This window comes from Onychostruthus taczanowskii, unplaced genomic scaffold (assembly GCF_017590055.1).
Source record: "Onychostruthus taczanowskii isolate IOZ18803 unplaced genomic scaffold, ASM1759005v1 scaffold13, whole genome shotgun sequence".
NCBI classification, from domain to species: Eukaryota; Metazoa; Chordata; class Aves; order Passeriformes; family Passeridae; genus Onychostruthus; species Onychostruthus taczanowskii.
In genome coordinates, this window is record NW_024498462.1 from 8,222,061 (window position 1) to 8,293,925 (window position 71,865).

General features: G+C 45.9%; 1 protein-coding gene across 2 annotated transcripts; it reads right to left on the reverse strand.

Annotated features, from left to right (window-relative positions):
* Positions 1 to 1,720: 1,720 nt before the first annotated feature.
* PLS3 (plastin 3) lies at positions 1,721 to 52,088 on the reverse strand. Of its 2 annotated transcripts, none has more exons than XM_041396358.1 (16): positions 52,047 to 52,088; positions 22,223 to 22,309; positions 15,493 to 15,656; positions 13,052 to 13,181; positions 12,476 to 12,608; positions 11,092 to 11,173; positions 10,274 to 10,439; positions 9,055 to 9,197; positions 7,501 to 7,596; positions 6,798 to 6,993; positions 6,077 to 6,155; positions 5,814 to 5,928; positions 5,561 to 5,694; positions 4,601 to 4,724; positions 3,909 to 4,033; positions 1,721 to 3,036 (listed from the first exon to the last, which is right to left on the reverse strand). In XM_041396358.1, exons 2-16 carry the CDS (start codon positions 22,287 to 22,289, stop codon positions 2,904 to 2,906), a joined length of 1,887 nt encoding a protein of 628 aa, XP_041252292.1. In that variant the 5' UTR covers positions 22,290 to 22,309; positions 52,047 to 52,088; the 3' UTR covers positions 1,721 to 2,903. The 2 variants fall into 2 exon arrangements, with proteins under 2 accessions (XP_041252292.1, XP_041252291.1); XM_041396357.1 differs by lacking the exon at positions 52,047 to 52,088 and adding an exon at positions 32,990 to 33,123.
* Positions 52,089 to 71,865: the final 19,777 nt, after the last annotated feature.

Sequence of the window (71,865 nt, forward strand, 5' to 3'; positions counted from 1 at the left end):
TGTTTCATCACCTTCACTTTCCTCAGCTTCACATACTTTGAGAAGTGGTGGAAAAATACTCCATCTGGTTTCTTCCTTTTGCATTACTCTCTACCAAGCTGCAGTAGAAAAAGGCAGAAGCAAAAAAGCAAGCAAAGTCCACCTGAGCAATTTCTTAAGTCCCTAAAAGATTCCATTTTTTCCATTAAATAATACAAATTGGTGAAAAATTTATATGGATGAGAACCTTGCCTTCTCTGAACGCTTTGAGAAAATATTCCTTCCACTTTTACACCACCACCTCATTAAACAGTAACAGGAACGCAACTAAATTGCTTCCTCTGCACTATAATAAAAAATCATAGAAATATTTAACAACTTATACACAGTATGCTCAGGGAGAACTTGTGGCCACATTTCTAATCCACAAAAAATGAAACTTGCAAGGAATACAAGAAGGCCAGAAAATAAAGACCCTGAGGAGACAGTCTGGGCTGGCAAAGACATTTGAAGGAGGACCTTAAGATGAAGGATAAGGGCAACATGCACCCACAAGGGCAGGCAGCAGCAAATCCAACTGTTTAAAAAAACATCAATACGAACAAAGGTGGCACTGCTAAAAAAACCTTGGAAAGAAAAACAGCATGTAATTGAAGAAGCAAAACAAAGTATAAATACTAACAAATACTTTAATCTTAAAGAGCAAGAAGAGTTGCAGGAAGAAGGAAATGTGCTCAAGTTTACATCTCTTGTTGAAAATTTTAGGTGTGTTTGACAAAACAAACTATTTGAAAACCTGCTTAAGAGTGTTTACTGAAGGGAATGCACTGTGTTTGTCCTGATTGTCCTGCACTGGACCTTCAGTGTGACAGATCTGCTTTGCCTGGACCCCAAACCTTTCTTAAATACATCCAGCACAAGGAGCAGCTTTCCCATTCTGTAATTGTCAAAGTACCCATTTCTCCCCCTTTAACCTGGCACCAGAGGCAAGAGAAGCAGGACAGAACAGATGCACATGGCCACTTCCAAAGTCCAAGAATTTTGACCTTAATTACACCACACCCCCAGCCAGTGCCATAAATCACCAGAATACAGTTTTAGTGGGATGGCTGTGACTCTACTTACGGTATATCACTCCATCTTGAGTGAAAACATGCAATTTCCTGTGGGAAGCTTTGTTAACATACTTTTCTTGTAAAAAAATTGTATACCAGTGGAAAGTTTCCAGCCAGCTCTGCACAAGTCTTCATGCAGGGAATCACTGGGGGTGTTTTCTGACACCCCACACGAGAGCAGGGAGCACTCCCAGCCGGTGCCACCACAGCCCATGCCCTCACCCCTGCAGATGGCAGAGCTCCTGCCCATCTCCTCCCAGGTGCCCCAACCCCTCTTCAGCTCCCTGCCAAATTCCTCCTTTTCTCCTGCCCTTTTTTCATCTCCTACACACAGGAACATGACTTCCCTTTCACTCAATTAGCCCTCATACAAATGCTAACCTCTGAAGTCCCCAAGGCACAACAACAAAGAAGCTGCTGCTTCAAACTTTGCTTTTAAGGGACCTTTCCCTGCTGCGCTCCCAGCAGCACCAACCCCTCACCACGCTCTGAAGGACCAGCACCTTGTATCAGATTTGCATCAGGCCACTGAAGATGAAGACTGTGTGTGGCACTGCAGCCCAGAAGCACCAGCTGCAACTCAGCCAGGCTGCCTCGCTGGGTCCGTGCAAATAAGGAGAGAAGCGTGTATTTAAATGTTTTTATTTCAACTGATGCTTTGCCACCATATTACATCACTTTGAATAGCTTGGAATAGCAATATGATCTCAAAATATAGCAAACAGCTTGCCAAAGCAAGAGAATATGAAATCCTATGGATACAGCATCTTCCTTCTTTGGCGACAATGCTTCCTTCCATTTATCTCTAAAAATAATTTTATATTCCAGCACATTTGCTGTTCACTTTATTGAACCCTGCTGTTTACACCATTTGCCTCTTCCCTGTACAAAACCTCTCCACAATGTAGTATGGTTTTGTATCTAACAGCATTTTAAATAAAAAAGTTATAGTTTTCATGCAGATTTTTGTAAAAATTATTTTCTAGGTGCACAGAACTGAACCAAGATGCATACAAAAATGCATTCACTTCCATTCTCAGGTGTAACCGTGCCATCAGCAACATGATCAAATGTTACTGCAAGAGGCCCAAGGATGGTGGTATTATCATATGTAGTATAACCTTAAAAAACAAACAAACAAACAAAAAAAAAACCCCCTTTTTATAAGCAGCAAGAGAAAAAACTGCCATGCTTTATTTGTAAAGTAATCAAAATAGTTAGATGTACAAAAAAGCACCATGTACAAAGAATACCAGAGGAAGTACATCTTCCTAATTACACATTTCTCATTAGCATTGCGAGCTGGCCTGCAGGTCCCAACTTGTACTGTAGATTTATTTGCAAAATTAAGGATGTGGTCAAACCTAAAATATGCTTGGACTGTATGACAGAAATTAAAGTGGACTGCAGATAGAAATTAGATTTGTTTCCATTACAACTTATACCAACCACCATATAGCCCTCAAGGGTATAAAACCACACGTCAAGTATCTGAGAAATAATGGAGTGAAAACAGCTCCAGAGCAATATTGCAAGATGCAGGTCTGCTATGAATGCATTTCTGTGAGCTCTTGATAAGTTAAACTTTCCTTTGGGAAAAGAGCACGTCTGTTGGTTACAACTCCTCCCCCTGAGAATTTTAATAAATTTGTCTTGCAAAGCAAAACAAAGTCCTTTGAACTTCAACAGTTCCAAGGCCAACAGCATTTCAACGTGGTCACAGCCCATCTGCTACTCATGCACCCAGGGTGGCAGGTTGGGTTTTTGCTGCATTTTGGTTTTTTTTTCTCTTTACGTGGCTCATCCCTTTTATACTCGCTTCATTCCTCTGCCCATCAAGCAGGCGAACACGGTCATGACCATCTTTGGCTTCACCTCCACAAGATCCTCTGGAAGAGCATAAACTCTGGCACCAATTCTTCTTGCCATGGACACAGCATACCTAATCACCACGGAAAAGAGAAGGTGGTCAGCACTGAGACTGCTACCAGTAAATGGCAAGTCAAATCCTGCCCCATGCAACACAATTTCACCTATTCTTTAGTAAGATTCAAGATGTGGGACAGTTTATTCACACCACATCCTTTTGTTTCACAAGATTTTCTTATTTTTTGCTGTTTTCCTTTTACCCAGTAAAGTGTTTTTAATGTGCAAATTGACCTTTGAATGTCAAGTCCACTTTACTGACAGTTAAAGAATCTTAATTAATATTTGTTAGGGCTAATAGCATATATAATGAAGGATTAATCATGTAACACTTCCTTTTCTGTTTGGTCCTTATGAATAACAAAGTGAGACTATTATCTGCCACAAATTTTGCTGTCATTCTGCCACTGCAGAACAGCCACAGAACACGCATTTCAAAGGCATGTTTTAATATGCCTTTATACTTTAAACTTGACAATCTGTGATGATTCAACAAGACATAAGACATACAAGGGTTCAATTTCAAAACTCCGAGCCACCAGCTGAACACTTCAAATGCCTGAACAAACAGGTGAGAAATAGAGCATCACTGGTAAGAACACTTCAAATGCCTGAACAAACAGGTGAGAAATAGAGCATCACTGGTAAGAACTGCTGGAGCTGTTCTGCATTTCTCTCATGCAGCCAGAGTTCAGCCAACTGCTCCCTCCAGCGTCCCGGGCAAGGACAGCAACTCGGCTTCACCAAGTGCTGCCCGTGTAAAAAGTACTGTGCTAAAAGAGACTGAAAACCACAGCAATAAACTGCTCAAAACACCTGCAGCTTGAGGCCAGCACACTGAATGGGCACCCTTTCAGTGCAAAACAGCTTTTGAGAGAGCAAACTCACTTAGCGTTGTTTTGTTTGTCATCTTCTGATAGGTGACCAGTCTTTACTAGGTCATAGTTGATACAACCAGGCTGGATGGCATCGATTAAATCCACAACTGCCAAGCTTGTGCTGATGGTCTTGTCCTAGAGAACACAGGGACAGACAAGTAAAGATGAGTGTCCAATCCTTAAAGTGTAATTCTCACCTCAATTCAGCTGCTCTGCAACATGCAACCAAAGAAGTTTTGAAAGAGCCTTTTCAAAGCAGCAGTGTTAGTGACTATTCCCAGGTGGATCAGAGGGAAAACCAAGCTGCTGCCTCACCTTTGGTGATAGTACAGTACTAATACTCCAATTTACTGTAAGTCCTCTGGAAATCCCAAGAAGTCATCATTGTGCAGGCAGCAGCTCTGCCCTGCTGAGCACAGCCCAAGGCACAATGCTCACCTCCAAATGCACACCAGCTCCAGCCCCTTTGCTTGCCAGCATCTCACCTCCCATCTCTGCCCCAGATCCTGCCCACCCCCTCCTCAGCCACTATTCCCTACTATGGGCAGTCCTAAACATTCTCCTTGAAGCCACTCTGTTCCCAGCACAGTCTGAATCCTGTCCTGTTTAAACTCCTTTCTAAGATGTCCCTGCTGTTCCTCCAGTCAAGGAAAAAAATTTTGGGCACTTGTCTCCTTTTGTAGGCAAGAAGGGAACCTGTACCTTGAAGTTCTGGATGGAGGTGGACTTGCCAGCTTCTTTCAGGGTCTGGTTTACCCAGCTGACTATAATGTCATCGTTGGCTTTCTGACCATCACCCAGGTCCTCGAGGACATTCAGCGTGTACCTGAGAGCCAGCAGAGAGAACAAGATTAGGCACAGAGCCAGGACAAAGCCATGCAGCCAGGATGCAACATGAGCCATGGCAGCTTGGAAAGTCTTTACATAGTCTCAGCTCTGGGTTTGGGGTATTTTTCAAAACTCTGTTAGCAAAAAGAAAGAACCATGTATCTTATCTGAAGTGTGATTTCTGTTAAAGCATTAGTCTGTCTAGCATTTCATATCCTTTAATAGGAGTTCAAAAAATGGCCTGGGCTCAGGACTCTTGTTAAACTGTTTTATCATTAAGCATTTGCTCCATAGGGGTAACCCATCACCTAAAAGGTATGGATTACCTCAGGAGCTGGCATTCAGGCCTCTAATGTCAAACTAAGAACTACCACACACCTTTTTTGGAGACATATATTTGCATAATCTTACAATTCTTCAGGACTAGGTAATAGGAAGATAAATTTTATCTGTTATTAAATTTCTTCTTTCCCCCATTCCAATACAAAAGAGGTCTATAAAGCAGACCCAGAATGTTTCCCTCTCAATTTCCAATTAAAAATCAGAACATAAAAGTTGTGTAATGTTACTGCTCATGGTTTCTGCTTGTGGACCAGACCTGAGCAGGTGAGAGAGGTGATCCCTGTCACAGGATGATCTCAGATCCACCAGCAGGCTGTCCAGAGGTGTCTGCTCCAGCCTCTCATGTGCAGCTCTATCACAGTTTTGTCCAGGTGTGTCTCAGCCACCCCCCAAAGGACAGAGGTTTTACAATCATTCTGGGTGACCTGTTGCAGAAACTTCCCAAATTCTGTACTCCATTCTCAAGTTCCACATGTTTGAGAGGGGTCCTACCTTCTCATCAACTGCCAGACCAAGGCCAGTGTCAGCGTTGGGTTTCCATCATTCAGATCTTGCCCTCCAATGCCAACCAGGGAGAATTTAGCTGGATGCTTTCCCAAGTCTACAGCGTAGTTACAGTTTTCCAGCTACACAGGACAGGAGTTTAAACAGCAAAATCACTCACAAGCACACACAACTGACTGGAAGCCTCAAACAGGAAGTTTTAGTGTCCATGGCTTCCTTTAAAGTCTTTTGACAAGTTTACCTTTTTCATATTTGCTCCAAGTTTAGGGTAGGGAGGCTTGTTAACCTTATTCCAGTCAACAGGGACTTTGATCTTCTCATATAATTGTAGTATTACCAGTGCATCTTGGAGATCACTAGAATGGGAAACACGGATTAAGTCTAATGCTTCGAGACCTGAGTGCACTCTGACTTTGTCACATCATGAATAATTACTATTCTTTACAGGCGTTTGCAATTTCAACAACAACAATAAAAAGAGAAAAAAAAGAGCCTCAAACTTACCCATAGAGGTGATTTACGTGGGGGTTCACACCCAGGGAGTTCATCCAGTTGCGGAAGGTCCGTTCCTCACGTGTCTCTCCTACATGATGGAAAACAGGTTCATTGCAAGTTCAAAGCTGAGCAGGAATTTCCACCCTGCAAGGCAGGGTGCTTTGAGCAGCAGAGCTCACCAGGAGTTTTTAAGCAGAGAAAGAATTTATTTTTTTTCCTCTACTATCATTTTTTTCAAAGGAAGAGGGTGACCCTGCTATCTAGTTTTGGATGTCATTTTGATTTCCTCAGGTCTCAGAGGAGCCTTTTGCACTTTCTGCAAGAAAAAGGAGCAGAAAACTCTTTCATGTGGGTGTTAGCTAACTGCTGTCACAGCTCAGTCCCAGCTGTGCCAACAATTAGCATTCCCATGGACATCTCACTGCATTTCTGAGGTTTTCTTGCCCATCACAGGAAATGGCAAAACCAAATTCCCCGGCACGGTGAGTTGATGGGGTGCTGGCAGAGTGCCTACAGGTTCAGGCTCCACAACAGGGTCAGAGCAGCTGAACAGGCTGCCAGGTGCCCTTCTCACCTGCCCCAAATGAGTAAACAACCACTGCAGCACTGAAGCCTCAAATCATAGGTGTTACTTCAACAGAGATCGCCCTGCAGGGCACAGCCTCCAATGACAACTGTTTACTTTAGACAGTCCCCTCCTGCCAATACTGTGACTGATAACGGCCATCACCTTCCAAAAGGGTCCAGTCGATGTCCTGGTTTTCAGGCTTGGTAAGTGCTGGGTACTTGTTGAACAGGTTGGCAACGAAGGCCAGGTTCAGTTTGGGGTTGCCACTGACCACATCGGCCGGCGTGACGAACTGCCGGCAGCCGAGCCGGTCGGCCTGCTGCAGCATGTACTCTGCCCTGCGCAAGTCATCCTTCTCCTGCCGGGGATGCAAGGGACAACAGCTGTCATGGAACACGCTGGGCTACACCACAAAGCAGATGGGAAGCTCCTGACCACTGTCTGGAGCAATGTCACAAGTCCACGCTTGGCATCGGTCACTAACGAGTGAAGGGACGAGGCACACACACCAACCCCTGCTGCCGTGCCATTGTCACGGCTTGTCTTGCTATTTTCATTAGCATGGTGCTTCCCAAGCTGTCAAATTTTAATGCTTTTGGAACTTGGTGGTCCAAAAGAAGTCAATATGCTCCCAAATGGAGCAAGCCCACAAAGGATTTCTCAATCATCTCTGTTAATTGGAGGGTAGTGACCAGGCTGGCAGCAAGCACTCACTGAGCACACACCTGAGGTGTGCACATGGTCACTGACACTGTACACGCTCTAGAAATTAAGATACCAGGTTACCCAGATGTCATGGGGCAATGATAGGGTACAGGGAGCTCATGATTCTACAGGGTGAGGACATGACAGCCTGAATACTTACATTGAAACCCGACATGTTAATATCAATCTGAGGCTCTCCTTCTTTCTGCCCTTTGGGTGCAATTTGATTGAGGAGGTGGAAATAGGCTCTGGAATCCTGAAATGAATGAAAAAGAAAATTCAGCTCTCCTGCACAGCAGGGAACACACCATAACAATTCATTTCAAGCTCATTTTTAACAAGTCACCATGCATAACTGGCTTATGTACCTTTACTGAATTGCCAAAATCTGTAAGCTTAAAAGAGAGCACAATGGTAGAAATCCAGGCAGCAGGAAAGGAAACAAAGGGAAAAGGTTAGAAATATTTAAGATGACAATTATGTGGTTTGACTGTTTGAAAGCTGCCTTTGCTACAAGCTCTGATGTCAGCCACCTCTGCAGTGGCTGGAGGAGGCAATGACCCCATGCTGCTCTCACTCATGGCCCCCAGATGCCCCAAGGCAACTCTAATCTCTAAACAAGCCATAGCTACTGCCACAGCAATGATGAAAATGGCTCAGTGAAGACAAATTCTAAGCAAAAAGCTGATTATAAGATGTCTGAATGTTTTCTTCTGTGCCTGCACATTAGCTAGAACAGCTTAGAGGAGAGAGGGTCACAAACCAGGAGGAGCCAAGAGCTGTAGTGGTGATTATTTATCAACTACGTGTCCCTTTAGTGCTCAGCACAAAGGAGGACCTCAGCATACCATGGCAGCCCAGGGGATGCACCAGAGGGTCACAAACCAGGAAGAGCCAAGAGCTGTAGTGATTATTTATCAACTACATGTCCTTTTAGTGCTCAGCACTAAGGAGGACCTCAGCATACCATGGCAGCCCAGGGGATGCACCAGAGAAGCCAACAGCTATCAGCAAAACTGTAAGTAATTTTGAAGTTGGAAATAAGAGGGATCATGCACACAACAGGTCAGATCTATGATCCTCACACACCCCTCAATTATAAATTTATTTTTTTTTTTTACTATCTCAATCATCTTTCTCCTGCTTGAAACTGCTGGCCATGTGTAAGCTCCAGAAAACTGCTGAGACCAGTGTCCAGATGCCCCACAATCACCATCCTCCATTTCTCACCAGTGCCCCCACTCATGTGAAAAGCAGCTTTAGAAGTCCCCATTCCCATTCCTACTAAACCCAGTGTGAAGAGTAAGAGGCCTTGTTTCCCTTCCTCTCTCCAGCCCATGACATTTTAGATGAAATGCCATCACCTGCCAAGAGTATGTGGAAGTCTCACTCTCCAGTGAAGCATTTCCCCCTATTATCTCCAAAGTATGGATTAAGGACATTTCAAAACATAAGTTTCATAGCTGACTAAAACACACAACAGCAGCACTGAAGGAAACAGACAGCTCAACACTGGGCTCACCCTCATGGCAAGAGAGAACAGCACTGCAGGACCTCAAATACAACATCCAAAACCCCCTGGTAAGACCACTCAGTGTGTTAGGGTCAAGAAAGGTCCTGCCTGAGGATGAAGGGCCCCATTGCACATGCACACACATCCCTGTCCAGCTCCCAGTCTTTTCCCAGGCACTGCAAACCAGGAGGGCTTTGGTACCTTGATATCTGAGCTGAAGTTACTGATTTTGTGCCAGCCTGCGTTTTCCAGGTGGAAGTTGGCCCATCTTAGGAGCAGCTCCTCTGGGGATAGTTTCATAAGGTCCTCCAGATTTTCACCATCACGAAGTAAGGCAGCCAGTGCTACAAGAAAAAGGATTGTGAGGGGAGAGTCAAACCTGCAGGCCAGAATTCAAGCTGCAGCAAGATTTCAGGGGGGTACAATACCAGCTACTGATTATGTCAAAATATTCTGGGTATTAGCAGAGTTTTCCTGAGTTGGTTGTTACACAGAATCATCTAGAAATATATGTGTAAGAAAGTGTTTTCCCTTTTCTGGTGTAACAAAATTCTCTGGACTTTATGTGCAGTCTTTTAAGCTGATGACAGGAAGCTAAATGCAAATGTATTTCTATCTCAATGAAAAATGCTTCCAAGCAGTTTCATAAGCACCATTAAAAAAACCCAAAGGAGCCAAGATAAGCACCCTTTCAGCTGGCCAGTGATTCCTCTGCCATGAATTTTCAATCTAAACCAAACAATGTCAACACTTCATGATGAGGAAGCTTAAATAAAAGACACTGAAGCCCCTCCATCCATCTGGATGCTCTGATAGCACATGCAGGAATATCAGAGCTGTTCAGATGATTTGAAAAGTTTAAATTTTGGAGGCTGTCATGCAGGACCAAGTGAGCACAGGGAGAGATCTGCAGCATCAGTCTCTCACCACCAAGGACAAAGTGAGAGCTCAAGCTGCTCCATTGACAGTAGCAAGGAGGATTTTAGAACCAAATAACTACCACAGAGCTGAAGCCCCCTTTTAATTTTTTTTTTTTTTTTGAGAAAGCTATGCAGTTGTCTATAATCCTGAAAGGACCCAAGCAGCTTTTGGCACACCCCAGCACCATCAGGAGCCTGCAGCTGGAGCAGCCTAGGGCATCAGCAAGCAGCATGTGTCCAGGCTCAAGCCAAGCTGCATCCTGACTTACAGGCTGGTGTTCAGCCACTCTCCAAGGCTGATACCCATCACCAGGATGGCACTGCCCACCTGCACGAACCTGCTGCACAGCTACCAACAGGCTGCTCAGCTTGGCACATGCCCTGGTGTGATCCTTCTTCCAGCAGAGGAAGGGGGGAAGAGGCAGAGGCAGGGCTGGGGCTGCCAGCACAAGCCAGGCTGTGCTCATGCTGCAGCAGTGACCAGCCAGGATTTCATTTACCTTCATTTCTGCTGAGCTCGATGTCAGCGAACAGGCCGATCTTAATGACCTGCCAGAGCAGCCCAAGGACCAGGTGGGGCTTCCCTTCCCTCAAGTCCTCCGCGCCGATGTTGACGACATGGCAGCCGATGGCGGACGCGGAATTCAGGGCCAGGTTCAGGTTCTCCTGCAAACAGCAGAGCCCGCTCAGACACAGCGCAGGGAGATGCTGCTTTCCCTTTCATCCAGCACCAGCAGAGTGGAGGCTCCCCCCTTGTCCTTGCTCCAACTCAGCAGAAACAACAGCTCAGAGGAAACAAGCCCAGCTGAAGTTCTAAGGGAGCTGTGGTGGCAGCAGGCTGAATCAATAAGAACTGAGCTAGGCACCAGGGTTTAATTTCAGCCTCTGGTATTTAGTTTCAGCCTCTGAGTTAGTTGCATCTAGTGGCATCGACAAGAATAAGGCTAGGGAAGTGCTAATTTGCACACACACAGGGGCATCCTCTCAAAAACTACCTGCCCTAGAATGAAATGATTCATAGTTAACACCAATATCACATTGTTTAAAAAAGACAGTGCTGTACATAATCACCACAGCAACATCATTTGTGCACAACATTTACACCACTTTACCCATTTTTGTCATTAATTCAGCTTTTTTTAGCCATGCCCACAGAACTGTCAATCACATATGGTACAAAACTGCATTTAATAATTAAACAGAAGCTATAAAATGTGCTCCTTTCCAACATTCCACAATAATGGCTTGAGCCACCATGCTACATTAATTCTAATATTAATATGAATTTCAGAAAATAAAACACAGAAATGCCTTATACCTGAATTATGAATGGTGTGAGTTTCTTCTTATTAATTGCTCTTTCATCAATTGTGTCAGGAACAGAAAGATTGATCATTTTGCTGTCAGGAGGAAAACCAGAGATATTTGAACAACACTTAGTATTTAATCCGAACAAAACTCAATCCACTGTGACAATTCTCACCACAGCACATTTGCTTTAGCCTGCTCGTTTTTGTGTAATTTTTGTCCCCATAAAAATCAAGACTGCATAAATCAGAAGTTAATATTTACATTATCAAGAATGTATTTGTAACTAATAGCTAAGCCTGAAACTTTAAACATGTTCCCAGCCACTACTGATCTCAGCTGCTGGAGCAAAAAGAGCACATGAATTATTCACAGAGTAGTCCCTGAACTAGCGAAGACTCATTGCTCTGCTGACATCCACTGCACATTCTAGTAAGACAACAAACTTCCTCCTATTGTAAAGGTTTACTACTGCTGGCAAGAAAACCTGCCCCAAAAAAGAACAAACACTTGGAGAGCTCAGTGGGAGCATGTGAGCACAATGAATTTTTAATCAACACCAAAAATGGCAAATTTAAACTTTATAGTATGAACTACTTCCTACTCAGTTCAGTCTTTGCCTAAAGCCATGAATTACTTGGAACTTTGGAAACAAATAAATTAAAAATACGCATCACAAGCTAAAGTTAAAAAATAAAAGCAGTTAAAGAGAAGAGGTAACTCACTTAAACTTACTTTGTGTATTGATACAGAGATCCTGAAATTACAGGTTGATCCAGTTCTCCACTATATTAATTCACTTACAATAAAACAATTGAATCTAACCCATAAAACCAACAAAAATCTCATACACAGAAGGTTGCTGGTATTTAGCAGCCCCGGATGCCTTCTGTTCTCAGCATGTAACAGAATAAGTCACCTAACCTACTTAGAGCAGTTATTAAAAAGAACAAGAAGACTCACAAAAAATCCATTTTTGGGTTAATGCATAATAAGGTCACTAACATTCCCATGGAGAACACTGTCTGCCTAAACATCCAAGAGAATGGGTCATTTATCACATGTGCCTCTCCTCAAGCTCCCCAGCACCAGGCTGAGTTTGCACCAGGATAACTCCTGCTCCCACAGGCACCTTCTGCCCCCTCAGCAAACTCAGTCTCAAGCCCAAACAAAAGCACTGGATGAAAATATCAGCTGGCACCAAAGCTGAGGCATCACACAATGGCAGTGAAAGCCTGAGAGACTGAGCCTCTTTTTATATGTGCAGCACATTATGCACACACACCAGTCACAAAACCAGCCTAGAACAGGACGAAAATTCCCCCAAACTGCATTTTTGGAAAGTTATTTTCCTGATTTTTAGCTTCTTTAATTCAGGAGCCATCATGACTTACCACAGCACAATGCCATCTCCCACAGCTTTGAACAGGTCATCTGTATTTGGGTTCATTGGAATAACGTGCCGACAGTCAGGATCATTTTCCAGGGCTTTGTTTATCCAGTTTACAAAGGCGTATTTCTCTTCCTCTAAGATAACCAATCATAAATTCAATGCAGGTTTTTTCGTAACAAAGGTTTTCCCAAAAGAAGCAGAGTATAATAGCCCAGGGAAATAACAGCCCCATTATCACTACCATACATTTTATTAGTCACATGAAGTTTAAAGAAAGAAGACTCTCACAACTATCAGAATATTCCTGTTGTTTACTTGTTACTTAACAACTTTATCATACTCAAGTGTGACACAAGGACTTCATCAGCAAGTACAGTTAACGAAGCAAATAAGAACACATTTAACTTATACACTGTTAAATTTGCAGCACATAAATTCTATCCTGCATTCGCCCTGACGTGAGATCACTCAGCTCTCAGAGAACTAGGGCACAGCACGTGGCATGGTGGTAGAAATGGGCTGGTTTTGGCACAGGACCTCCAAAAACCCAAGAGAAGAGTGAGAGCCAGAGTGGTACCTGAGTAGGAGTGCTGGGTCCCCTCGCTGGAGAGCTCTGAGGTGCCCCCGATGGCACAGATTCCCTCCTTCCTGTTAATGGCTCTTCGGAATGTTTTAGCAATATCGCTGCTTTTCACCTCTTGGAAAATCTACAATTCAAAGTGCTCTGTTAGGCAAGAAAAATCCATCTTCATGAAATAAAAAGGACCACAAGGAGCTATTTCTTCTCAGCTTTAAAGCAAACTTCACAGTAAAATCAGCAAATGTGAAGGGTCCAGCAAGGGTGTAGTGGTATTAAATCTGACATGGACAGTAGGCAGAGACTCATCTCACGTTCTCAAACACACACTGCAAGTGCCTATTGAAACAGAAGCATTAGGCATGAAGTACCTAGCATATATTTACCTTTACAAGTAGATTTCAAGAGACCACAAGGAAAAAACCATGACACCTTTGCAGTCTGAGCACAGGTAACACATGCAGCAGGTCCTGCAGGGCCAAACCTGATAAAGCTGTGGTGCAATTTTAACCTTTCTGTGTAAGCCAGGTGCTCATGTGACTGTGACTTTAATTCACACAAAAGAACTCAACACAACAACAATTCTCTTTAAGCATGTAACAGTCAAATCTGCAATAAAGTGTAACAATAAGTGCTCCAAGTAAAGATTCCACCTTCCTCAACAGAAGCTTCACCTAACTGGTGAAACACCCTCTTGCTGGAGGGCAGTAGAGATGCTTTAGCACAGAAGGCTGCACATGCCATTTGCACAGGTTGGAGGATACTGTTAGTGGCCCCAAGGCCTTACAGAACTGAGCAGCTATTAGTAAAAAACACATTCAGTGGCTGGAAAGCCTACTGTAACTCCCTCAAAACTAGACTAAATTAGTTTCAACCAAGCTGAAAACACAAATGAGATGTGTAGAGGTTCTCTAAACTCCACCCAGAAAAAGAAAATGAAACAGCACTGTAAAGCAAGACAACTTCTCCTGCTAAAAGGAGAGGACACCAGGCTGCAGAGGTGTCACTACAGGGCCAGGCTGCAGGTTGTCACACCTTACCTTCCCTGTCCCTTAAACAGAGGGAAGGTGGCAAGTCAAAATGATGATACAGTGCAGTTAAATCATCTCCTGATGGCATGTAGAGGTTGATCAGGTAAAGCTGACTGAAAATCTGAGAGTCTAAAAGTTGGGGGATTTCTGGTTGGTTGGCTTTAACCACAAGGATTTGGTTTTAGATCTATTTACTTTAAAATTTCCTGGGTTAACTACTATCTTCTTGAGAATATGTGCTCTACTGCTGAGGTACCACTACGTCACTTGGTCCCAATGTAAACATAGCTCATGTCATTCTTTGTACCATAAACTCCAGCAAAAATGCTCAGAGCAAGAGCTCAGTTTGTAAAAATCATACAGCTAAGCATTGCTGCTAATGTACACCTCAGCTGCCCTAAAACATTTTGTCTTTACTCAATCATTGGTACCTTTCAAATGCAACAGAGATTTATTTCTTCCTTCCTAGTGCAAAGTTAAGAGTTATGGACCAGCTCAAACCAACAGCTGAAACATGCACCCAGCATGCAAGTGTTCACAAACTGCAAACTCCAACTTACTAGTTGACTCCGAACTCAAAAAGTTCAGAGGGTCTGAAAACAATTAAGGAACAGAAAGTGAAGATAAATGAAGAAATATCAAGAAAATTAATTGGCATGAAAACAGCTCCCTCAATGTACTGCACATACTTTTATTACTCCTTCAGCATTCAGTCATCAGAGCATCAAAAAATATACATCCAAGAAGTCTTGCACTTTTGTAAAAATTAATAAATGTTTAAATTCTGGCCTATTTCTACAAAAAAAGACTGACTGTCCAATTTGTGCCATCACCTTATTCCTGGTTTTCCCTTTCAAGGCAAGAGATTTGAATTTTCCTAGATTAGTACTTAACACAAATCCAAGTGTGTCTTGAAATGCCCTTTCAACTCTTTAGCAAATACTTGTAGCCCCATTAAACTGAGAAAGGAAATTATACTGATACACAGGGAAAACAAGCATTCATCTGTGTGCCTGGAAAAACTGAATAGCTTCCAGTAAATACTGTAAGCCTGGATCATTGCAAGTCTTTCTTTCCAGCTGTCACATCATGTGGAAACAGTATTTTGGCCTCCAATGAAGCTATCACATAGTAAAACCACATGGATTCCTTTTGGTTGGTTGGTTGGCTTCTGTTCAAAAACCAACCACTATTTCTCCTCTGTCCAAATCTAAAGGCTGTCAATAACAGCACAAAAGATTGATCATATACAGATATCTGTACAAAGAACTGATTTTTACATGGCTAGAATGATCAGTTTGTCAAAAGGAAATTAGGACTAGGGAAAGTCAGGTTCGATCTCTTCTACTCTTCCTTAGCTTTGTCTAAAGGGGCCCCCCAGGCTGCTGGCAATTCAGAAATATCACTTACATAGACGAACTCTTCAAAGCTAATCTTCCCATCTTTATTCTTGTCACCATCAATCATGAGCTTCTGGATGATCTCTCTCACTTTGTACCCAGGGAGAGGCAGGCTGGCCTCCTTGAACAGCTCGTGCAGCTCGTAGTCACAGATGAACCCATTGCTGTTGAGGTCTGAGGAAGAGAAGAGACAGCAGAAGGTTTAGAAACCTTCTAAACCTGTACCTGACAGAACTGACCCCCAAGAGTCAAAACATGACCTCCCATGTCCAAGGGCTTCATGGAGAACAACCTGGGGACCTGCTGAATCCATGCAGGGCATGGGCAAACAGCAGGATGGCCACATAAAAATATCAAGGAGTACATTGTTCAAAGGACACCCACAGAAACCAAAGGCACACAGTAAAAACACACAGCACATCCTCAGAGAGTGCCCCAGCACAAGTCCTTGGAACCCTCCAGCTCAGGGCAACAGCAGCTTTGAAACAGGGCTGACCACGATGACTCTGGGCACATGTGACCAGTCTGGTGTTAAAGTTTCACAACAGAACATCTGTATTTTCATAAACAATCTCCAGAATGTCTCTTTTTATGTCTAAATACAACAGCCCTTGCATGTTAAAAATAGATGGTCATGAAACACAGCACCTCTTATATTCTGAACTAAAAACACCAAGTCAGCTCTGCAGTTACATTTTTATCATGTTGTCAACGATATTATCCATTTAACACTGACAGCAAGTTACAGATATTTTATTGCTGCCCAAGAATGCTCTGCCAGGACATTTGCTTTCACAGTCTATCACCAAGCCACAGCAGCACCATGTGTTTAGTGAGATAGTGTCACCTATTAGACTGAGGAAGAAAACAAGAATCTAGTGTGACACTGGAGCTTTGCACATCACAGATCCCACCCTCTTTGGGGACACCATCACATCTACTGACCACACATGGCAAATCCAGCATCCCCAGACATTCTTCAGGCAAGTGAGGTTTTCCAGCACTAAGGACAGGCAGGGGTTGGGTGCCTCCTTCCCCAGGCTATCCAGGATGAGCAGAGTGCTGCCCACAGCAGAGCTGGCACCCAGATTTCAGCAGAGTAGGGTCCACAAGCAGACAAGAGCATCTGAAGTGGTTGCACAGCCCAGATTCACACCTCAAGACATAAGTATGACCCTCCAGCCACATCTTTGGAGAGGCAGGGATTCAGGGCATGTTACTGTGCTGTTACTGGCTCAGTAACAGGATGCTAAAATCCCTTTGCTGTAGGCAAGTGCTACAGACAGCCCAGGGAAGTTAATTTAGCGCCTGAAGAGCTGCACCAGCCCCAGAATTTGGTTTTCTTCAAGAGCGCATCTCACCACAGCCACTGAGGTTAGTATTTATGCTTGAAGGGAGATACTTTCAAGAATAAAGAAAACAATCAGGATAGATCTACAGTCCACATTTTTTTTAACCAAATTGTGGAGGTCGATTTACTTTTAATGAGGATTCTGTGATTTTTAGGTTTTGTTTCACAGCAAATTCCAGCGAGCACAACCCTACAACTGTCCTCATTTTCCAGATCCATATGGGAATACGGGATTTTAAAATTATTTTTGTGAGTGAGTAAAAAAGTGAAACTGCTCAGTGGCTAATATTTGAAGTAACCAGACCAAACCTGTACTCCCTCCTACACCCCAGTCTGTGTCTCAGACTAAGGCCAAGCATCAATTCCAGTGGAATAATAAATACACTAAACTACTTCATGAAAAGTCAGTGTTTACAATAGTGCTGAGGAAATAAAGTGGTTTGAGGCAATGATTAATGATAATAATAGGCTGCTCTCTGGCCCTCAATTTTAGAATTTTATTCTGAAATAATACAAGCTTACAAAGGCAAGATTTATTAACAGTCCAGCCTGAGATGTCATGAGCAAACTATTTCCCCTCTAGATAAATCACAGCTTCTTCTATTACAGTATTTTTATTACTGAATCTAACTGTACAATATGCATCTTTTCCCCTCCTTACAGCCAGTGAGGAAAATAAGTCAAGAAGGGATTTCCTAATCTCCAGGGCCTATGACCCTAAAATAAAACTTTGCTTTCACCCTCAGCCTGTGGCCAACTCCCTTGCTTTTGCCTGTGCCTGACTCAACCAACCAAAATCCCTCAGCACGCTGCCAAATTAAGCAGGTAAATCCAAAAACATCTGTTCATCACTTCTTCCAGTCAATCCACCACTTAAGTTTTACAGCTACCCAAATGTTAGAATAGATGTAAGCAGCAGGCAAAGGACAGAGAAAAATAACACTTCAAAATATAAATTGTATCCTTGATGGGATCCAATTTTGATTCAGATTTGGTAAAGGTTTTCCCCTTGACATGTCTAGGTTAAGCATTCAGAAGTGTTTCTGTTTCAGCCTTTCAGGTGCTATGTCTGAGCCTATTCAGATGCAGAAGGGATAAAACCTTACACGGTATTTAATGAGGCAGAAGCCTCTTAGGTGAGACATCAGGAAGCTAAGATCCAAAGTCTGCAACTCCAATAAGACACATGGATAAAAGGATGCTGAAACCTATTAAGATCTTTGTTCTACATACGAAGCCCTGCAGGGCAGGTTTGAGGAATTTACTCCAAGCTTGGTCAACATCTGCCCAGTTTGGTTTCATTCACTCCTGCAATCAGCATCTCCCCAGTCTTCCAGGTGTGCTTAGTTCAAAGATTTACCTTTGCTCACAAAAAATAAATACATAGGAGCTCTGCCACACAAAGAGCCACTGAATTGCACTCACAAGGGAGCTCACATAGGTCAGCAGCATGGCACAAAGAAAGATTTTGCCCATCAGGAAAGGCTGCATTGGGCTCAGACAAACAGCACAAAATCAAGTGTGAAGGATACACCCTAACTCACTCAAAACCTTTAATTCTCAGGACTCGGGACCCTGCAACCCTTAACAATATCCCAAACACCCACTTGTATGAGCTACTCTGCCATAGTATTCCAGGAAAAAATATTAATCACTGATTTATTTCACAGAATAAAAGGGCACCTATGTGCCAGACACTTAGGACTGGGAATTACAAGTAAATCAGGTCTGTTAGTTTAACTGTAAGACCACACAAAGTTACTGGTTTTACACTGAAGATGCTCTCATTTCAAGTTTTAGCTTCTTGGCCACAGAAGGGCAAATCTGAGTGTTAAAACTGCTGGTTTTACCATAAAGTGGTGCTGGCCTGTGGTTCTGGCTTGGTAGCAGAGTCAAGTAGTGACTGACTATGAGATGGAAAACAGACCTGTTCTTAACATGTCAACCAGCCTGACATGACAAATAGACCTGCACCCCTTATTCCACAGGGCAGCTGCTTCCCTTCCTACTGTCTCTGTTCCCCTTTCTGGCATCAAATGTACAAAGAAGCAGCATTAAAAAAAAAAACAAAAAACAACACCACACCAAAAAACTCCACCTCTGCAGTACCAGCCAGTTCCAACACTATTTCCAGCACCACTGCAGGCCCACCATATGGTGCCTTGCTGGATGTCCTGCAACAGGCCCTGACTTCAGACAGAACTCTTAACAAAACCTGAGCTGGTTTTCAGCAGCTGAAGAGGCTGTCAAAATAGAAGCCATCCCAAACGAAATCGTTCGGCGGCCTGCCCAGGATTACTAATGGAAGAAAGCAAAATTGTTTTAACAGACGAGCTACAGCCTGGATTCATTATAGTCTGCCTGATGGAAAGGAAACTACAGCGCATCTGAAGTTTCCTATTTCTACTGAAAGATGCATGCATGCCAGCGTGCTAAAGCTGGGAAAGGTCATGGCAGCAAGGCACGGCACCTCTGCCACGCGCAGGTGGCGCAGCAAAGCCGCAACGAATCCCAAAAGCTGCTTCAAGCTCCAGCTCAGCTTCCTCCCGAGGACAGCACTTAAAATAGCTTAAATAACAGGATGCAAGAGGGGAAAGTAACCCACACGTTTCCTTTTAAGGACATATGCTCAGCAGGACACACCAGGATCACAGATCCCTATTTGCCCTACGCGAACGTTTCGGAGCATTGTTTTACCACCTTGCAGCGCTGAACAAAGTGTTCAGCCGAGTTATGATTTTTGAGTACTTCATGTTTCCAGAAAAGATGCTTATCTCTGCTTATCTTAGAAGGAGGGAGAATGAAGACAAATAAACAGAGCAAGTTTGTGGATTTTTTTTCTGCCACGCCTCCTCTCTGAAGTGCCCCTGTTTGGCCAAGTACACGCACACAGGCACCTGTTCCACAGAACAAATTCAGAGATCCAATGAGATCCGGAGCAACCTGTTCTTCTCCCACTAACCTGTGGGCCCTCAAAGCCTAGACAGTTCCAGTGCCCCACTAATTACTGCCTTCAAACATTACAAAGCTTTTTCCCCCCCACTGCTCTTTACCACTGGATCAGTTCCAAGACAAATAACCGCCTGTAGGATGGTGGGAGCTGCTTGCCTGTGCTATAGCTGGCTTTAGTGATGACCTTCAACAGTGGCTTCTCACCTGTGACTGTTTTAATAAGGAGTAGGATGTCTATGGGACTCCTGCCTTATGCTGGCTGTCAGAGAACAGCACATCAACTGCATGGGAGAGAGAAAATACCTTCAAGTGGCATGGAAGTGGTGACAGAGCACACAGTCACACACCTCACTGCCTTCCAGCATCCCCAGATGTCTCAATCCAGTCCAGCTGCAGACAGAACAGGTCAAACAGACACCTTTAAAGCCCCACCAACATACCCATCCAGAGCAGCACCTTGCCCCATGCTGGAGTTAAAGCAGGTCTCCAGGAAGCCCAACCAGCTGTGCATTGGAACAGGGCACATCTTGGTGAGCAGAAATCCCCCTGTGAAATGTTTCCTCCTCCCCACATCTCCTTCATGACATCCTAGAAGCCAACCAGCTGAGTTTTGCTATAACCATGGTTCTCAGCTGTGTTCCAAATCTTCCAGATAGCTGGGAGATGAAAAACAGGCTCCATTTTACATAGCAGTAGTCCAGCTTCTGTTCACATTCACTGGAGATGCTATTAGAAGCTCACAGTGAAAGGCAGTCACCCAGCCAGTGACCAGTTCTGTATCCCAGGGCAAACATGGCTCCTTTAGGCAAGAATAAAGGGGATGAGAGCATTAAAGACACTCCTGACAGGTGTGTCCCACATGCCTAAAGGACACAAAACAAGGCAGTTGAAAAGAACTAGCAGATCCTATCTCATTTGTGGGCATGTCCAGGATAATTAGCACATTTCTCATTAATATTAAAGTTCTGACACTGCCATTATAATTTAAAACCAAACAGGGACCCACATCCTGAGCAGGGTGAGCTGGTTTCCTACAACAAACCAGGATTTGACTTGCATTTCTTCGTTTTTCCAAACTCATCTTGATCATTTCCCCCACACTAATGACAAAAAGCCACCACATTCCAGAGAGGTTAATAATTTTAAATGTATCCAAGGACAGAACAGGCTGCCTACATCTCAGCCTTATTGAGGCACATTAGACAGAGAGAAACACTATGCTTCCTCCCTAGGAACATCTCCCTCTGTGGCAGATCACTTCTACCTGCTGCAAAAGTCTTGAGAAGAGCAAGAGAGGAGAGGAACTCCTTAAAATGTAACTTGCTTCAAGTTCTAACAGGGGTTACTGCTCCATGAGAATCAGTTGCCTCTGAAATTCACATTTCTCTCTGCAGACTGGAAATTCTGAACAAACCAGAGTTCTCACAGCCACCCTGCCCTAGAGGGTGGTACCTCCCCATACAGATAAGAGGCAACTATGATTTTATAGATATAGCCAGTGCTCAAGTGATGCCCATGTCCAGTTAGGAAAACAAAATGCTGGCTCTCTCTGCTTGTGCAACTTGATCCTGGCCAGTGCCAGTCCGGGGTGTGGCTCCCCAGCTGCACACACTGACCTCAGTCCCCCACGGCTGTGCTCCAGCGCCCATCCCACCCCTCCCTGCTGGTTCTCTGACCCTTCAGTAAGCCATATCAAGAAACTAAACCAACAGAAAACCATTTTTTTTCCATTATGTCATTTTTTTGCCCATTTCAGCTTCCTGAAGCAGCCTGCCAGAGGCTCCTGCGATGCCAGCACAGGGGGAAAGCTGGCAGGCAGGAGGAGCAGCCCCTGGAGGAGGCTGAGCAGCCCCTGGAGCTCAGCAGGCTGAGGGAGGTCAGCAGAGATGGAGCCAGCAGAGGGCAATGCAGGTGTGCTCAGCACAAGGCATTGATCATCACAAGCTGCTCCATGAGGCCAGGTAAACAAATTTTCAGTTTTGCTTACAAACCCCAGAATGCACCTACGCTGACCATGCACACAGCTCAGCCCATCTGCCAAACCAACACTGCCAGAACCAAGCACTGTGCAAGCCCTGAAGTGCTGCCAAGGCCAAAGCAATGCAAAACCTGTTTGGATATTTCTTCTGCCATCAGGAAACAACAAAGCCCACCCTGGAGCAAGAGAACAAGGCTGTCTCAAGGAACAAGTCTGGCTGATCAAGGAACAAGTGCTCCCTGATAGCCAGACTGCCTGTGTCCCTGCCTTTGTGCTCCTTGGCCAAAGTGACAAGCCAGAAGCAACAAAGCTGCCAAGGGACTCCTTGGCATGAAGACAATCATGAGAGCAGCAGAATGCCCACATCCTGCTGGCACTACTGCTCATCACAGGGGTGGGATAAATCCAATTCAAATGTGCAGCAGACAGGAGCAAGGTGCCCTCCTTGGTGTGACTCACCAACTTTAGCAAAAGCCTCCTTGAGTTCCTCCAGCTCATCTTTGGAGATTTGCATGGTGTTGGCCATCTCATGAATTTAGGGAGTACCTAAAGAGAGAAAAAGAACACTGTATGAAACCAGGCTGCATTCAACAACACACAGTTTCCAACAGCAGCATAGCAACAATCAGTACCAGTGTCACCACAGATCCCGGAACCACGTTTATCTTTCCATTAAAAAACAGATGTGTCAAACTCAGAGATGGGAAATACACTCTTTAACGAGTCAAAAAGCCCATTAGCCTTGTCAATATTTAGCTCTGTATATTATTTTATGACTGCACATATTAAGTATGGTGTTCTGCACATATTAAGATACCTGCTGTCAGTGTATTCTGTAGGTCAGAACTCACATCTCCAGAGATTTTCCACAACTTTGAACAAAATCAGAATCCAGTGTCAAAATATTAATGGAGAGCACACAGCTACCAAACCCAAATAAAAGATTCTGAACGCTATATGAAGAGGGTCTTTTGGCATGAAGTAGTATAGCTGGTACTGTTTGCAAAAAGAAAATAGTTTGTTCTTCTGCAAGCTGTTTGAATCAACACCTACTTGTTTCCCCAGACTCAGACTCCCAAAAAGCTGCAAGGAACAGGCTGTTTGCAATGGCCACTGTTTCCCTGAATGGCAGAAGCACCATGAGCAAGCACAGAAGAGCAGGCATGAGAAACAGAGAAACCCAGAGTTCGCAGAAACTCCACTTGGAACAGATCTGCTTGGGGTTTAAGAAACAGAGAGGATGAAGCACAGAGTTCCTCCACCCATCTGCCATCATGCTCCTTTCCAAGAGCTGATGAGGTGCCACCCAGCCAGCCTGCACAGGAGGTATCACCACAGGGATGGGAAAGTCAAACACCTACGCACATCCCCATCCCAGACATTCGTGACAGGGCACTGGGTGCCCTGGTGGCACTGTGACCATGAGAGAGCAGTGACTGATGCAACAAGGAACAGAAACACAGGCACTGATAAGCACATTCTAACACCACTGCTAGCTCTAGCTCAGGGGCTGTAATGGGGATTTAGGCAGGCTTGGTGCGACTCCAAATGAGATTTGCATCCCAGGATTTTCCAGCTCCCACGTTGTTCACTACAATCCTGAAGCTGAGAAATAAAAGGTTCCTCCTCTGCCTATGGGAACAGACACAGCTGCCTCCTCCTTTGTAAGCAGAAGGATGAGGGGTGGATTGAGGTTTACACTGTCAGAAGAAAGGAACCTGAACAGGCTGGCTCTGGCTCAAGGCTCAAGCAACAAGAGGCTCAGTTTAACAAACGCCTGTGCTCTGATTAGCAACCTTCTTTTGTCTGAGACTCCCAGCTGCCTTCACAAGCACTCACACAAGTTTGCCTGTAACTGTAAATATTCATTTTCTGTAACACTTCACTCAGTCTGGAAAGAATGAAGTTGTTAGAGATGAGAGCAATGGGCAGGTGTGGCAGCCTGGGAAAGCAGCTCAGACAGGTGCTCGCAGCAGAGAAAGTCAACAAGAGTTGCATCACTGCAGAAACATGAAGAGAAGCACTTCAGACCCCACCTCCCAGCATTAGCAGGCACAACGAGATGTTGGTCAGTAAAAGCCTCCAACAACAAGACAACAAACTTCATTGGGCTCAAGTTGAAAAAATGGGGGAGAGGGAGGAAACACAGCAAAGGTGCATCAGACTGACAGAGATAAAAAATAAATCTTTATAAAAGTAATTTTTTTTTTTTCCTGTTTCACAGTAAAAAGGCTAATTGACCAAGGCAAGGTCACCATGCAGGTCCCTGCAAGATGCAGGAATGCTGTGTGCAGCACTGACTGTCTTGCTTGATGTCCAGTCTGGGATCTATCTCCATTCCTGGGGCAGCCCCTTTCCTGTAGCACTCCCATGGGTGCCTCAAACTCCCTCAGTGCCACCAAACCTGGCTATTTCCAGGGGATAAAGGAGTTGCTTAGCAAGAAAATCAGCTCTGAGCAGGCTTGTTGCATGATACAAGAGATGGATTTCACAACTGGCAGAAACACTTGGAGAATGCTACCAAGAACAGAGCCAGATTTGGCTATGCAGGCAGGTGGCATGAGCTGCCAGGCAGGAGAGGCTGAGCTACAGACTGAAAATTCAGCCAAAGCTCCTCCACAAGTTCTGCCCTCTTCCTAATTCTCATTTGCACCAATTCATTTTCAAACCATGAGGATTTCCCTTAAAAAGGGATTTCCCAAAGCATCATTACCTAACCACTTAATTGGAATTTAATTTGCTGCTGACTATCTCTAACATCTTTAACACCAAAAGAAGCAGCAAACACCACCATAAGCCGAGAGGTTTTAAAAATGCTGCTCTGTTTGACTTTATCAGGTAAGTATTATGCTCTGGATATGCCCCATGGTTGTTTGCATGGGTCTTGACTTTAAAAAAAAAAAAATCTTCCTTCCAGTCCCTAGACGGCTCAGCTCAGTCCATAAACAGGTTTCACTCTCACTTTTTACAGTACCACTTCTTCCTTCTGTTTATCTGCTTGAGAGGAGGGAGGGAGAATTCAAACCAGCGGAGAAAAAGCAGACACCTGACCTTGTCGGGGCTGTCTGTGAAGGGGAAAGGTGATATAACAAAACAGTCTATGGAAAGGTGGTATAATAAAACAGTCTATGGAAAGGTGGTATAACAAAACAGTCTATGGAAAGGTGGTATAACAAAACAGTCTATGGAAAGGTTAGTGAGCCACAGAGTTAGCAGCTCCCAAAGCAATTGTGCAGAGCTTTTCTGCAGTGAAGAGCTATTACAGCATCATTGGGACTCTGGCTGGGGGGCAGGGGAGCTTTTCTTTTTCTTGTTGTGTGGGGGTTTTTATGTTTGTTTGTTTTTAATAGCTGAGTCTAGGGCATTCAGAATCGTGTTTTTCATTCAGTTGCATTTTTAAACAAGAGGCTTTGTCTTGTGGGACATAAAAGGCCCTTTTATCACAGTGGCACAGGGATCACACATCAGCTGCCTCACTCGCAGCCCCGTGGGGACACACCACGCCGGGCCATGTCACACCCACTGCTGCTGCAAGCAAGCCTCACCAGGGTATGACAGGCAGAGACATTTAAACACCCGCCTCAGAACACGAGAAAAGTTTTAGTCTGGTGGCTGACAGTCAATGCATAGATAAACACAGTGCACAAGGAAGCAATCACTGCTCCAGATCCCTCATCCTGCCTTCATCCCTCAGCCCAGAGAAGAAAAGCAAGGGCAGCTCTGTCACACATGGATGCACAAAGGCACCTCCTAGAGGAGCGTTTCTGTCCTCTGAGGACTACCTGGGATACAGATCAGAGCTGCTTAAGTCCAAGGTTTTGGAATATCAACTCCTTCCCTGAGACAGGCTGTATAAAGTTCCTGCGCAAACAAATTTTACAGGTTCTAAACACACAGCAGTCACCGAACTGGGGTTAGTTTATTTGCAGAACTGCAATAGTGGCAGGTCAAGGAAAGCTGTCCCAGCGTGTGTTTTGACAGCTGTGAGCCACCTGGGGACAGGCCAGTGCAGGGGCTGTCACTGGAGGGATGCCTCTGCTGAGGCACTCAGCACTTCCAGCACAAGTGCCAGAAGCTAACCAGGATATTTGGGTGGATTAACTGCTCAGACAGCAACTTAAAAACACTGAAGCACAGAGAAAAATGTTCTCAAGACTCTTCCCCCAAGAGGGGAAGCCCTGGAAGCTGCATCCTGCACAGAGGATTGGTAGAAAACTCATGAAGGGGGGATATTCAGATATTTGTACGTCTTGAAAGTTGGCAGATTAATTCAAATTTGAAAGCACATGACAACCAAATATTTCCTGACAGCCACTTGAGCACTTCCAACAGAAACAGAGCTGGAATTTGCTGCTGATCCAAATGGAAGAATTGACTTTCTTAGCAGCTCTGTGTTACTCTGAAAACTGTGTGTTTCATCCCCTCCAGGCCTGCCTTACTTTAATATCTCAACAATGACTGATTAACAATATCAACTTGTTTATTCAAACAGGCCAGTACAAGACACATTAAAGAGTCAACAAAAAGGTATTAGTATGTCCTATTTCCACCCAATCTAAAAAAAAAAAAAAAAAAAAAAAAAAAAGTCCAAGTGAGCTAGACCTAGTCTGGAGCAGTGACTCACTCCACATGCATTCCCCATTTCTGAGGAACCTCTGGTTTTGCTCCCTTTTCATGACAAAAGCTCCTGACATCAGCAGGCAAGTCAGTTAGCATTAGCTAACTAAGAATACACAAACCTGTGACCACTAACCCAGCACGTATCTTTTGGAATAAGCAATGGGACAGCTTATTCCAGCAATGGGACAGGCACTCGGGCCCCTCACAAGCACAGCAAGTGCCAGAGCCCTCGGCCTTGGGCACTGACACAGCTGCCTGGCCAATTTGGAGGAAACCTGGTGATTCAGCCACCACAGGATCCAGTCCCCAGGCTTCCTGTGGCTCACCTAAGCCTACTTTTCCTCCCTGTTCTGCAGAGAGGGCTGGTCCCCGCCAAGAAAGAGCTTCATCACAGAGTGGGGTGGCTTTGCGCACTCCCCTCTTCACCCTCCCCAGCCCCTTCTGCAAGCAGCCAGCAGCACTGTGCCCATCCCAAAAGGGCTCTGCAAGCTCCAGAGCTACAGGACAGCCCAGAGCAGCCACCCTCAGGACAGTGAGGGAAGAGTCAGTGGCAAGGGACACAAGCTTGAGTTTTCTTTTCATCCCTTCCCAGGTGACTGGAAGCTGCAGAGGATGCTGCAGCGACCTCCTGACACTGCAGGAACCCTCCTCCACAGGCACAGGCCTGGGCCCATGCTGCCTTTGGAAATGCTTGCAGGCAGGAGAGGACACAGACACACCACTCCCATCTCCACCAACAGCTCTGATGGCTGCTTTTACTGGTCCAGTCCAAGCAAAGCCTTTTGGGGTTTTACTGACAGTGACAGGAGGACATTATGGTGCACAGAGCTGGTCTGATGAGTCCTCTGAGGTAAATAGTCTCCAATGCTTTGGAGGGAGACAGGAAAGCTGAGGGATTGATGGCCTGTAAATGAAAACCTATCATAAAATCCATCCTCTCCTGCTCATAATCAGTTTGTGTGCTCGTCAAATGCTCACCACAGTGTTTTGCTCATCAAATTCCTACAAGACAGCACCCACACCCTGGATGTGGTTATTAGCAAACACCAAGCTGATGGAAGCACATAAACTTTTAATTGGCAATTACCTTCCAGACAGCCACTGGTCAGAGGCACTGGCTGGAACCAGACCCTCACCACACTTTGGTGGTAGATGTCATCCAGGTAAGAGCAGAGATCAGGAGATGCTGCCCCATGCAGAGAGGCTCCACCATGGTGGTGCCTAACCCCTTCCCATCAGCATGATGATGCAGATTCTGAAATCAATTTGGTGTTGCCCTTTGCACAATTGTGGTTCTTGAGCTCACAATCACTGTGGTGTTCCTATCCACTCAGGATCTGTTTTCCCTGCCTCGGGAAGAAAGGGGCACACAAAGCTTTGAGCAGGCATTGCTTTGTGGGCCAGATTTGGCTGAGTGGCTGCATCTCTCATCTGTGGATCTCCCCTTCAGTAAAGTTCTCCCAGCCCCACACACATCAGGCTCAACAGCAGTGAATCTACAGCTCTGCTGTCAGGTCTGCAATGCTTTAACTATTGAACACCACTGTACTCTAACACCTGCAAAGCCATTACCCAAGTCTAGCTTCATTTCTCTTAGTTCAGCTTTTCTTGGCCATGCAAAGCACCAAAAAACTCACCTCAACAGCCAAGACCAACTACATAAATTCAACTTTCATTCTGAATTACTTTAAGCTTGCCTTGCTATTTGAATTGACCACCTGACACCTCCCAGCTCTCCAGCTCGCTCAAGCTACTGCCTTTACACACAGTTCACCTTTTGACTGATCCATGCTGGCTGTGTGGCCCACCAGCTGCATCACAGGGAAAGGACACAGGGCTGCAGATAGAGATTCCCACTGCACAGGCACCCTTCAGGTCACTTCATCCCTATTCCATATTGAGATTACCTCCAGCTGCTGTTTCTGAAGCACCTCTAAAACAGCAGAAGTCCCATCAGCAGGTTTTGCTTCATATTCTTTCAGACTCCTGAAACTGTCATGCTGGGAGAGGCAAGCTCCCTGCTATGCTCATGTTCACCTGGGAGTGGACTGTGAAACTTTGCTCCAGTTGTTGCACAACTCACCACTGCTGCAGGGGAAAAATCTGCCAAATCCATCAGGAGCAGACACACATGTTGGAATTAGTCACTGCTCTTAGCTTGCCAGAGGTTCTCTCCAGATTTGGAGGCATGTCTCAATGGGGTATCCACCTCTGGACAAGTATGTTCCTCCAGCAAATCCAGGTGAGAAGCTCAGTTTCTCCCAGCTCAGACGTGCATAGAGTCATGCCAGGTATTTTTCAGAGCAGCACTTGGGTAGATGCCCAGCAGGGATCTGGCCTGCAGAGAGGCAGAGCCACTCCAACAGTATGGGAACAAATCACCATTCCTATGCCTTCTGCACAGACTTTAACCACCACCCCAACATCCACTGACAGCCTGGACAACCTGATCCTTCCCTTTCTGCATGCTGGTCCAAGTGTTTTCTCTCTCTTCATGACAGAACCAGATGCACTAGCTTCAATCATCTTAAATCCTTAGTAAAAGCAACTGCTGAGCCATCAGCCAATTTACATGCCTTTGACAGCCCTGCACAGCCAAGGAAGCTCTCTGGGGTGTGGTCAGGCCTGGATAATGATCAGCATGATCAGAACTGAACTGCAGCCAGCACCCAGAGAAAACCCAAAATCAGCATCAAACTTGCTCACAGCATCAAACAGGAATCAGGCCCTTGATAAAAGCCCAGGAGAGCCATATCCTCCACAGCAGCATCCAAATTACTGAAAGCTGGGGACATGAACAGAAATTCACAGGGATTCAAGTACACTAATCCCTCTGTCTCCCAGATAAGAGAAAACAGACAGCAAGCAGCTGAGGATGCTTGGTCACATGCTACCAAATTGCCCAGAGGCTGGAAGGAAGCACAAGGCAGAAGAACACAAATGCTTCCACTCCAATTGCCCATGGAAAGGAAAAAATAAAGCTTCCCCAGCCCTCAATGAAATTTCCCCCAACACATCCCTGTCCTCTGAACCAGAGCTGTTTCTGATGCACACTAAGGGGTAAGATGCAATCCTGGAGCAGAGTGGATGGATGCTTGGTTACTCTTCATCTACCAGAAGGCTGAACAGAAACACAAAACTGCTTTGAGACTCAAATGGAAGGGAAAAGGACTAAAATCTTTCTGCAGGCCTTACACTCTTTGAAGGCTCCTGTCATGGAAAACCAGGGCCAAGTGGATTATGGATGGATGGATGGATGGATGGATGGATGGATGGATGGATGGATGGATGGATGGATGGATGGTCACAGAGGAGACCAAGTGCACTCACACACCCCCATCATGCTGCAGGCTCACAGCTACAGCCCACAGACCTTGCTCAAAATGTATCACACACCTCTACAGAGTACTTATAATCTACAGGGCACTGTAGAAAACAGATAAAATACTGCTCAAGGCACTGATGAATCAATCCTTAAAAGCCTCTTCAACAAATACTCCTACTAAGTGTTGCATTTTGACACACCTCCAGTTTTAGTAGAGCAGCAGCTCCAGGGTTAGAGAACATTTGAAATCATAACCCACAAGATTGGTTTAACTAACTTTTGAAATAGTTTGTTCATGTCAGTGGAAACAGAAGACCAATATTCTCATTACCTAGCCTAGTACAACATGGAAAATGTGATCCTTTTAAGACATCTCAGGAAAGGAAGAGCTGAACACTCATCTACCTGGAACTTGCAAAAGCAAACAACATTCAGAGATTATTTAAACTTAAGTGCAAGAAGGTAAAAGAGAGGGGGGCTGAGGTCAGGTGTTGCTAATGGACTGAAACTCAGAAGGCTTCATTTAAATTCCTGGCTCAGGCACAGAAAAGTCATGCAAGCCTCTCAGGAAATTCTTATGTTGGTAGTAATTCTTATTCTTGCATAGTTCCCTAAAAAAAGAGCAGCATTAACACTTCCTTCTGCTTATTCTGTACCTTAACCATAAAGGTCTTAAGAAAGGACCCATCTCTTACCATCCATTGCAAAAACTCAGCATGCCTCACTTTATGAGAGGACTGTCAGAGCAATAGAGTAAAAGACAGTGGGTTCCCTGTCAGCATAAGCAAGGAGGAATGAGGTTCATGTGGCTAAATCAGTGAAACTTTTCTTCCCCAGAAGCGACTGGGACCTGCTTGCTGAGACCTGCAGGTTACCCTCAACATGCTTTAAGCACATGTCCCTTGATGTCCCAATATTCAGCCCCAAAGGAGCCCAGTTCCTTACAAGGTGGGCTGCAGAGCTGAGCCTGCAGCCTGGCTCAGGAGCAGCTGGATAAAGCCCTGCAAAGCCCATGCAGCCCAGAACCTCTCCATCCCCCCAGCACCTCCAGCCCTGCTCTCAGGCAGCACCTTTGGCAGGTAAAGGGACTGATATCCAGTGCGCCATGATAAAGCAAGAAGCATTACTCAGTCTGTTAAACTTCCCCTCCCGCCCAGGTGGGGGAATCAACCAGATCCCTAAATTAAATCACAGTACAGTCAGTGCTTATTCAACACCAGCAAACAAGCTCCTGCAAGCCAAACACCCGGCATGACGGTGCTGATCCCTGGCAAGCTGGACAACAGGGAGTTTCAGCTGTAAATTTTGGAAGGGTGGGTTCTGTGCAACCTTTTGGGAGGTACAGCTGTGGTCAAGCAGTTTGCAAACCGTTCTATCAGCTGAAGGTAAACAGAGCTGTCCGGAAAGAGCACAGCCAAGACTGAAATTCAGGCTGCCCAGATGATAAAACATTCAGAGAAATGTGTCAATTAATGTTTTCTTAAATAAGAAACAAACCACTAGAAACTACAAACCGTACCCTAAGTGTTGTAATTATGTTTCAAAAGTGTCTTAAACCCCAGAAATTTCAGTAACAGATCTCTAACTAGAAAAAGCTACTGATAAAAGAAAAACCATTTTCCATCCTTCCCGTGTTGTCTGTGATCTTGTTTAGAAAGCACTTGGGAAAAAGGGAAAGAAGTCAAATTAATTTGTTTCAGAGCAAGAAAGCAACATCAGGCTGCAATAAATCAGTGTCACTACATAGCTGTCCTAGTGGCTTATGAACTAGGAAAAATCTCAGTAAATTCACCACTTATTTACTGTAGAATAATGGTGCAGATCCTATCTACTCTTCACAAACTCAGAAACATTAATCTCAAAAATTAATGCGAAATGGCCAGAAGTGAAGGAAAGCTGCTAGCTTTGCCTCCCAGGAGGTTGCAATGACAGTGAAATCACATTTAGTCTAACTGCAGGGTGTTCCCCACACTTCTCTATAATTTAACTTAATATGGGGAGGAGCAATAGGGAGCCAAATACAGCAGTCACCAGTTCAGGATCAGGCAAGCTCTAGTTCGCGACTCTTGGGACTTTGGAGAAGCATTAATAACTTCCACAAAATGCACTCTCATTAGCATGTTTCAAGGTTAGGTAAATGCATCCAGCACCAAGGCTAGGAAAATGCACCAGGCACTCCTGGAGACGAGCACTAACTTCTCCTTAGGTCCCTTCAAGCTCCTTTGCCTCCTCTTCCTCCTCCTTCTCCCTTCATTTCCCAGCTCAGCCAGTGCCCAATACCCCTAGGACAGATGTTGTGGTTCAAGAGATGTATGCACTGTAAACAGCATGCAACCTCACCACTACTTTGAATTTCAGGAGGGTGTGAGAGTCCTCCAGCTGTGGAAATCATTCTTTACAGACAGATGCTTTGCAGAATAAGCAGGGTAAAACATTTCTTCTTAGCCTTTAGGCTAAGAGATAACATAGGATCAGTTTAATAAACATAACTTAGCAAAACCTCAGAGCAATACATTCAGTACAAACAAAATCAGGATGTGAAAAAGCTATACTGTGTTTTACAGGTCTGCAGACAAATGAAGTTTTTAGAACAAAAATTCAGCATTTCAGTTCAATACTTAAAAGTACTGGTATGCAAGTGTTTTAAGCTAACAGTGACTACTGAAGTGTTTAGAGAGGATCTACATTGGCTTCCAGCATCAGGTATAGCCAGAAACCACAGCAAGCAACATAAACTCTGTTAGGAAATGAAATCCTGCCAGCCTGTAATGCCTCATGCCATGCCAGGCAGCACTCAGAGCCCAACCTCTGCAGGTGAAAGACCCCAAAAATCTCAGCGCTTAGCAGCCACCACAGCCAGCAGCCACTTCCCAAAAGCACGCAGAGCTCTCGCGCTTTCTGCAAGGCAGAGGTTTGAATATTTAACACTTTAACACGCAAGTTTAAGCAGTTCTGCTTTGTAAAAGCCTGCCGCAGACTGAGATGGAACAAACCCAGAGCTAAGACACACCCTCAGCCCTCGCCTGAAACACGAAACCCTCGCTGTGCCCAGCCGGGGCAGCCCCGGCGGCCGTCTGCACGAGTCAGGTGCACTGATAAATCCCAAACTCACACACACTCCAAAACTGAAACTCGCTCTGCCCTCAGCTCTTTTCCTCCATCTACTACAGCGGGAGGAACCACAAGACTTCTAGCAGGGAAAAGCAGAGCAAGTCTCTGCGGGACAGTCTCCGGGCTGCGTGCGGGCAGCGCGCACAGCCTCCTCCCTCGGCATTCCTTACCCTGCTCTCCTCCCAGCCAAGGCGAATCGCTCCCTCGCCCGGCCCGAGCTCCGAAGCGTCTCCCACGCCCCCAGCCCGGAGCTGGGCAGCCAGCATTCCTTCCTTCCTCCCCGCCCAGCGATGGGAGGTCGCTTCCCAGGGATGCGGTCACGCCGCGAAGGGATGCGCGGCAGCGGCCGGAGCATCCCGGCAGCGCGGGGCGCCCAGAGGGGATGCTCCCCAAAAAACAGCTCTTGGGCTTTTATTGCTTGGCACTTGGGATCAGGAAGCAGTAAGATACAGAGATTTTAGGTAAGCAAACTATTTTTCTTGATTAATAAAAAACAAAACACAAACCCAAAACAAAACTGAACAAAACCCCCCTCTGCTCTTTACTCTTTAAAACGAATGGATTTTGATTTGCTAGTTCTCAACGTGTCCAGTCAAACCGGAACGCAGAGCTTGTATTTGGCTTTATGTACTTACTTTATGGATGTCTTTGAAACAACCAGAAGCTCACAAAATACTAAGGATCCAGACCTATTTGGCCTTAGTCTGCATTGAAGGAGGATGCTGCCTTCTATTTCACCTCATAGTTCCTCAAAAACAGAAACTAAAAAAAAAATAATTTTAAAATGGTCTGAATAGATTAGATTAAATGAAATACAGAGTTCAAAGCTGGCCCATACTGTAATATATCGCATTACCTCAGCAATTAATCCTTGTCTGCTCTAGATGAAACAGGAACAGACATCTGCTGCTAGCCAGGAAGACACAAGCAACAGAAACATCATGTACTGTGCTCTGCTGATGCAATGAACAGGAGCAGAATCAATCACCAGAAAGGTTAAGTTGGCTTTCCAAACTATAATCATATATTTCAGAGATTTCTGTTCCTGTTAAGTCCATAATGTTTGAGCATTTCCATAGCTAAAAGGAAAATATGTCATTTACTAATAAATGCAATATTTGAATTAGTAAAAAATCTGAAGAACTCATGACTGTTCTAAAAATTATGGTGACTATAGTCACTGGGTGGGGTTTTTTTGTTCTTTCTCTTTAAAAATTACATCAGCCAGGAAAGTGAGTCACTGCCTGGTACCATTTCTTGGGTATCACCTGAAAATTTAGCTTCCAGCTGTAAAGTTTCAAAAGAGGTATAAAACACACCCCAAAAAACAAAACAAAACAAAAAACCTAACCCCAAACCCACAGCCTGCCAGCTTCCTCAGGATGGTGAACATCATGGAAACCAAAATAGAGGGTTTTATGCCCAGAACTGCAGCTGCAACTTAAAAAGAAAGAAGTTGGATTGGAAAAACACTTCTGCAGTCCACGGAGACCACGCTGAGTGCACGTCAGACGGGGTTTAGGGAAGAGCAACTTCAACTCTGCTCTGACTTGCACCAGCAGCCAGCTTCAGCATCACATCAGCCTCTGGGTGCAGGGAGCCCAACTGGCTGCTCTGACCAAAACCAGGGACTACATCCAGCCTCTGAAGCCTAGGGGCAATCAGGCAACAAAACTTAAAAAACTCAACTCATGAAGTTCAGTGTCTCCACTTTCCATCCTACACGTGCGTATATTGCACAGCACAAATCCATCCTGTAAGGGTTAGCAAGGCTTTGGGGCTTGACAGCTCCAGAGAGAGCATGCCAGAGCCCAACTCCCAAAATAGGTTGTAACTTTCTATCAGGGACAGAGCCACTGCACAAGCAATGTCTGCTTTTGGGGGGCAAAAGAAAAGCCTCCTCTACTTGCCTCTGTCATCTGGAACAGGAAGGCAGCATCTGCAGGTGTGCAGGAGGCAGACAGGCACTGCAGAGGGAGATCCCTAAAAGCCACCAGCCCATGGGTCTTCAGACCTCTGCTTACCCACTTTTCTTTTTTCAGGTAAGTGTAAAGCATCCTACAGGGCTATCAGGTATAATCATTCCCTCTGACTGAGAGGGAGAGGACATCCTTGCCCTGTCACCAGCCAGCCCAGGTCCTCAGTGGCTCCACCACAAGGAGTCCAATTCACGCACAGCGCACGTGAAATACCCATCTCCTGCATTTGCACAGGAGCAGAGATAGCCAGTTTTTCCAGAGCTTTAAGAGCACTCTGCTCTGTGAATACTCAAAATCCAGTCCTGGCGGTCCAACCTGCAATTACAGGCAAACCTAAAATAGCACCTCAGTGGTGCCAGCACCACTCATCCCCACGTCATGTCCCGAGACCCAGCACGCCAGGGTGTGGCCACGGCAGGCAGCGAACGCGCAGTCCCGGGCACTCCCAGCAGACTTCCTCGACACGCCTGGTCTCACAGCACTCCCCACACTCTTCCAAAATAGGAATTATACCACTGCATTTTCCTCTTCTTCCCGCTTTAAAAAGAGCCTTTTAGGGAAGAAGAAGGTGCCTGAGGTGCTCAGGTGACACATCCACTCCCCTGCATGGAACATCGTGATGTAGGTTCATGCACAAAGAGAACTTCCAGCACTGGCAGGATTCCTCCAGCACATCATTGCGCAAGGGGACACATCTCCTCCACAGCTCCAGCTGCCAAGTTTCACTGGGAGGCCACTAATACATATTTGCCCTCCAGAAGGTACTCGGTGATGGTTGTGGGAGTGGTGGCTGCTGCCTTCCAGGTGACAGGGGAGCAGAAAGGGTGAATTCAGGAGTCATCTTTCACCACAAACCCTCAAGAACAGACCCTTTAGCCAAGGAGAGGAAGTGAGATCATCCAGTGTGCTGGCCTTTGGCTACAGTGGGCTGTGCAGCCCCACTGCTCTCCCCAGTCAGTCCAGAGGAAGACAACCATCTGCTTCTGGACACCAAGTTTTCCTGCCCACTCCAGAAGTGGCGTTTTCCTCACTAACACCAAGACATACCATGCTGATGTTGGAACCTGCTCAAGATAACTGGTGATAAAATCCACGGTGATGAACAAGTCCCTGGGCATGTTACATCTGTCCCAGTGATTTTTGAGATAGGTTTTAACTGCTGGCACTTCTAGCTCCTGCCTAAAATATCTGTTTTCTGGGATACAGTCAGCTCCACTGTCACCCAGCCAGGGACTATAGGACATGCTGGTCCACTCCAGCATCCCCATGCTAAGAAACCTCCATGGGCAGAGGGCTGGGCCACAGCAGCCTCAGGAAATGCCAGGGCCAACAGAGCATCAGCAGACCTTGGCAAACCTTCAGGAGCTGCAAAGGTGGCTCAGTCTCCTGCCTCTGCTGGTGCTGCAAATCCAGGGTTTTGGGAACATCCCCTCTCTTACATAAAAAAATTAATAAAAGAGAGAGAGAAAGAGAGAAGGGGGAGAATTTTGGGAACATCCCCTCTCACACAAAAAAAAAAAAAATTAATAAAAGAGAGAGAGAAAGAGAGAAGGGGGAGAAGTTCAAAAGAGTACCTAACTGAAAGAGAAAACCATTTAATTTAAAAAGTCTGCTTCACCAGAGAAAAAACACCACGCTCTATGAGCCAAGGCTTTAGACAGCAAAGCTGAGTGGCCAGCCACCAGCCTGTTATAGATTGACATCAGTGACCATTTACCATGTGCAAGATGTTCCACTCCTCCAGTTCTGTCCACAATCTCTTTTAAATGTAAGGATTTTAATGAAATTATGAATAGATAGAAAGACTCTCACCTGTGCTTTTTGATACAAATTGAGGGTTTATGCACTTTTTGTTTTCTTCCTCAGTGCCAACCAATGGCAGTGTATATCCTATCAATGTAAACAGCTATGGAAAGATGTGACAACTGAAGAGCAAGCATTTGACCTTAACTCCTCAGTTTATCAGTCTTTCTAAAGAAAAAACAGGTCCATCTTTGCTAGATTTCCCCCTTAAAAGCTTCCTGAGCTGCTCTGTCAGTGAGCCTGTCATCTGGAAGAAAGCAAGACATTAGTCAGGCTCATGCTTATTTAATAAAAACCTTGCATATGCAGGAGGGACTGAAAGTTGGTCTTTATTTAAAAAACGCCTGCAAACTTGAGTGTGATTTTGCAGTGCAAAACAGATCTGAGGACTTGCCCTGTGCTCCACCAGTGCTCAGCTTAGCAATTAACCAGCTAATTATTCACAGCTTAGATCAGGGAGCCAAGCAGTCACCAAAGAAGTCCACAAGAATGCCCAGATCACCACGCAAAGGACATTTTATGTCTTGCTGTTTCATAAGGAAATCGGGAGGCTTCAACTGATGTCAGCTCCAGGAAATGAGCCACAGGGAGATGATGCCGGAAGCAGGAGGGTTTATATTTAGTACTGAGTCACCCACTTTATTAAATTCAAAAGACAAAAAAGGTGGGTGTGGAGAGGGGATAAGTGGGAAAAAAGTGAACAAGTTATTCTCTGGAGATCACGGGCCATGGGGAGTCTAGCAGTGGATGGGGGTTTTTGTAAAGGCAGAAAGAAATTAAGAGATTACCTGGAAACCCTTTCTGCACATCCACTGGAAAAGCATGAGCTGCACTTCCCAGGGCAGAAGCCAGCACTGAAACCACTGCAAGAGTCTGCAGTGCCTTTGGGATTTCTACAGCCAGTCCTGCAGGCTTGAGCAGAGCACCACCAGTTGTGAGGCACTTTCCCATCCTATCTGCCACATCTTTGAGCCAAAGGACAAGCCACTGGAAGGAACTTGGAGGAGAGAATATTTTTAAGCCAGTTTTGCAGCTCCACCTAACCAATCACCAAGGGCACCTTGCAGCACTCATCCCCCCAAAGAAAGCACTTTGGGGGAGCACAACAGCATCAGATGAAGCCTAATGGCTGCTACTGAAGCATGGGAAGAGGAATTGCCCTGGCGCACTAAAACTGCACCCAGGCAGGGCTGACATCATCCAAAGGCCATCCTGTCCCTTTCCTTCTCCTCAGCATTTCAGTCCTGGCCAAGGGGTCAAATGGACATCAGCACAAGGACGATGAGGCAGAGGGCCCACTGCTAGCACAGCATCCCAGCCAGAACCAGCTCAGGCACCCACAGACCAGGCCACTGCAGAAAGAGTGGCACTGGGTCTGGCAGGAGGGTCTTGGAGACACAGACATACTTTTTCATCTTTCATCTCAGCTGCCAGCTCTGTCCATCACCCAAGCCTGTCCTTGACATGACTCAGGCAACCCTCTGCTCTCTTGGAGAACATGCTCTAGATAACTATCCACCTCAGTCACTACTCAAGGAAATACTATTTTACACTAGAGCTGCACTACTGCAGAGCACTAGTGACTGTTCACAGAGTATTTCTGAACAGGGAAACCATTCTGATGGTTTCTGATCCATTTTTAGCAGCACTCAATCTAGACACATCTACAATTGAGATGTATACAGCATCCATGTGGACTGCATCCTCATGGAATGTATTAATATGGAAGAGCTGCCATTTAATAGGAATGCAGATCATTGAACTAAGGTCTTTTAACATACACTAAAGAAAGCTTTAAAAAAAGCTTTAAAAGCCAGTCGTAATGCAAATGGTTGCACAATGCAAATTACAGGAGTACAGATTTGTTTAGAAGAGGTTCATATTTTCATACAAGTCTGTCATAAGCCTTTAAACTTTCTATCAGTAATAAATACTCTTCAGCCTAAGCAGCAGCCAACACCTCTGCAAAGTTTTCAGCTACTTGAGCCAGATTTTGCCCCTGAGAAGATTCACTTTCTAAATACTAAAACAAATACTGCTACCAAAGCCAAGCACTGCACCTTATTTCGACTTTAAAAAAAGTCAACCGAAAAAAAGAGCTCTCTCTAATGCCAAACACCAGCAGGGACTTGGCTATAGGAGCACCCTATTAGATTACTAATAAAATAGGTGTCATCTTCAAAATAAAACTACAACAGTTAAAAAGATGTGGTTTGAAAAATAGATCCGTGGACTGTAGCAAGGCTGGCAATTATGCAGAACCAGAGGTCAGGAAGCGCTTAATACCTTCCACCTATATGCAAGAAGAGATTACACCTCCGCAGTCACAGCCTCCTCCAGCCACCAAATGGACGTTTGGCCAGCTGCTGACCACTGTGCAGACCAGTCTGCTGCAGCCACCCCTGGCCAGGGGCAGGCTGTGGGAGATTGCCACTGGGTGGCTCCTCAGTCCCACACAACCCATCAACATCTGCAGGGAGCTGCCACTATCAGAAAGGTTTCAGGTACTGAGCAGCCTGGGCAGCAGCACACACAGCCAGCCCAGGCAGGGACTGGTATCTCATCTGGACATCCTGCCAAGGGCACGTGGCTCACCACATTGTGCAAGGGGGCCTACAGTTTCATCTGTGTTGAAATAGTCCAAAATCTCATCTCAAGGGACATGGAAGCTTTCTCTGGTATTTAGCTCATGCACTTGTTGGCTCCCCTCCAACTGCTCTGTTTATCTCAGACCCCAGCAGAAAGTCTCCTGTAGGATGGACCCGCTGGACAGGGTAACTCCAGGGGCTCCCACAACTACTGCACTCTTTTCAAATATGCAGAAAGGTGGGGTAGAGCTGGATTACCACTCACACACACACTCTAAGTTGTCACCCATAGCCTTCAGGTCCCTCAAGCACAATCCTCACCACACAGCTCATTACACTGTTAATTAGGCAGCCATCTCACATTTTCCAGATCATAAAAAACAGCTACTAGTAGCAGACTGGTCTCTGTGCTGTGAAGCCAGTCTTTGCTTTGACAGCAGATTTTTTATATTCTCTAGTCTGTTGTTGCTGTTGAGTTTAATGCTTCATTGATTAGTATTAAAGAAACCCTCGTCCTAGAAGTTAACAAAACAAAGCCAAAAACCAAACATCTACATATCCTAGATATGGATATCTACATATCTACATAAAGCCAAACAAGGCATGGTATTTGATAGAAGGCATGAAGCAACTTTGGAGCTCAGGCAGAAGAGGCAGATCTATAGCTGGGAGCAACGACACCACAAGGTCCAACATGGATTACACCAAAGAGGTCCAAATGCTGAGCAAGAATATCAGCTGTGAGTGTTACACGTGAAAGGGCAATGCACTAAAGAAAGTGCAATGCCTTGCTGTGTGCCAAGGTGATATCAAACCAATGCACAGAGCTGAACCAATTGCTGAAGTGAATCATTGACTGGTACTGGCTGTAAAGGCTCTTGCATAACAGCAGGTTTCAAGGACTGTGCAGGGCAGAATCTTACTCCATTTCATGCCTTTCAAAACTCTTTATACAGACCTTCAGAACACAGGGAGCAAAGGGATCAACTAAAACAACCCTATATAACCCAGAAAAAGTGTATATACTACTTAGAGAAAGGGAAGGAAGGGGAGGGAGGAATAACAGTAGTTGCCATTAGTGATGGATCTAACTAATGTAGGCTGGGCACTGCCATCACCATCCGTCCAGCACAGCTACAGTAACTTCTGGGAGCTTCTTAGCTGGGCAGAAGCAATGTCAATTTTTCAAGTTTTCAGCAAGAAGTCTGACTATGCTGCCTTTGCTTGAGCATTTGGTTTATATAATACAGTGGCAAGAGCCCAGCTGGAAATCAGATCAACGAGAACGTTACAAAGGGGTGGGCAAAAGAAGGGCAGGAGCAGGATTGCACAGGAACCTCCCATCCATTTCCCCAAGGAAAGCTCAGTCCCAGCCTCAGCCAAACAGTGCAGAAAGGAACAGGCTAAAGTTTAGGTCAGACATTAAGGCTGCTTATTCAAAGTATTTTCAGTCCTCAGAAGGCCTGGTTTCCCCTCTCTCCATATGGAAAGGTGAATTCTATCTAAGTGAGGATTCAGAAACTTGCTTGTTATTACCAGGAGCACTGAGAAATATGGATGCTTTTGTAAATGTATTTCCATTTGTTCTCTACTGACCTTCAGAATGTTGCTATCTCAGAAACAGTTCTTAAAAGCAAGGGCCAACTTTCTTCCTGAATGCCTGCCCAATACCAATCACAACAAGGTAACTTTATATACACCCACAACACCCTATGTATTCCCTAAAATAAAGTCCTCACAATCCATTCTTGGAGGCAAAACATTTTGTGCAAAATTCAGGAAAAAACAGCTTAATTGCAATATTGTTTTGGAACTCACTTCCTTTATTTCTGTAACCAGCTGGAGACAAGCACCTTGTTCTGTGCTGGGTCAAGGAAATGTTTAACTACAGGATTTATAGCACAATATATATGTGTATATATCACCACAGCACTGCAGCTGCTCAACAGTTATAGCAGAAAGCAAACACTGGTTCAGCCCAAGGAAAACAGGGATGGGCTGGAATATCAGCCTGCTCACTAACATCTCTCTGCAGAGGCTCCAAGGCAGGAGAGCATCCAAGCCAGTCCCTGGGACAAGACTCAGCATCCTGGAATCTCAACACCACAGCCCTGTTCCAAACCCAAACAACACTCCACAAACCCTTCCTGGCTGATTAGCAGGAAGGAGCACAAGACTGCGATGGCAGCACAAACAAGGAGCCAGAATTTATGATCTTTCAGACCCAGCTGGAGCAATGCTTCACAAAATATGAATGCCAATTACAGGGATGGGTAGCTTGAATTCAAGTTTCCACTTGGTTAGTGCTGCACTGGACAGACTGAGAACTTTGGTGCTTGCCCAGCAGTTTCATCTGCACCAAGATCTTCCATGAAAACAGGGACAGAGACTCTGAAAACCCATGGGACCTCCTCCAGTTCCTGACCTTCCCAGCAGGGCAGAGTCAAAGGCAACAAGTTCAGTCCTACTGTTTGTGAAAGTAGAGCAAGACACACTGCTACCTTGCAGTACATAAGAGAGAGTGGAAGAGGCAGGGCAGCAACTCCCCTTCCCTCTTATTTTGAGCAGAATCCATGGAGCAGAAGTCCTGGTAAATGGGCTTCTGCTACCAGGGCTGGGACAGTACCACATGCACCATCACTGAGGCAAATCTGGATCCATACAAACATCAAAAAACCACAAATCTGATCAAAAAAGGGACTTTGAGGGAATGAGCACATAGGAAAAAAAAAGACTTCAGCTACGGTTTTCAGGTAACACAACAGGCAAGGAAGAACATTAAAATGGCACACAGGTGACTGTGCAAACTTGTTTCAGGAACAACCCACTGCACATCACCTTCCATCTAATCCAGACAGGATACAAACTTCTTTTATCCAATTTCAAACATCTAGTACATTCAGCTCTGGAGAGCCCCTAATTTAATCACTAATATATTGGCAAAAAATAAGCCACACAGATATAATGCAAAATCACATGCCTTCCTATTTGCTTTCTAGTATAGAAATACTTTTCATATGTCAACCTTCAGGGGAAAAAAAGCAAGATAAAATAAAGGGGATTTTTCTATAGCTTCCTTTCCCACCACCTCAAAAAGACAACCATTTCAGCAGCAATCCAAGAGGATGTCCCCAGAACCCTGCAATCAATTATTTCTGTTTTCCCCCTAGCAAGACAGTCTCCCCATCATTTGGGCACAAGGCAGGAGAAGCAGTTCTAGCACACAGAACTCCAGCAGAAGCACAAAACTTGCAGGACATAGGCCAGGGGCAGGATTACCCACAGCATCTGAGCCACAGCCCCCTCCTGCAGCTGGTATGGCAAACACTGATAGAAGCCAGCAGCATTTCTGATGTTACTCAGCGTGTCTCATCTACCAGATTATCAGATCTTCTTTATGCTTTTCCCCAAGTTGGTGTTTTGCAGGTTTTTCCTTGTTTTGACCTGACCCTGCAGTGGGCAGCAACTCACTTTGCCTTGTGTAAGTTCCTGTATTTATGCATTTTTTTTAAAACAGCCTAGCTAGCATATTTTCAATTAAAAAATCGGTTTCCTCTAGCAAACAAAAAAAAAAAAAAAAAAAAAGAAAAAAATTTTTTGTAAAGACCTAACAGAAGGACTCAGTTTTTCCACTTTAAGAATTTGAGATATGAATAAATAGCCCCTTGACTCTCAAAGTAAAAAGCATGCAACTGAGCTAGACAAAGGCTGAAAGCTCATCCCTAGGCTTTGGGAGAAATAAAATCCTTCTAGTGTCCTTCTACAGACAGTTTCATGACTGTTTACAAAGATTTTATGAGACAATACAATATTTCACATTTTAAAGTTTTTTTTTACAGTCTACTCTAGAATGGAATTACCAGAAACAGAACAGGCCAAGTCAGAGTCTACAAAAACTGAAGAGAAGGCAGCATTTTCTCTGATTACAGAGAGACCTTTGATCACCAAGGTCACGTAAACCAGGCGCACAGAGCATGCCAGTCATTAACAGCCACGGAACGGGCACTGGGCAGAGTCTCCCTGCCCTCCTCCCATCACACTCCCCTGCCCATTTATTCCCAGCCCTGCCCTAAACAACCATAAAGGCTGTGTCTGAGCTGGAGGAATTGCCAGGCAGCACCGCCTGCTTCCAGATCCTGGGTCAGCTGCATCCTGCCTTTCCTCATGGAGCAGCCCAGAGCCTGCCTTTTCCTACCACCCTGGAAAAGGACTCACTGCCCCACCAAGCACGGCCAAGGACAGTGGAACACAAATGAAACAGCACAAGAAGCCAACACTCGAGGTTCATGAGGCAGAGACAGATGCCCAGGGCAAGGAGACATTCAGATCTTCCCTCTGCTGTCCCATGGCCAGCCACCCAGACTTGCCTAAGAAGCTGGGGTTGGAGGCCTGGCTTTGCCAAAAGGCAGTGGGGGAATGAGATCACCACACCAGATACTGGTCAGCCTCTTGCACTCAATGTTTTTTCTGTTTTGTACAAAGAGGGAGGAGTGTGCAGCTCAGGTCTGAACAGACAGGAGTGAGCTGGAGGCTGTGGGGCAGGCTCCTGGCCACTGGACATCCCTGCAGCACCTGAGCTGAGACATTCCTAAAGTGGCAGCCTAATGCAGAGGCTGTGGACTAGAGTTTTCAATTGTTTCAGGTCCTTCAAGAAGCACAGCTAAACTTTGATCAACATCTATGATAACTACGTGGCTGGCAGTCAGACATCTGGCTCTACACCTTTCCAACACTGGTCACCTTAGCACTTCTACATTAATTAGCAGCAAACAGATTTTCTGAGGTATTTTATAGCTGAAGGGCTTCCTGTGGCTGCCAGTACCCCAGAAACCAAGACATAGATGTGTTGTGTACAGTTTTCAGCCTGATGAAAAGGAAGACTATTTTTAATCCAAGCCTACATAGGGTGGGGCTCAGTCTCCAACCAGGCCAAAAAGCCACTATAATCCACAAGACCAATGCCTGGCAATCTTTGCCTGCAGGCTGATGTGTGTTCTATTTTGGGGATGGGAGGAATTTAGAATAAAAAGATATATAAATTAAAAACAAAGGAGGCTATGAAAAGTGAATAGAGGGAAAGGGCCAGACTTATCCTGTGTATTTTGGTCTCAAGAACAGGGCTCTAAAAGAACACAAATCAGAATTACTCTATTTTCCATTTCCCACAGTAGTTTATAATTTATAACATGGGCTGAGGAGAGTACAGCCCCAGTATATTTTTTACAGGAGGAAAAGCCAATCCATGGCTCCTTCCACAGCAGTGAGACCCTTGGGAGGACAAGGCAGGAAAACAGCCACCAGCTGTAGCCATACCACCAGGATCCCCTACAGGGTTTCCTATCTCAGACACCAGTACAACAGCTGTAGGGACATCTCACTGTTTTGTGCAGTTGGGACTGCAAAAAAGGCAAAGCAGAGGATTGGAATCTGGCAGGTTTTGCTTATTTAGGGCTTATGGCCACCAGGCAACCAACCCACTAATAGCAGAGATTTTTTTGTACTCTCAGCACCTAAACTTCAGACATAACATCCCACTAGGTTTTATTTGCTATAGACCCTGTCTTAACTTGGCATTCAGGCCAACTCAACACAGCCACGTACTTTGCCACATTAGCCCCACATCCCTTGCAGTGCACAGGTCATTTGTCTAAAAGCAGATACAGACAGTCTCTCTCAGTCTTCAGGTGTCCCTTTAGCACCCAGCCACAAACTGTGAAACGCTTGCCTAGGCATCAGCATCTCTAGACCTCCTTCTTCACCTGACCAGGGCTGGATCATTAAACCAACTACAGAAGTCACCAATTAATTCTCTTGGCAGAATGCAGAAAGGGCAGGACAAAGAGATCTACACAGGGCTAAGTGGAGGACCAACAATGATGAACCTCAAGCACTGCTATCACTTTGGCCACAGACTTCTTTAGGAAAAAAGCCAACATCTAAGAAACATTGTGAAGTTTAAACCAAGCATTATAAGTATAGCAGCAAAACTGGATGTTGAACACCTCAACACATGATTACTGACAACTTCACTTCATCATTCCTTGTTCTACACATAAGTAACCTCATCAACTACCTCCTCTCTCATGGACAGCACTAAGGGCAGTATGTGATCAGGAAGCAGTGAATGAGACAGTTAAGCCTATTGTCAACTTCAAAAAGAAAAAACAAAAACGCTTACTTAAAACATCAGTAATTAGGCCTCCCGCAGAGACACTACACTTTATCTTCTCTTGAAGATCACAGTAATAGTCTCTCTTCCAGCTATTCAGTGGGGACTCCCAGCAGCATCTGTGAGCTGTCACTCTTTTTACAGGAACAAAAAACCTACTGAAGCGGCAGGAAAAACAGCTGTAAGCATTTCAGAGAAGGAAATGAGACAAGGAGACTGGTTAGAAGCATATGGTCCATATGGATTGACATGAGCAATCTGCAGCAGTCCTAACCAGAGCTTCCCATTTCAGACAGTCATCCTGCTCCCCACATCCTCAGACACATGTCAAATCAATCACGATTTTATTCCTTCCATACTAACTCCCAAATGTTACTAGTGCACAGGCCACCACAGCCCATGGGGAGCCTGGATGTTGCAGGAGTCAATTTTCCCTCAGGGATGTGCACACTGCCCAGCAGCACAGGGTGTTGGAGAGTGCTGCCAGCACAGAGGACACAAGGAAGGGGACCCAAAGCAAGCAGCCCACTGGCCAAGGATGCTGCATTTCATGGGCAGTGGTCACTCTCGTGGCCCAGATGCTGAAAGGTAGAGACAAACTAACAGGAATCAGCTGGCAAAACAAACAAAAGGGAAAGAATGACTGGATAGCTCCATCTCTGCTGACAGCAGCTCTCCTGAGGGCATGGAAGCCCCCTTTTCATCATCATGCCACTCACAAAGCCAGTGCAAAACCAGCTTTAAGTAGCCCAGGCATGAACCCACAAACCCAGACAGGAAACCCTAGCTGCCAGAGGAGCACACATTATATAATTCTTCCAAGCAGGCCAGACAGGACTTGCTTATCGTCCTTGGCATTTTTAATCTATTACCAAAAAAAGCCAACAGATTTTAGATTCCCAGGAGACCAGTGGATACCACAGTAACTGAGTGGACTGGCTGGTCACCACGCCTCAGCACCCTGCCCAAGGAAGTCCACACCCCTGATGGGAACAGCTCTGCTGGGAGAAGGCAGAGCAGCCAAGCAAACAGTCCTGATGACAGGGCAGCTGCTGGTCAGCACTGATGTCAGTCGTGGTCAGCACTCCACCACGCCTCAGCACCCTGCCCAAAGAAGTCCACACCCCTGATGGGAACAGCTCTGCTGGGAGAAGGCAGAGCAGCCAAGCAAACAGTCCTGATGACAGGGCAGCTGCTGGTCAGCACTGATGTCAGTCGTGGTCAGCACTGATGTCAGATGTGCCCACCTCAAGGAAAAGCTCTATCATCTCCAAATCAAACAGTGTGGCACTAGCAGGGCACAGATATGCATGTCTTCTCCTCCCACCCCACTCTCCAGGCTTATTAGGTGGGACTTCTGTCTTCAGCTCCATCAATTAACCACATATTCTTGTTTAGCTGGTACAGGTTGCTCCTTACATGGCTGGCAAGATCTCACAAGAACACACCAAACACCTGAAATCCCAAACACAGTGCCTGCTGCCCCAACTGGGCTCTGCAGCCACAAACACATAAGTCCCATCTTTTTTGGCTATAATCAAATAATCTCTTCAATCAACAGTTAAAAGAGTGGGCCTCCATCACCCTCCCTAGGCAGCATGTCCCCAGTGTCACAGCACACCCAGCCCAGGGGTGCCAGTGGAGCTGGGCTGGACTGGGGCTGCAGCACAGTGAGATGAGGAAGGAGGCTTTCTGACAGCCAGGATCCCCTGTCCCCATGCTGATGGCACAGCGTGGCAATGCCACCCAGCTAAAGCAGAGGAAACCTACACCTTCAGCCCTCCACTTGGGAAATATTTGCACAAACCAAGACTCTTCATGGAGCATTCTGCAGTGCTCCAAGTGGATCTCACAACACATGGGGCTATCCAAGTTTCCCCTTCAGAGAAACTTGACCTAGAAGCAGGAAGGATATCCAAGGCAGGAAACTCTAGCAAGGACAGGACAGGCTTGACCCATCACCTACAACTTCAGCATTGAAGAGCACAAAGTAGGCAGCTGCTAAGACTGAAGCTCAACTAATGCTCCTTCACCCACCTCATCCTTACTCCTTGCACACTGAAGATACCTATTTTTAACTCAATAAACCCAAGAGAGACGGTACACCCACAGGCACACCCAAACCCCTGTATACAGAGCAGGGGACACAACAGTAGTTCATTCCTGACCAGCAGTCAGTCACACAGCTCAAAGTGATTACAGCAGCCCAGTCACTGCCAGCTGAGCAGCTGCTGCCCAGGGGACCTCCAGGATGTCTCCTGAGCATCATTTCTGCCAGCCACAGCACCCAAGGCCCAGATGCTGGACCACCACACAACTGCCTTCAGTTTTCACACTTCCCACCTACTCACCCACCAGCAGCAAGAGCAGCAGGAACCTCTGGTTAGAAAAGAGTGCAAATGGTGCAAGCAGGGGCAGCTGATTCTGCACAGGAGTCTGAGCAACTCTCTGGGATGGTCACAGGGTCACAGTCCTTTCATGCCCTCCCTCCCTGACCAGCAGTGCTGCGGGCAGAGCTCTGCCAAGACATTATCCACCACAAACACAACCACTGCTGCTTGTGCAATAATCCAATTCCCAAAGTGCCAACAGGAATGTGCGTGCAAAGATGTCAACAGAGGCCTATCAAGGGGCTTGGGGGCCAGGGATAGGTGATGTTGTGACATTTGTTACAGTAACCCAACAAATTAATTCAAGGTTTAATTCAGCCTTGCATCACCCTCATTACAAGAGCTGGTCTCAGTTTTGCAACATGTTGGAAAAAAAACCATTCACATTCAGGAATGTTTTGCTTTGCATTAAGGCTATTTGGTAAACTTTTAAAATTCAATATCCACCTTTCACACATCTGCTGGTAAGGGTTTCTGGATTCATGTTTGGCTTTTTTGATATAATTAGCAACGGTAATTACAACATGAGCTCAATGTCCAAAAAGATACACAGATCACTAAATACACAGTAGTATTTAGTCCAAAAACTGCTGAGCATGCAAAGACCACTAGTTGGTTGATAAATATTAACATAAAATATTGTGGCTATTCCCACTTTGACAAGAAACTTAAAAGAAAGTTAAAAATTAATATCTGTTTTGCACCAGGCAGGTTGATAGCTTGTCAGTCACATGTTTAAACAGCTGGCCTGAAGAGATGAAAATCTGGGTTTTTTATGCTGAACTACTGCTCTAATATAGGTGGAGGTAGAGCAATAGCCAAAGCCTGAACAAAACATCAACTTAAACCATGTTTCTTTTGCTGCTTAGTGCTACTTGGCCGTACACAGCCAAAAACCAAGTAGCAGCCACATAAATTCCGCCTGTCCAGCTCTCTGCGAACCGCACAGCAACACTGTAGCAGCTGACATCTCCTTCCTTTCCCACTCTCTGGGATCAGAAGCACCACCACATCCCTGCACAGGGTTAAACTGCCTCCCAGCGTGGCAGGTCAAGAGCTGCCCTTGGGAACACCGCTGGGAGAGCCAGGACTGTGCTTTGCAGGGCGCTGATGGATCTGTACAAAACCTGTGCTGGAGTAATACCAGCAGGCTTGACGCTGCTTTTCCATCACCTCCTCTGCCACAGGCAATTCACATGCAAGAAAATCAAGCCTGTATCTAAAAAGGGACAAGTGTCCTCAGAGAATTCCAATCCACATCTCTCAGTTTTATGAAGCAAAGAGATGCAAAACATTGTAACTTTAAAAAAAAAAAAACAAACAAACAAACCCCAACCACAAACAAGAAATACCTCGTACTGATACAAAGCAGACCTTACTTGGTCTTTGGCTCTGCTGAAAACACAGTCCCTTTGTGTTTCTCCACCTATTATTTAATGCTGTGTAAAATAAGATTACCAAGAACATTATCTGTGCGTTGGGAGGCGTCACCAAATAAATTAGCACTACTTAAAACATCACCACCAAGACAACCTCAGGTGTTGGTGAGCTACTGATCACATCATTACTTAGATAAGGAAGCACATTACAGCATCTATGATGGGCACACCCTCCCTAAACGCACTGCCAATCACGAAAAAAAGAAAAGTATTTATCTTCTCCCAAGGCACTGTATATGTTGCCAAAAATGCAACTGCCATACTGAAGCTCCAAGCGGAGCACTTGCAGTTTTACCACACAAAAAGGGCAGATGAAGTGGTTCACGAGGCACACAGATCACTCAGACCACCAGCAGCTGCTTTAGCACAGCTACTGAATTAACTGTCCCAGCATCCCTTCCAATGGATCAGTGAGCAGCGCTCTCCTCTGTTCCCTAAAGTCAGAGCTGTTGTATTTCCTATTCTCCAAAGCCACTGGAGTCACTGCACTAGAAAGCCAAGTAAACACAGGAAAGAGTTACTAGAAGATCCCGCATGAGTGGATTCAGCACAAACTCATTTAAGAGGACTGCAATTCCTTCACTCACCACCTTAAACTCACAACAGCTGAAACCCGGGGCAGAGGAGTCAGCAAGGGAGCCCCAGGGGAAGGGCTTCCTCTGCATTTATCCAAATACCTAATGAAGTCACCAGTCCCCAGAGCCCCTCCACTGTGAATCTCATCTAGCCAAAACTGGTAAATAAGTTTCTTGGAGTTTGGGCATTCTTAATCTGGGGAGATGTTTGCGTATTTTACAGGAGGGGAAACTTCATCAGATTAACTTTGATAAGAGAACAAAGACCCTGATTAAACACAATTCTTTATATCTAGCACTGAATAACTGAGTTTAATAATCACATTATGATCTCTTAGCTCAGACAAAGAATGAGTAATTCATCTTTCACAAGCAAAAAATTCCTTCAAAGGAGCTTGGTTACAACCAAGCAACATCCTCAAATTGTTAAACCGTTGGCAAGATTAACAGGCTATGACAACAACAGCCTTTGCAAAAGGCTTCATTTAACAAATTATTTTATTAGTTTCTCTTTTTTAAAGAGTTATTTAGATGCAAGCAGATCTGGAATTTTAAGTCTCTGTGTGTGCACACACTCCACGTAAGGCCATCAAACATCCCCACGGCAGAATCAGCTGCAGAATATTGCACCCAGGGGACTTGCCTTGTGTCCACTAATCCCCCTGAATCACTGCTCTCCACTCACAAACTACCAGCAGCTCCTCTTTGCACAAGATTTCTTTTCAAAACAGATTGAATTTCTATACATCATTATGCACAGCACTAGCACATGCTGATCTCGGTAACTATTCCCTCTTTATATCCAGGTTCCAGCTGTTGTCTTTAAAGTTACTCTGACCAAGTCCCCCAGCATTAAGGAGTTTTGCTTCTCAGGTTACCAGGCTCACGGGAGAAGTCACAAGTGCTACTGGCTGAACAATGGCTCCAAGTTGTCATGCAAAAGCAATTTACTTGAGATATCTATTATCTTTTATAAGTCGCTTCTACAGATTGACCAAAAACAGGAAGCCCAGCTCTCACATTCCACTGGAATTGTGTAACAGCAATAACAACCTCAAAGGCTGATTCAATAGCATTTTGCTCAGATCTATACCAGCAGCTCTCCTAAGAAATCAGTGAGTCCAAGTGATGCCCCGCTTGAAGGTACGGATGCTCTTACAGAGCAGGCACATGCAGCCTGTCCCAAGGAAGCTTTAACTGGAGGTTCCCATGCACATGTTTTACCACTATTTCTACTCAGGAAAACTTACTACTGGAGCACAGTCATGCCTGCAGAGCTGTTCCCTCTGTGAGCACTGGGACTTGATGTTATCCATTACAATATTTTCATGCAGCGTCAGGGTGCCCCAGCAAAAGAAAGTTTGAAACTTTAAGTCCTGAAAAATTCCCTGCTCTTCTCTTTCCCTTCCCAGGCTCCCAACAAGAAGCCATTGTTAGGAAGAGTAGGGTGACACTTCCTCTCCCAGTCCAAATTAGAGATGTATAAAAATAAACCCACACAGCTGTCCCACGACTTCACTTTATTTCACCCCGCTTCAATTAGATGAGAAGTCGTTCCCATTTCCTCACACTCTCTGGGAATACCACCCTGCACAAAAGATAAAAGCAAAATACAAACCGAACCCCTTTTCAGCGCCGCTCTGCGGGAACCCACAGCGGGAAGCGGCACCTCCCCGCCCCTCGGCCGGGCTCTGCTTCCACAACCCGCACAAAGCCCCGAGCCCGCCGCAGCCGGGCTCCATCCCGGCTCCCCCCAAGCCGCACAAAGCCCCGAGCCTGCCGCAGCCGGGCTCCATCCCGGCTCCCACCAAGCCGCACAAAGCCCCGAGCCCGCCGCAGCCGGGGCTCCATCCCGGCGGAGCCGAGCCCCGCCAGCACAGCGGGCAGCGCATCCCCGGGCCGGGCCCGCCCCGGCTGAGCCCGGGGGTGAAGTTTTGCAGGGGGATGAATCAGACAAGTGCCTTTTCATCGCCGCGGGGCGCGGGAAGCGGCGGCAGCAGCGCGCCCGGCGGACCCGTCCCGCCGGCACCGCCGCGCTCCGGCCCCGCGCCGCCCCGGGACCCCGCGGGGACACGCCTGGCCGGCAGCGGAGCCGAGCGGCAGCCAGGGCAGGCTAGGGCAGGGCCGGGCCGGGCCCGGTGGAGCCGCCGGGGCCGCTCGGTGCTCCCCCGCTGGCGCCGCCGCCGGGATGCTCCGCGCGGGATGGAGCACGTCCAGCGGCGGGGCGAGCGCCGCAACTTTGCCCGAGTTGGAGGCGCGCCGGAGGAGCCCCGGGAGCACTCACCGTCCGTGCCGCTCCGAGCCGTCCCGCCGCTCCGGCCCCGCCGCCCCGGCCCCATTGGGCCGCCCGCCCGCACATCACGGTGCCCCGCGCTGCGAGTGGGCGGCCGCGGAGTCACTCAGGGCAGGGCAGAGCTGAGGCTCCAGCCGGGGTACGCCCCGTCCTCGTCCCCGCCGCCGTCGGGCTGCTCCGCCGTGGCTTCACCCCGCGCTGTTCCCTGCCTTCATCCCCCCTTGCTGCACCCATCCTCGTGCCCTGCTGTACCCCCGATCCCGCGCACGCCTCGCTGTGCCCGGCAAGCCTCCCTCATTCTTCTCCTGTGTGCAACTCTCCTCCAAGCACGCGTCCTTTCTTCTCTACAGGCATCCCTCCTTCTGTGCTGTCCCTCCTCCTCCCCCGCAGGACTGTGTCTGTCTCCCACGCACAGGCAGCCCCGGCTGCCTCAACCCTGCCACGCAGACAGAGCAGCTCTGGGCTTCTCTTGCAACCCCCCTTGTCCCCCCAGGAACAAACCTGCGGGCTGCTGCTGAGGATGTCCAGGGAAGGCTGATGCTGGACAAGGAGCTTCCCCCAGAGCACAGCCAGGGCTACGTGGAGTGCAGGTGCCTGTCCATGCACCCTGTTATTCTGTGCCCCTGGACAGAGAGCGTTGCCATGGCCTTTCCCCACGCAGCTTCCAGCTGTCCAATTTGGGATAGGTGACCTCATAACTGTCCTAATTTCTACATTTGCTGCACAGATATTCACACTGAAAATTGCTGGAAGGGTTCAGGAAATCAAGGGCCTTAGGGACGCTTTTGCGTAAAAGTGGTGGAGAGCAGAAGTTAATGCAAATAGGCCTTGAACAGAGAAAGAAAAAGCCAAAACCTGCTGTGGGAAGAAGGGGGTGAACAGAGAGAAGGAGATGGGGCCAGACCTGCACTTCAGACCTGGGCAGAAAAAGGGGAAGTTGTTTCCCCAAACTGGAAACTTCACACTCTTGGCTGACACTGGCACATCCACCAGCAGGAGAAAACATGGGTTCAGGTATTAATGTCTTCTTCTGTTTTAGGAGAAAAGCATACATGCATTCGGGCACAAAAAACCCTTTCCAGGCTGGAAAGATGAGACATTCCCATGCCTGGACGTGAGAACAGCACAAAGTAATAAATTCATATAACAGCCAGGAGCACCAGTGGAATCTGCTAGCTCTTGTATAATGTAAAAGCACATCTCATATTTTGCTGTTTAACTATTTCCACCAGTGTCAGAAAAATTAAGCTTGCCAAAAGGTGACAGTTACCTAATAGACTATTAATAGATAAGGCACACACCAGCATTAGATCATTCTTTCTCTTCTCCTTCAAGCTTAAATAAATGTAGGACATATTTAACTAGAACTGCCCAGTGAAATTGATTGCAATGAGTACTTAGTTCTCTGTGTTGGCAATGTTACAGGTGCACATTTCTGGATCTGAATTGCATAGTCCTATGTTATGAATTTTTATATGAATTATTTACAGAAAGGCTGTCAGTCAGATCATTATAACATAAGGCAAAACACATTTTGTTGTCAAAACTGCCAAGAAAATTCATTTTGCAGTGTTTTTTCCAAAGCTACAAAATGACAGAGTCTCATAAAGTTATCCCACATGATGGAAGCGACATGGCTCACAGTGGGAGTTTCCTCATCACATTAGCAGGAGCAGCTTCCTGAGAAAAATCAGACTCTCTTCCCATCATTCTTTTATTCCTTTCATACAGTTGGATTTCTCATTGGATATCAGAAACTCTTACATATTCATCAGTTTGTTAGGCTGGGTCTTGGAGATATGAGTGGTAATTTTAGACTGATTTAAAAGATTAGTTCAATTTTACGCTCTGTGGTGGTAGTCCTGTGTTTAGATTAGGCCAGTGCCTCACACTGCATTACAAACACAACAGAGCTGGGAATATTTCTGATTCTGGATTTGAGCAAAAAAATTATACATTGGTTTTCTTCTTGTCCTCTTCTGCTAGCATGCCAACAAAAAACAACAGGAGACATGAAATCATCTTTGTGAATCTTGACTATTCAGAAAATGCAGATTACACATTTCCATGCCCTGCTTTTGTCCAAACCAGTAGTGTGAAACAGGCAACTCTTTGTTCTCTAAATGAGGGAGTAAAGTATTAAACATATTGAACATTTACCAGTTGCCTCTTTATTAGGATTTCCCCATGTCTTCTTGCACAAAGAAAGTTGAGCTATAGTAGCATCCATTCACTCAGCTACCACTGCTTAGTACCCTGATACAGTCATCAAGTTTGGTTTAATATTTTTATTATGTACTCAATGTAATTACCATATTCTGAGTAAGATGTCAAAATGTGGAGTTTCATTTACACACAATTAGTGAAGACCTTGTTTGCAAAAGCACACAACATTCTTGGGTGATTATTTATGGTTAGAAACACTCTAACAGAGATATTGGTTTCCCTTTCTCAGGGCTTTGTGAAAGAGTGGACAGACTTTTTCAAGATCACCTGACAGCAGGCAGTTGCATTCTTATTTCACTGCATCCACAGGTGATGTAACTGGTGAGAGGTGAAATTTTGCCAAAGGTCACAGGGGAAAACCAGTCCCCTTAAGAAATGCCCATGGAGATTTTAAACAGAGACTGAAACTGAAGCACAGGGTGGATCTGGAATATTTGTGTTGGCCAATTCCTGAAATTGTATTTGGGGCATTTTTAAAGGGCTTTAATTTTTTTTTTTTTAATTTAAAATAAAAATTTAAAGTTTAGAAAATGACTAAGAGCACTGTTTGCACAGAGGGACTTTCCACACTGTGCCATGAGAACAGAGGACTTAAGGAGACAGGTATTTCCAACCTGACTTACAATAGGACTAGTGTTATTTAGTATGACTTTTAAATGAAGTTATAGTGCAATATTCTTGTAGAAAATATGCAGACAGAGGATTCTGACTTCACCAACTACAGCACATAGGAACTTAGGAGGAAGGAAATAAGCCATATTTTTTGAAGACTTATTTAAACAGTGCTTCATTAATTCTCTTCTTCAGCAGCGTACAGTGAATTTAACAGGTGTTAGAAAATGCCCTGGCTACAGAGCCACAATGGAAGGAGACTGCCTGCTGGATTTTTTTAATTTGTAAGGATTTAGATTTCTATAAATGCAATTTATTGCCATAACAATCAGCAGGCAGATGGAGGGTTAGCCCTGTGTCCAGTATGACTTTGTTACTGATTCCAGTGGAAGCTGGATGGGCCCCACTGCCAGGTTAATGTTAGTGTGACTCTGTGCCTAGAGAACTGAAATGAATTTTTACTATCTCTGTTGAAATGTAAGCTTCTTATCTGGCAGCTTAGCAATGCTTCTTCTGTACTGTTTTCCATTGTATAAAAGTTAATTCGTTGCTCTTGGCTGGGTTATTGAACAATGCTGATATCCCATGGTAAGATAGCTGCCCGAAGATAAAGATCATCACAGACTGTAAGGGAGGGTGGTGGAAATCAGGAGGGAGGAAAGGAAGCCTGGCAGGGCAACTAAAAACTTGTGTCTGTGATGCACAGTATGCCAGGGAGAGAGAGAAACTGCAAAACACACTGTAGGAGTTCATGTGGGTTCAGAAGAGGCCTTTAAGGAGTTGGTGTGAAATTCTTCCATTAGAATTAGGGCATCTGTTCTCAACTAGACTTTTGTTTTGTTTTCTACAAATACTTACCCACAACATTAACAGAATATAAGAACTAGGATATTAATGTCAAAAACACTTGTCATCAAGCAAAGAGAACAACTGAGTGGTACTGTGAATAGATTAATAATCTGGAACTATTTTTTCCGTTGCAAGAAAACAGATGGGAATCTGCATAATATTTTGAACTACAGAAAATTGAATTTACCTCCCACTAGAAACATTTACTCAAATAATTCTGGGCACTTCTTTACTTAAAAACAACTTTTGTGAGATAAGTATCAATAAGTTTATCCATTAAGTTTGTCCAGCACAGGGAATCCCTATTCAAAATCTGCAGAAGTCTCTGAGACTCCTCACATGAGTGCAGATTACCCACCAAAGTTAAGAGCCTGCCAGACTGTGGGCAGGCTGCCTTCCCTCTCTCTGTCCTGGCTGCCAGATAATATATCACCTCATGGATTCTAGACTGTGTTGTGAAACCACCAGTGCCTTGTATTTAATCTGCTCTTACTTTGGCAAAGGAGCTGCCCAGAGTCTCATGTTGTTTCTATCCGTCAGTGCATGTTTTATTTGTTTAAAATTGTATTCTTCCTTGTCAAGGAGAGTTTTTCAGGGATGGCCCATGAAGCACTACAAGAGCTCTTCAGCTCCAACTCATCAGTGGCAAGCCAGTTACACAAGTGATGCCTTTGTACAGCCCTCAATTACAGTTTTTTTTATGGGCTGAGCTTATAGAAGACTCACTGACCTTCGAAGCACATAGGAGAATGTGCGACTGAAGATTTTATTTGTAGTTCATATCAACAGGGTGAACGCCCCTCCTTCACCATTGTGGACCAAAAACCAAAAAAAGCATGACAATGAAAAAGTGGTTTTGTCTCTTCTCTTTACTTGATATATCAACCCATCAAGATCAGATCCCGAGGAGTTACTGAATCCACATTTCCTTTCTTGTAGCTAAGGTACAAGCAACTGCTTACAAAGAAAATAATGTTTCCAGAGAACATGAGATGCAGAAGGTAAGATGCAGGTAGCTTAGGGCAGAAGAACCAAGCAGAGTTAGCAGCAAACTGTGGAAAATACAGTCTCTGCCATGTAGCTGACAGCTGGTCATTTTTTATCTTGGGTGACACTCTAGTGTGCAGTAACCTGGTTATTACCAGGGCCTGATGTTCTGCACACAGCTTCTTGTTATTAAATCCTGGCAATGTGCTCAGAGCTGGACAACTTTATCCTGGAATGAAGTTTTTAGGAGGGGCTTGAAGGGAGAAAAGCCTGGTGGTTTGGCAAGATAGGGCAATACTGGGGTCAATACTTCATGCAGTTGGTTTTGCACTGGGGCAAGACTGGAGGCAGGAAGAACAACAGCTGCTTATGCAGGCAACTCTGTGTTAATGCTGATGATCTTAAAAGTCTTCTACAACCTAAATTATTCTGTGATTCTAAGTAATTTGGGCTTTTTAGTCCTTCTAGTCTGTAACATATCTGTGAAGATTTTGTTCTCTTTTTCTCTGGACTTTCTCCTTGATTTTTCTTACTGTCTTGTCGCTCTAACTTTTGCCTCCTCCTTCCTTTTAGTCATGCTAGCACTAAGTTCCTTCAGCTCCTACAAAACTCAGTTATCCCACAGCTTCCAAAATCTATGGTGAAGCAGGGCTGTCTACATTCCTGCAAGCCCAGGGCCTGGGAGATGGTGTGGATGTGTGCCAGTGCTAATAAATAGGGAACTATTAGTGACTGTGTAAGGCAGGAAAATTGCAGAACAAGATAAGACTCACAGAATTCTCTTACGCTGATTTAGGATAAGGATATTTACCCAGGGAAAAAAAGAAAGTTTTCCCTAAAAGCAATGCTCTCTCTGCAGCCGTGTGTGTGTTTGAGCAGGAGCTGTGCCCTGTGTGACGGGGCAGGACCCTGTGTGGAGGTGTGGCTGTGTCACCCTTGCTGCCTCCCACCCTGCCTGGCACAGCAGCTCCTTTGCAGTCTTTGCCCAGGCTGTGGCTGTTCCCAGCTCTGAGGCCAGGCTGCACCACACCTGCCAAGCCAAACACCCCATGTAGCTCCACTTGGGCCCAGGACACATGAAACCCAATGCAGTGGCTGGGACAGACTCAGTGCAGCAGCTTCTTTAACAGGTCCAGCAACTGCAAGGCTTTGTTTGCTTCTGCTGTGCTCTGCAGAGCAGAGATCAGCCAGGTGCCCTGATCTGAGCAGATCCAAGGAAGCTGCTTTGCCCTGAGCTGCATCTCCAGGTAGCTGAGTGCTGCTGGGGCAGGGCTGATCCTGCTGATCAAAACCAGAAGGCTCTGGTGGGTACCAGGCTCCTCAGGATATGTGGGTGCATGGACTGGTGCCGGTGCATTAGCCCCCATTTATATATCTGTGCTTTGCATTCCCTAAACTTCATTGCCAAAGACACAGCAGGAAAGAGAGAACTGCTGGAAAGTAATGTGACTTTTGTGGTAATTGTGTGTGGGATGGGGCAGAAAGCAAAGGAACTCCTTGTGTAGAAAACAAGAACATAAGGAATTACAGAGACAGGGCAAACAAAAATCAGCCTAGGGTGGGTCAGATTCATGTCTACTGCTGTAGGATATGGCTAGTTACTCTCTCCAAGGCACTTCAAGCATTATCTATTGCTATCATCACTCCTGTTTGTTGCAGGAAAACAAATTTTAGTGCTGGTCACACTGGGATTTCTTTCCTTTCCCATCCATCTGTGCAGGATCCCAAGCAGCAGAGAGGGTGCAGCCACAGTGCATGGAGCAGCTGCAAGCTGGGTGTACAATGGAGTTAACCTCATTTCCAGCCCCATAAGTGGTGCTCAGCTCCATCCCCCTGGCACAGGAGCATGGATCAGTCCTCCAGGCAGTGTGTGGAGTGTTACATCCAGCTGGTAGCAATGCTTTTGCCTTCCTGACCCCACCACTGTACTCCCTGTGCTTAGCTCTTGCTGTTCTAGTTTTTGCTGATCTAGACGTGTTAAAATTAATTTTTCTCTTGGTGCCTGACTCTAGGCAAGGTTATTAGATAGCTGGGTCACTGCAGTCTGTGACTGTCAGCTGCTGAAATCATTTGCATTGGGCTGTGGGCTGGTAACCCACTAAATACCCACCTTTGATGACTAACCAGCATCAAAACTCCTGCAAGCTTCATTTTAAAAGCAAGGAGTGTTTTATTCAAAGGGAACAAGAAAATGCAATTCCATGTTGTAAAATGATTGGCCTTCATGTGTCAAGAGCCCAGCTCTATTTCCCTCTGCTCTGCATTCTGGAATCATTACCACATTTATTTCCAGTAGTGCAGAAAGCCTTTTCCATATGCCTCCACTTCAGCCAGTAGTCTGTAGCTAGTGTTTAATGTCTGCTAGGCAGGAGGAGATGAGGACAAACCAGCGCTCTACTGTGGTGACAACGACTGTAGAAAACATAAAACCTTTCTCCAAAAGCAGTCCCCACCTCTGAAAGCAAGCCCAGTCCTGCAGGGAGTGCTTCAACCCCTCTGAGGAGTGTGCAGCCTTGGGACAGTCTGTAAAAGGAGCTCACAGAAACCTTTTGTGCCCAAAAAAATCCTCTTTGGCCAGAGCAGCATTGTACCTCATCCTGGCTGAGTGAGAGGGCTCAGCAATGAAGAAGATGCATAAAGTTAAAAATTCACTTGGACATAATTTTTTCTGAAGTCATAACAAAATGTGTTTTGCATGGATATTTGCTTTCACAGCATTGAAGGACATTTGTGCCAAGTGAGATGGGTGAGCACAAACTTCATCTTCTGCATTCCTGTAATTTGCATCACAGAACTTTTAACTGGACACTGTCCGGGCATTTCACATTCCAGCTCAGCAACAGTCTGAAGGTTTTGACCAACATGCTCTATAAAAAAAGTAATTTACTGGAAAAGGACAGTAAACAGCTTTTAAAAAGAGTTTCTCAGCATCAGCTGCAGACAGGAATTCCTCCCAGGAGCCCCTCTTGCTCCCTTTGTTAGAGCAGATAGGGGCGTGCTGGATCAAAGGGAATTCAGAGCTGCCACACGGCTTAAAAACAGAAGAAAATAATAATCTTGTGGGGGAAAAAAAGGCTCTCTAGTGGGCTGGGCACGGGCAGAATTAGAAAACAGGCTGTGTTGTCCTCAAGCAAGGGCATTCCATGTCCTCCTGCTCCTGCAGCAGGTACTGACAGTCTTTTCACGAGTGGCAGATGAGAGCAGTGAGAGGCCCTTGACTCCTGTTGTGGAGGATACCCGAAATGACCAGGTCCTGGCCATACTGACCTGTAGAGAAAGGACAAACTGGATCTTAGAAGGGCACTGTGCCCCTGCTCTCAGCCACAGCCAGCCAAGGATATTCCCCAAACCCTCTGCCCCAGGCATTTTATCACCTCAGTGTTTAAGGGGACCTCTTCTGGGCCCCTGCCTCAGCAGCCACTCAAGAAGAGCCCAAAGCTCTATTTCTTTAGAAATGCAGCTTTTTGACAAGGGCTATGTGGTCCAAGACTTCTCCAAGGGCCACTCTTGCAGGAGAGGTGGCCATGTGCAGCCCAGCTCCAACCCCAGCCCTGCTGTGCTCCACATGGAGACAAATCAGGGTTAAGAGCACCGAGTGCCCAGAGAGAGCAGGGCGCTCCTCTGATGGACACAGTGACGTGTATCTGTGCCACAGAAATCTCATTTTTGGCTTGTGCAGTGGGAAGAGTTTTGATTTCTTCCTGCTTCTAGTTGTTGTTTTAGCATTATCTGTCCTCACTTTTCATATTTTTGATGTTCCATCCAGAGCATCATCAACTGCTGCGACAGCTATGAATAAAAAGCTTTCTTCTAGAACTAAGGCAAGCAACATTTGGCTTTAGTTTTGATTTTATCCCAAACATTTTTACAATTGACTTAATTTTTGTGTTCACACATGTATCTCATAAGAAATTTGAGAATGAAGCACTGCCAAAGGCATTTACACACAAAAATATTTTTCAGCCACTAAATATCCCCTCCTGATCTGTGAAAAGAGTTTTTTTCCAATCATTATATGTTTATGGTCCATCAAATTGGTACTGAAAGAAAACCTGAGGTAACTTTCTCTGTCACGTAGCTGCTAAGTGGCTCATATTTGTTTTATCTTTTGAAACACACCATTTTTGGTGCTGATGACATCAGTACTGTCTGATGGTTTTGTCAGGCCAGCTAGCCACAAAGGCAGCTTGAAAAACCTGACCTTGTTTACAAGTGATTGTAAAGATCTATGTTACCTGTGGATTTAATTCCTGCATCAATGCAGCTACTTAAGGATTATCTTGAAAGATTTGTTCACAAAGAGGTGGAAATCAGACATTGTGAGAGGCAAAACTCCACCAAAACTCAACAAAAACTCCTCCATCATGGGTCCCTTCCACGGGGTCAGTCCTTCAGGAAAAGGCTGCTCCAGGTGAATGACAGAAAGTGTGGAGTCAGGCCAAACTCAGCAAATCACCCCAAATCCTGGGGAATACAAATTCTAACCACAGATTCAAGTGCAATATTTCAAAGCACCATCAGTTCTTTTTGAATGTGAGGTTAAATACTTAAAGGAGGCCGCAGGTGTTGAAAATCTTCAAGTTGATGCAAAATGAGTTATTTATTTTCACTCCAGCTACAATTTATCCTTCTCCTGTTTTGTTCTGCCAGCCAAACTGTGATTTTCCCATCCTGTAACTGGGAAAAAGAATCTAACTTCCCCACTGGGGACCAGCCTCACTGACCAGGGAGCTGGAAGATGTGCTGTGTAGCACACACTAAATAAAACCTTTGCCCTGCAGTTCAAACAAGCCTGTAATGGTTTTACATCCCCAGCTGGGAGGAAGGTTTTTCCACATCCATGCAGCTTTCTGGTGCATTCACAGTTCCTCAGGTTTAAATGTCAGCTTGAGACCCTGGCATCTTCTTCTCATCACGATAGTAATCTCCAAGTGAGCAAAACAGAATTATTAATTCTTCCCTTATCAAGTCCCACCCTAGCTAAAGCCACCCAGCTTCTTAGTCCTTACAACCTCTGGGTTGGATATCCTTCTTGGCACAGCCCAACATTTTTTATTAAGACTTGCAATATTTTGCATGATTTTTAAAAATTTGAACTCTTCTTGAGCAGTGCCACCTCCTTGAAGCCACCACTGTGTGTCTGCCTGCCACCTTTCACTCTTTATTCAGAGTATTTAGATAATTTGGGATAATGCTGATCATGTCCCCTGGCCATGGGCCATCTAGCAGAGTGGGTGCTGATCCACACTGAGGATTCTCAGAACCATGATTATGGAGCAGTGGTGGCATCACCGAGGGGCACAGGAGGGTGATGGGCTGTGGAGGGTCATGGTGACACAAATCTGTGTTTTCTGCAGACAAGCCCCCGAGTGACACCTATGCTGTGGTCTGGGTGGCCTTTAATGATTTTAATGACAGCTTTTCCTTCTGGCCATGGATTTGCCAGCACCTCTGTCCCAAACTTTGAGATTTGCCCTTGGCATCACCTGCAGCTCTGCCTTGTCGGTGTGGCCACTGCCCCCACCCCAGGACAGACCACTCAGTTTCCTAGTGAGCCCTCCTCCAGAGTGGGAACTGCTCCGAAACCCTGGAGAGAAAAACTTTGATCTTTATCAGCATGAAAATAAAGACTTCTTATTCTTGAAAATAAATTCCCTTCCCCAGCTGCTCTGGCCAAGCGGAGCTGCAGCCACGGCTGGCAGTTCTGGGCATGCCAAGGGAATGCTGGCACGTGGTAGGGGATTAGGATGACACAGCTGCTGGGACAACAGCTGGGTGGGCTGACCCTGGGCACAGGCAGCTGCCTGTACCAGCCAGGGTGGCTCACAGAATCACCTGTTGCATGGGGTGCTGCTCCTCTCAGCCCTCTTGTACACCCACATGTATGCAAAACTGATTTTTCATTTATTATTAAAAGCAGAATTTACTCATGCAAGAGTGCAGTGCTTCCTCACTTGCTGCGTGAAAATCATGATTCAGCTGGGGACAGTCCATAATACTGTTTGCCTTCTCTCCCCTTTCCCTCACACAGTGGGAAGAAAACAGGCAGTGGGAGAAGTCCCACGTGGTCAGACCACAGCCTGTTTTAGCAGGATGGTTGAGACCAGAGGCTGCAGCTGTCTGTAAAGGACCACAAACACAGATCAACCCAGCTGTCAGCAGATCCTCCCCAGGACCTCCTTTACTGCTTCTTGGCCTTGACCATGAAGTAGTTGATCTGAGCTGCTCCCTGCTTCCTCCAGCAGCCCGCTGTGAGTGCACAAGCTGCTGGGCAAACACTCTCTGTTTACTTTTTATTGCCTGTGATATCTCTGTCCTAGCAGCACAATTATCTGCTGAATGTGTAATACACCAGCTCTCCTGTAAAACTGCCCTGTTTATGGTTTTGTCAACGAGGACTCTTCCATGACATTTCTGTACCTTAAGGAGGCATTGCCAGGAGGATCAGGGGTGGCAGGAGGATCAGGGGTGGCAGGAGAATCAGGGGCGGCAATACTCCATGATGAGGGATTGAAAGAAAGAATAAGACAAGCCACCAACGTAGATGTTGAAACTTCCACACATCAGTCTGCTGGGCTGTACCTTTATGCTGCCACTTTTGGCTGTCCCTGATGATCTGGAGAGAGGCTTTCAGTGTGTGATAACCACCCATCCTGGAGTGAAAAGTGTCAGGAATCCATCAAAGGGCAGGAAGTGAGCCACAAAGCAAGGAACCTTATTGTGACACAATATATCTCCAAAATGCTTTGCTGAGCTCAGAAGCCTCTGAATCCTGATAACTTTCCAAGCTGGGGATGCTTTCAGGAGTGAGAGTTGATCTGCAGTATGGCAAGGGACACCCATGCAGCCACTGGTGCAGCAAGGCAGCCTCGCACTCGCTGGGGATGAGCTGGAGCTGCTCCCATGCTCACCCTCCATGTGGGAGGATGGGGATGGGTCTCCTCCTCTGCTGCCCACCCAGTCAGGCTCGCAGAATAGGTCCTCTGATCTAGCAGATTTGTAGGTGATGTGAAACTCATGACAAGGGAGGACTGTGACCCCATCTGCCATTCAAGTACTTCCAAGAAAAGTTATAAAGGGTAATGCAGGTCCATGACCTTGGCTCTGCCCAAGGTGCAAGAAGACCTGCTAAGGTCAAATTGGCTCTTTTACAAGGAAAAAAAAAATCCATGAAGGGAAAGTATAAGTGTGCTCCTTTTCTCCTAAAATAAACCTCAGTGCTGGCCTTCAGGGAGACCACGGGTTTCCACAGCTCCATCAGCCTGCTCTGCCACAGCCCAGCTTGCCCACAGGGCTCAGCGTGGCTGTCTCCACCATCACAGTGCTGAGCATGCCTTTTCTCAGCTGGCAGGGCAGAAAATGTTCTGGAAAGCAGAGATAAAGGTTTGTAATTCAAAGAGCTCAAGGCAAATGAGAACGCCCGGGGGGAAAAACAAGAATCTTACTAAAGGTGCACTGTACCCTCGAGCAGGCACAGGGGAGGGAGCATTTGGCAGCTCAGAGGTCAAAACAAACCAGAAAGAGAACATGTCTGGGTTAGCAAGACAGGGAGGAGAAAAATATTTAATCTTGAGCAATCAGAAGCATTTCGTTCAACCTGAACATTCCTGTGTTTCCTAACTCTATATTTAACTCCCCTTATACTTAAGGTTACTTGTAATGGAAAAAAATGCATTTAAAAATCTTTCATTGGAAATTCAAATAGTTACAGAGGTCCTCAGGTGAAACAAAGGGAAAACCAGAACATGTTGAATCAAACATGTTTTTCAGCAGTAGTTGTTGTCAAATCTTGAGTACTTTTTGTTCTCCCCAAACGTCTTTTTGCACTCATTTTGTGAAGGGGAGATGCTAGAACTACTCATGGGCAGCAACTCCGAGACTATCCAGGTGAGAAAAAAAATATCATTAAAGATTTTAAGAGGAAGGAGGCAGCTTAAGCCTGTGCCTGTGCCTGAGTGTGCTGAGTGTGCACACAATGAAAGAAGTCCCTGATCACCCTGAACTGATGGCATATTTATTATCAACATATAATCACCCACCTGCAAATAGCAGTGGGTGCCAGAGTTCATCAACCTTTGCATCTGGCAAGGTCTCATCCCCAATAAACCCCTCTGGCTTAGCTTTTGGACTATCCAGTGCTGGAGGCAGGGATGAGAAAGCAGAGCCTTTTGCCATGGAGCAAGATAGGCTCAGCAGCTCAGAGGCTCTTGGTACCAGGAGGAGCCAAGGATGTGCCAAGCAAGGGAGCCTGGGGCTTTGGGTTTCTATGTTTTTTAGGGAAGAATGGTGCCAGACACACCTGGGGCCTTATCTCCCTCTGTGTGTTTAGGTGGGATTTGCCCTTTAGCACTTGCAAAGCGAGGGGCAGCTCAGCCCCAGGGCAGTGGTGAGGGACAAAGGGTGTGACATGTGGCACCTTTCCTTCCCTTCTCCCTGCCAGGACACCCCCCAGCCTGCAGACTTTGTAGAAACGTTTTTTCATATCCCTCTTTGGGAGCACTTGGAACTCATTGTATAGTACTTTGCCCCCTGTTCTGAAAAAAAGATATAATTTTTTTCAACAGCTAAAACATGAAGCAAACAACTGAATTAAGAGGGATCTTTGGTTATTAAGAGTTTTGGAGAGCAGTTTTAGATTCATGAGTTGATTATGTAGAGTATGGATGAGAAGGGCAATCATGAGTGTGTACAGAGCTCCAGCCCAGCAGATCCTGGTACAAACAGGCTTTTTCTCTTTCCTTTCCCAGGGGCATCACCCCTGATAGCCATTCATCCTAAGGATCATGGTGCCTGGTGGGGAGCACTCAGGAAAGGTGTCCCACCCTGCACTGGCAGCTTCAGAGATAGCATCTACCCCCGAAGCAAAGCTTCAGATGTGTTAGAAAAGCAGCGTCAGCATTAGGAAAAATGTGTCCCTCAGCTAGTCTCAATTTGGACTTTACCTTGGACTGTATTCACTGCAGGGCAAAGGAAGTTAAACCTTAAAAACAACTTTGTAATGGCTTTTTGTATCAGAGGCGTTTTGATCCTGATAAGATTTTAAGTTACCTTATGCTAAATGCCAGAAGTTCTATGAACCATTATCCTTCAGTTTCAACAACACCATTCCATGGGAGGGCAAACTCCTGCACAGGGTAGTGAGGTGACAGAGAGGAGAAATCACCTCTGCCTCTCCTCCCTGTCTGACACAGCAATCCTGGAGCACAACCCATGCACTGGGGAGCTCCCACACCCTGTGCTGCTGCTGGGCAGCTGGCCCTCAACATCCAATACCTGCACAAGCCTGTGGCACAGCCCAAGCACGGCCACCAGCTCCCCCCAGTGCAGTCTGAGAAGCTTTTCTGCCGTGTCCCTCCTTCACTCTATGGAAGGCACCCTGTGATCACCATGGCTTCTCTTGTAACCAAAGCATCTGATCCCTAAGCAATATGCATCTGCAGCTAAATAAAGGTGCACTCTGTGCTGTTTAAGGTGGATCTTCCTGGTAATGCAGGTTGGGTTTTGGACTAGAAATACAGGGGAGCATCATCTTTTCATAACACCAAAACCAAAACAGATGAGCTGTTTGCAGTCTTTGCTGTGTCACAGTCTTGATGCTGCCAGACAGTAGGTGTAGATGCCATGTTCAAGGGAATTGTAGCCTGAGGCTACTGTGCTCTTTGGATGTGGGCCACAGTACCAGGAACCTGCACAGAGCCTACTCAGAGCATCACCAGCAGCCAGCATCAGTCTTACAGCACAGCAGGGACCACCCTGGGCCGGGGGTGAGAGCTGGTGAGTGCTGCCTTCTCCTCTCTAACCCTGCAAAGGTCTCCCACAGCACTACAGAGAAAACTGGAGGTCCAGCAGCACTGCTTAGCCTAACACTCTGCAGAAAGGCCACACAACTTTTGTGCTGCCAATGCTGAAGGTCTCACAGCAGTCATGAGGCTCTCTCCCTTTTTCTTTCTTTTCTTTACTTTGTACTTACTTGTTTCCATTTCAATAATAACCTCCCCATTACTCAGCATAGCCAGAAAAATCAAACTCATGTACCTGAGAAGGAAAGGCCTGATTCATCTGTAGGATTTTGGATGTCAATCACAGTAAATCAGTGATACTCTTTAAAAATGAGCTGCAGAACAAGGACTGAGCAGCAGCCTGTTTCAGCTGTGATTCCTTTGTTATGATTCACCTTATACAAATATCCAAACAAACAAGTTTGCTGCCAGGAATATTTTGGTGAGAGGCAAAACATTGAAATAAGTCAGTGAACTCTTGCTCTGAATGGAGAAATCTCTTCCCGACAGTTTGATCATCGAAGGTGCCCTGGCTTGCCAAGGCTCTCTGTGCCCGAGGCAGGTACCCACACCTCGTGCTTGGCACAGTCACACCAGGAATATGCACAGTGTTTTCTTGGCACATCTCAAGGAAATGCATATTTTTCCACTGTGCTGTGTTTTTTAATCCCTACATAGAGAAGCATCATTAAATGCTGTTCCAATATTCTCTTTGATTTTACTGATCCTGGCATCTGGATACAGATGATCTTCTAACCAGGACTCTGCCACTATAACAAGGGTTTCTTCCTTATCAGAGACTTCCACAGTCTCTTTTATTTCTTGATGGATTCTATCTTTTTAAAAACAAATAGCTGATTTCCCACCTACACTGTCCAATGCATCAGCAGATCTGTTGATTTCAGTAGATCAGTGAATATCTCGTGTTGCTCTTGCTTGTGTGGACAAAACCCTTCAGCGTGTGCCCCAGTGCCAGTGTGGTTTCAGTGTGGCAGCACAATGTGGCCTCTTGACACAGAGTGAAGCCACCACAGTGGTGTCTGTAAGAATTTAGTGCTGTTGCCTGGGCTAGCAGCTTGCAAAATATTTGAGATGCTGAAATATATATCCCGAAGACAAAGAAGACAACTGCTCCAGACAGGCTGACAAATGAGCCTGTTAGCCTCTGTCCCTTAGCAGATCTTGTGCCATCTATTAACTCCTGTCAGAAATGGCTCAGGGCTGATCCCCTGGGTTTAATGTTCTAATTTCTAGGGGTTATGCATATGGGGCACACAGAAGTCCAGGGCCTGGAGCACACACAGTCTGGCTCTGCAGACTCTGCAGCCATCCACAGCCACTGCACAGGAAAGGGGGTCCATGGAGGGTGAAAAAAGAGCAGAGAGTGAACCCTCCCCCAGATTCAGAGCCATAGATGGTCTCCTCTTTCTCCCACTTAAAGAATTCACTGAGCCTTTCTGAGCTTGGGCTGTTTGTACATTTTCATTAACAAAGGGTTAAGTCCATTCCTTCTCATTTTCTTCAGACAGTGCACACTTCCAGGATACAGAAATAGCCCAGCATCCCTTTTCAATAGTTTATGAGCTGTCAATCCATGCTAATTGTGTCCTGTGTTTAGAAATCATCTAGAGCAGCAGGATGTATGTACCAGGCCCAAGAAGTCTGTTTTATTTCGTACACGTCACTATTTAGAGCAGCTGTGCTGGTGAGATTTCCTCACATTACTGCTATTGTGAGAAGAGCAAAAGACACTAAAGTACTCTATTTTAGAAGGCGGCTAAATGACAATGTTTGAAGTCTTGATTGCAGAGCAAAGCGTCTCTAATTCAGAATTATGGAACTTTCCCTGGAGCCACGTGGATGTTTCAGGAAGTCATTCAAAGGAGCAGTTTTTGCAAAGGGAGGAGGCTCACAGGAGGATCTCTTCCTCTCAAACACATCTTGAGTTTTTCTGAAAAGAGACCAGTGTGTTATAAGAGTTGTCTGCTGACTATTTTTGTACTATTTCATAAGATATGTGCCACAAGGACACCAGGGAAGGGGTTTGCAGGAGCCCACACATGGTCCCACCCAGCAGGGAAGCCCTGTGACCTTTCCTGCTGACAAATGGCACAAGCAGATAACTCACAGAAATAACGACCATGGAAGAAGCTGGGGAAGGGGCAGGGGCAGATAAACATGCAGAGACACTGGACACCACCATCCTTTCTCCAACAGAAGAGAAATTTTCATTTATATGTCAGCATTGCTGACTGCAAAAGAGAAAAATGTACAATGAAAATATTATAATAGCCATCATATTCTGATGCAGAAATAATTATTCACTACTTATGGATTTGCTGTTGAGCCAAGAAGCTCCATGCAGCCCTGGCTGTGGAGTTCAGCTGTGCTGCTGGCTGTCCTAAAGGACAGCTTCTGCTCTGGCTACAGCTCCCCAGCCATGAGTCACACTCCCTTGCTGCTGTGACGGGCAAAGGAATTTGTCTCTTTCAAAGTTCTTGAAACTAAAAAAAAAAATTAAAAAAATATTCTTGTTCTCTGCTGGACAAATGAGGGATAAGCTGAGAATCAGACTGTTCTCCTGTATCCTGCCTGCTCCAGGCAGCCGGCTGTAAACTGGGAGCAGAGGATGCAGGTATATATGGAAGGGAATCAGAACATCCCCAGGAATGCTGTCACTATATGAGCTGTGTGTCACTTTGTGAGCCCAAAAGCAGCTCTGACTGCTGCATTTGGGCACCTAAATGCAGGGGGAACAGGGCATTTCCATGCAGGTATCTCCAGACATCTCCCAAGGTTGTTCCCTGGTGTGTGGCTGTGGTGATGTTGTGTGCAGCCTGGAGCAGAAAGCGGCTGTCTGAGGAAGGATGCTCCCTGGGGCATTGCCTTCCACACCCAGCTCTCTGCAGCAGCCAGTGCTGCTGCAAATAATAACCTCCAGTTAGGCAGGGACTTTTCAAGTCAGGCAGTTTGCCTGGAAATGCCCACGTGGTGTGATAGGAAGAATGTGACAACAACTCCCAGACCAAGGATGCAGGCTCAGGGTCCAGCTGTGGAGCCATGCTTAGGGATGGAGTCATCACAGCCCTCCTGGAACGTGCTCTGGGAAACCTTTCATACCCCAAAAGCAAATAGGATCCTCACTTTCAGGCTTCTGTGAAAGGATGGCAGGAGGTGAGCTTTCTTTCCTTACAAAGTACATATATTTAGGAGACCAAACCCTGTCCAGTCTGGGGTGGGAGCACACACCAAGCTGCTCATGGGGCGATGCCCTGTGTCGTTCATGACGTGCTATGATTACAGGTTACTAAACTGAGCTCAACTGACTGACCAAACTAGGCTGGACTAACAGTTCCCCAGGTGCCTTTCCTTGCCCCATTCCCTGCACAGCCTTTTCCCTCCAAGCTGCCAGAGGTGTTCCAGGTGGAGAGCAGGAGGCAGGCAGCCCCAGCAGTGCAGGCAGCACTCATGGGCTGAGCCACCCTGCTGGATGCCATCTCATGTCTTTCCTCCTCACTTCTTTCTCCTCTTGTCTTCTTGTAAAATCTGCAAATCACTTCCCCCACAGAGCTGATTTCCTCTCTGGACCCTCTTTGGTCAGGAGTAGATGGGTGCGTGTGAGACAGCAATACAGGCTTGAAGTTATGGAAAGGCAGAGCTCAAAACCAGGAGCGGCAAAGGAAAATTTCTTTTGTTGTTTTTGGATTAGCTCACCCAGAGTTTCTCTTTGTTTTTCTGCCAGGGCTGCTCTTAAATGTCTGACTGTACACTTTTCAATGCTTATTGAAAGATCATTGCTACCCACAGCTCAACATTTTTTCCATGCAGCTCATAAGCCCTCCGGTGCCATGCAGCTCCCCCAAAGAGCTCTGCCCCTCTGCAGCCTGGGGCAGCTCCCGGAGATGGGGGATGAGGGCATCTCTGCAAAATTCATCCTGTTCAGATTTGATCAGCTACAAAGCTGTGAAGCTCAAAGGGAAAAAAATCAGGTGCTAATGGCCCTGAGCTCAGTGATAACTTTATCAGGACTGGGTATGAGGGAGCTGCTTCCAACTGGGAAATTGCCGTGGGGTCAATTGAAGGAAATAGCAGAGGTGGTGTCTTGGAACACGGTGTCCTTGCAGTCAGAGCTGGCACAGAGTGGCTGTGACAGGCTTTCCCTGTCCCAGGCTTACCCTGTCCCAGCCACCCTCACCCGGGGACAGCAGCTCCGCAGCCTCATCCCTCCCGGGAGCTCTGCCTGCTCCCCACGGACACGGAGGGGGAAGCTCTGGTGGGGGGTGCTGCCCTGGGTCTCTGGTTCCTGGGGCAAAGCAGCCTCTGCACAGCAGCCTCACCCTCAGCTTGGCTTAGGGAAGTGGCTCAGGCCAGCAGCTGCTCCTGAAATGTGAGTTTGGGACAAGTTTTCGCACTCTCAGAAGTGTTTCCTTCCTTGGGCTCTCTCAAAGGCAAAGAGAGATAACATGCAGGCCTGGAGGAATATGTGTCTGTCCTATCACAGCTTTCTTCCATAGCCCTAAATGCTGAATGATCTCTTCTTTGCTGTCATCCTCAGAGGTCCTTTAATTTTAATGGCTACAGAGAAAGCAGAGGCCAAGCAGGGAGCATGCTGGGCACGTAAATCCTGACTGAGAACAAGTGCACACCATAATAAGGTTTGAAATCTTACTCTGGCAGATCACCTTGACCCCCATCTGTCTGCAAGGAGCACCAGCAGTGCAGAAAGGCAGCTGGGGAAATGGGAAAAGGGTGGAGGGAGCTGAGCAGCCCAGTCCTGTGGGCTGGGTACCATGTCCTGTACAGCAAGGTCAGGGGTGACCCCAAATGGGGCTGATGAGCAGCATGAGCCAGGAGCTGCTCCCCCTGTCCTGGAGGCAGTTGAACTGACAGCCCTGTGTAGCGCACAGGGTTGATGTCCCTTTCCTTGCCTCTGAGTGCAATTCTGTTTCAAAAGTGGTTTTTTATTTCTGATTCTCACAGGAGCAGCCTGTATTCAGTCATCAAGTGAACTTGCCTCCTTTTGTTGCTCTTAAGTGCTTTCAATCTGTGTGCCTTGCTAGGAAATACACCGTCTCCCGTAAGAGAGAAACACGTACGGTAAATTCAGAAGCATTTTAGGTGTCCCAGCAGTGCACTAAGACGTTTAAGATGCATTTGAGGAAAGCTGCCCTTTGCTGAACTGTTTCATCATGCTCTGTTTAATGCAATTGCTGTCTCCTTGCCTTGAATAATGTATGTAATAGCCAGGGTTAGTTGTGGTCTCTGGTGTGTGAATAACAAGCAGCAGCCATGGTCAGAGTCTGGCTCTGGTGAGGAGGCACAGTGCTTCCACTCTCATCTCCTCGGAAGGGGAAGTC

What these genes read in the sequence shown, in the direction of transcription:
- PLS3 (XM_041396358.1), bottom strand. Translation starts at nt 22,289, where the DNA reads ATGGCCAACACCATGCAAATCTCCAAAGATGAGCTGGAGGAACTCAAG. An exon ending in GCTTTGAAGAGTTCGTCTAT is followed by an intron (nt 13,182 to 15,492) that starts GTAAGTGATATT and finishes TTTGAATTGTAG; the next exon opens with ATTTTCCAAGAGGTGAAAAG. An exon ending in CGACTGGACCCTTTTGGAAG is followed by an intron (nt 6,156 to 6,797) that starts GTGATGGCCGTT and finishes TCCATCATGTAG; the next exon opens with GAGAGACACGTGAGGAACGG.